This window comes from Elgaria multicarinata, chromosome 3 (assembly GCF_023053635.1).
Source record: "Elgaria multicarinata webbii isolate HBS135686 ecotype San Diego chromosome 3, rElgMul1.1.pri, whole genome shotgun sequence".
Taxonomy (NCBI): Eukaryota; Metazoa; Chordata; class Lepidosauria; order Squamata; family Anguidae; genus Elgaria; species Elgaria multicarinata.
This window is the reverse complement of record NC_086173.1, coordinates 25,838,804-25,910,892: the sequence shown is the minus strand read 5'-3', so window position 1 is coordinate 25,910,892 and position 72,089 is coordinate 25,838,804. Positions and strand designations below refer to the sequence as shown.

At 45.7% G+C, this 72,089-nt stretch overlaps 1 protein-coding gene across 1 annotated transcript; it reads right to left on the bottom strand.

Annotated features, from left to right (window-relative positions):
* Positions 1–16,566: 16,566 nt before the first annotated feature.
* On the bottom strand, positions 16,567–64,967 carry MARCHF9 (membrane associated ring-CH-type finger 9). Its single transcript, XM_063119683.1, has 4 exons — positions 64,578–64,967; positions 30,919–31,074; positions 29,193–29,385; positions 16,567–16,973 (listed from the first exon to the last, which is right to left on the bottom strand). Exons 1-4 carry the CDS (start codon positions 64,965–64,967, stop codon positions 16,645–16,647), a joined length of 1,068 nt encoding a protein of 355 aa, XP_062975753.1. The 3' UTR covers positions 16,567–16,644.
* Between the last annotated feature and the right edge of the window lie 7,122 nt (positions 64,968–72,089).

Below are 72,089 nucleotides of genomic sequence, written 5' to 3'. Positions count from 1 at the left end.
CAAGCCTCTTTACACATCTCCTGTAGCGTGTTGCTGTTATCTGGCTGAGGATAAAAAGTGTTGTTTTCACCATTGCCTCTGCCCATTGATCTCCTTTGCACCTCCCCCTACAGTTCATAGGTTGGTGGTAGTGCTCCCTTAACTCCAATGTCATCCAACAGTCCAACTGCTTTCCTAGCTGGTGTCCTGCTTCTGATATAAAGAATTCTTTAATGTTGGACTTGATATTATTAGCGATGTGCTCTTCAAAATGCTTTTTTGCATCTCTTATTGTTTGCTTGCAACTCCTTTGTGCCAGCTACTGGTCCTCCACCCGTCACTATTCCCACAGAGCTAGATATCTTCAGGACTACACAGGTAGCACGTTGTCCACATACTTCCTTGGTCTTCCCCATGACTAAGAAGAGCAAAATCAAGTATGCAAAACAATGTCTTGTTCCTGGGTTGTTGATTAAAAGCGGAAGCAACAAGCGTGCCAGAGGCAACGTGTCCACTTGCTGCCGCATGGCCAGAACTAACTATAATGGCCCAGTCTGCATGATCAAACTACCCATGTTTAACAAATCGTGGGTTGTTTGTGTGCATGCAGGAGTGCTGTTGGGTAGGAGGGCGCTGTTGCACAAACTGGGGCAATGTTGCTAGCCCTGTGAATTTTGACTCGGAGATCCGGCCCTATTCCTGTTCTTGCTTGTACCACCACAGGGAGGACAGCCTCAGATGTTGACTACAGCCACCCTGGGCCAGAGAGATGGCTGTGTGCGCTCACCAATAAAGACCACACAAAGAGATGGGATGGAACTCCTACCTGTTCCAGCACTTGCCCAGCATATAGGTCACAACGACCTCATCCCAGAGGTTAAAAGAAAGCCTCCACCCTGCCGTCTGGCAGCCTTTCCGCCCCCTAAGCTCACATCTTTGCCTAGGGATCAAGGGACCTCTTGTGTAGCCTCTCGTCATCTGGAAGATAATTGGATTTCAGCGAAAGGGGAAAGCATTGGAGACGCACCAGAGAGATGCTGCCCCCGGCGCTGAACCTGCCTGTGCTGCCTGGGCGGGCGGCAAATTATCCACTGCCCAAACGACCCTACTCTATTCTATCTCTCTATCTCTCCAAACCAGGGAGTCCATTAAGTTGAGTCAGTTTCTGTCTCTCCAATTTCCAGGCAAGGAAGGTTAGCACAGCTTGATGAGGGGGAGATAATAGCATAGTAATTTAATCATCTCCCTACCCCCCTACCCCCCTCCACTATGCTGACTTGTAGCATCAGAAAATTAAGAGCAAACAACAACACAGAGGAGACAGCGGCCCAGATTTAGATCCAGAAGGCATTTCAACTTTTAACATTTCTAATATGGGGCCAAGCTAGTTTCCCCTTTAGTAAGGAAACTATCACAGGCAAGGAGGTGGAAGGCAGGCCCCAAGAGGCTCCCATGAAGTGGTTTGTATACCTCTGGTGCTCTTATCACGTGATTCACCCTTGTGAACTGACACCGTTGAGAAGCGTCACATTTAGTGCCAGCCCAAGACATTTTGCTGTGTGAAGCAGCCCTCAAATGCTTCCCCCTTCCACACACTCTCACACACAACATGTAGGCTAAAATGTGATTCTGGGGGCCGGAAGAAACATTACTTTATATCTTTATCTAAGATCAGAAGAAGTGCCCTGCTGGATCAGACCAAGGGTCCAGCTAGTCCAGCACTCAGTGGCCAACCAGCCATCAGCCAGGGATGAACAAGCAGGACATGGTTGAACAGCACCCTCCCACCCATGTTCCCCAGCAATTGGTATATATAGGCTTACTGCCTCTGATCCTGGAGGCAGCACATAGCCATCAGGACTAGTAGCCATTGATAGCCTTCTCCTCCAGGAATTTATCCAGCGCCCTTTTAAAGCCATCCAAATTGGTGGTCATCACTACATCTTGTGGCAATGAATTCCATAGTTTAACTATGCACTGTGAGAAGAATTACTTTTATTTGTCCTGAATCTCCCACCAATCAGCTTCATGGGGTGACCCCGGGTTCTAGTGTTTTGAGCGAGGGAGAAGAAAATGTCCACATTCTCCACACCATGCCTAATTTTGTACACCACGATCATGTCTCCCTTTACCCTCCTTTTTTCCAAGCTAAACAATCCCAGCTATTGTAACCTTCCCTCATAGGGGAGATGCTCCAGCCCCTTGATCATTTCAGTTGCCCTTTTCTGCACTTTTTCCAGCTCTACAATATCGGGGTTTTTTTAGGTGTGGTGACCAGAACTGTACACAGTATTCCAAGTGTGGTCACACCAAAGATTTGTATAAAAGCAGTATGATATTGGCAGTTTTATTCTCAATTCCTTTTTAAATTATGCCTAACATGGAGATTGCCTGTTCTACAACAGCCACACACTGGGTTGACATTTTCATCCAGCTGTCCACCACAACCCCAAGATCTTTTTCTTGGTCAGTCACAGCTAGTTCTGTTCTTTCTTTTCTTTTCTTTTTCATTTTTAGAGTAGATGCAGGAGCCCCAATCTGGATCTCAAAAGCCTTCCTGTTCCCTCCACTATTCCTGATCTACTGTAGAGTACAAATGCAAAACCTGTAGCTGCTAGTTAAGGATTTAAACTAATGTCTGTTTTGGCCCTAAATCCTTGGATAAAAGGTTTTTTTAGTGAAGACTCATTGATGATGCCAAGGGTTGTTGGGATTTATTTCAGCTTACTTCAACCCCTTTTGCCTTCCAGTCCTTCCACCATTGAAATGCACCCCCCCACCCACCAGCTTCTCCAAAATAGAAGTCAGCCCTTGGGCTGAACGTTTCAACATCCCCTGCCATAAATGGTTCCAAGACCTCTTGAAAGGGGAGGGGAACACTCTAAATAAATTCAGAACCGTATAGACAGTTTCTAGATATTTGAACAGAATCTGTTCAGGGAATGCCCCCTCTCGACTTTCAGGAACCTACCACCACAAATGACCTTGGATTTCTCTAAATGAGCCATTTATAACATGGTTGTGATTGGCCAGTCATGGAGGTTTATTTATTTATTGCACTTATATTCAATGTTTTTCCTCCTTAACGAACCCAAGGTGATGTACATAACCCTCCTCCTCTCCCTTTTATCCTCACAACAACAATCCTGCAAGGTAGGTTAGGTTGAGAGTCTGTGATTGGCCCCAAATCATCCAGTGAGCTTCATGGCTGAGTGGGGACTAGAACCCAGATCTCCCAAGTCCCTCTAACCACTACACTGGGTCTCAAGTTTGTAGATCCATTACATGGTGCCATCAACAGTCAGGATGTCTACCGAGCTATCCCCTGGAAATCGCACATTTAAAAAAACCACAAATAATGTGGCATTATCTGGATATTGCACTATCTCTCCACCACTAGATGGTGCTATCTCATTGAAACACAATGGGGCTGTTCCAAGAAGGGAACAAATCACATGGTCATGTGTGAAGGAGTACATCTTGATAGTGGGAATTCTAGGAGGACGAAAGCCCCAGTAAGTAAAATGCCCACCACCACTCCAGCTCAAAATACTTGGCTTTTCCAACAAATTTCCTGATACTGTTGCCCATTCAACCAGAGGGCCAGATTCCATTTCAGAAAATCTCTCAGGAGCTGCATTCCAGTGGTGGGCGGGGTCCAAGGCAGAAGGATCAGGGACAAACGATACCAGCGTAATGTGCCTTATAGCTCTTACTGCCAGTCACTAAACCTTAGGAGAGGCATTTCAATCTTTAAGATGGGGGGGGGGCTTTGCAAAAGTTGGGAAATGACCACATGATTGAAAGTCGAGGAAAAGGGGGCGGAGCCAGGGAAAGGTGGTGTAGCCATCTAGTGCACCTCAGAGGGCCAGACTAGGAGCTCAGATGGGCCATATTTGGCCCACAGTCCTGCGGTTCAAACAGCCCTTGTTTAAAGCCTCTAAAGAGTGATATTTTATCTCCCAGACTTTGGGCTGATTCAGAGATGCAAATTAGCACCTGGTAGCATTCTTCCTGGTCTGTACCACTTTGGACATGTTTGAATGTTCCCCCATATTAAAAGCTCTCTGCACACCAAGAAGGACTTTGGCCCAATCTTCTCCCTGTATGCTTAGTTTTTGCATGCTCTGAGAACTTTTGGTGGTGGTGGTGGTGGTGGTGGTGGTGGAGTATTAGTTGCTGCCTCTGCTGCCTCCTCCGCCTCCTCCTCCTCCTCCTCCTTGTGGATCCTCCCAGCTACAGTCTGCAGTCAGGAAGGGTTCTCCCACTTGCTTCTCATGTATGTTTGATCAGTTTGACCCTATACAACCAATAAGACAGAAAACTAGCTAGGGGTCAGCCATTCCCTGAATAGGAATATGTACATTCACTTTACCGGGGCCCACCTTATACTTTAATGAGAATGCCATTCTTAATATTAAATATTTAAACTAGGCAACTTGCCGCTGTGTGTTTATTTTGTTGGAGCCATGCACGCAACTGGAATCCTTGCCTTATCATCTCACATGTGGATTTATATTAGGATGTAGTTACTTATGGAGCCACTCTGCATATGCTCAAAGGCACTTTCATTACTTCACATATCCCACAGCCAAGCACTGAGATCCAAAAGAAACCCCAGCACTGGAGAGTTCTGGCTCTGTTTAAACTTGGCCACCCCCGCCATCCCGTTATCAAGGCTTCCTTGGCTTTTATAATTCAGGGGCAACCTTGCACAGTCTTTGGGGGCCATAATACATTTCCTTCCAGGGCGATTGGCTCAGCCTCAGCACCTGCCTTTGCAGCAACTTCGGTTTGTAGATAGATGAGCCATCCGTCTGTTTCTAATGAGCCTGTCTGGCCTTACTTCATTCAGCCACCTGCTGCCTCCCACATCAGCCGATTGCTGCTTCTCCACTATGAGATGACTCCATCCTACGCTGCTGGCATCCCCCCCAGCATTACATCAGTCTCTGGATGTAAATGCCAGTGGGCCTCTTGTTGTTACACGAGGCTGGGATGCGAAAGGCCAGACAGAGGACAAAAGCGGTGCCAAAAAGAAAAGGAAAGGGGGGGGCGCGTCCATTTGTCAGGGAAGCTGGGGATTGCAGTTTTGCAAGGGCAATGAGAAATTTGGGGGGAGGGCCCTCAGCCTCTTGCAGAATTATAGGCCCCAGCATCAATGGCAGGGGAAGCCCTACCTGTTCAAGCAATGGCAGCAGTGATACACTGGTAGCCATTCAACAGACGGAGCCTGAAAGCTGCTTTCTATTTTGTGCGGTGCTGGTTCAACACATTAGGCTTGCTTCTCTTTCATGTGGCAGCACCTTTAGGAAGTTAGGAAGCTGCCTTATACTGCATCAGGCCAGGGGTCCATCTAGCCCTATATTCTTGACATGGATTGGCAGCAATAGCTCTACAGGGATTCTTTCCTATCCTAACTGGGGATGCTGGGGAATTGAACCTGGGACCTTCTGCCTGCAAAGCAGCTGCTCTGCCACTTGCTGGGGCCCCTTCCCTTTGTATCTGTTACTTCCAGTGCTCCCACCTAGAATCATATCAATTGTCCACATAGAGCTGGGTTACTTACACCTTAGGAATGGCAATTGTTCTGTCCCTTACAGATACCTGTTCATGGCTTCCGATTTGTAAATTTACAGAGATGTGTGGGGTTTGTGAATTTGGGCAGCTGTGCAAAGAACAATAAAATAGGAACATTCAACAACCAAAGAACCCACGATTTGAACTGGGGAAATGGAAGATCATTGCAAATGTATGTGTTTAAGATCCTCATATTAAAACCCACTTGCTTTTTGAAGGTATTAGGGTAGTTTATTGTTTACTACACTGCTGTTTTCTGATTTTCAGATTTACTGTTCTGTTCTTGTTTTGGCATTTTGTTTTGGGTGCCATTTTTGTATTGCTTTAGCTTGTGAGCTCCCTAGAGTGTCTGGTGAAGGCTTAAAGGCTGTGTATAAATCTATTAATTAACTAATAAATGGGGCAATAATAAAAGAAAAGCAAACACTTGTGAAACTCGTACATGTGTATGTTTTGTGTGCATGTATTAGTATGTGTTTGAGAGGGAGACACGAGGAATGGCATGTGTGTTCACTCACACATATGTTTACCTGTGTATGTATGTGCGCTTGCACATGTGTGTGTATTTGCACTCACATCTGAGTGTCTAAACAGCAGACCAGGAGATTGGCAAAGTGATACAATTCAAAATGCAAGATGGTTGCACAGATGTTAGATGGTCTGAAAGAGTATCTATCACTGGAATGGATTATGGCCATCATTAAAATCTGGGACTGGCTGTATATAGGAGGCTACAATCAGAGATGGTGTGCAAAGAAGGTCATGCAATACCAGCGGGCATAACCTTGCCATCATTATCTCCCAATAGTTCCAAAGCCTGGTTCTTAAGGATGTATCTCTCCACCCAGCCGCCTACCCACTCCCATCACCGGTGAGATAATCATTCATGGAGAAAGACTTGCATTTTGCCCAGGAGCTAGTTAACTTGTGTTCTTCCCATGATCTCAGCTGCTATTTCAGCACCATGGACAGAGCTCAGCCTTTATAGCAGATAGCGCCTCAATCCCTGTTGACATTGGGGAAAGGATGCACATTTTATTCTTTAAAAAGTGTCCAAATACGTTTTTACACTGAGGCCTTGAATGGCCTCAAAGCAGCTTCATGCATCTCTGAACGGAAGCATTCTGAAGCCTGGATCCTATTCTTCTGTCTTTTTAAGGGATTCACAATAGCACAAAGAGAAATAAAGCTACCGGGCAGGGGCGAAGAGGGTAATAAACTGACCCTTGGGCTTTAGATATTAAAAGCAGCATGAAATGCAAAACTTCCATGATGTATGAGGCTAAGATTAAAGGGAGGAAATTAGGACTTGCCAGAGCCAATCAGCCCAATGGCCCATTCATCTCTTGCCCCTTGTTTATGCGAATGTTTTCTGGGAACTTTCTCTCTCCAGGCTATCCCACCAACCAATGGCGTAGCTAGGAACCAGCTCACCAAGACACATGCTGCCAAAACACACACGCAGTCGCTTGCTGTGAGGCATAAGCCCTGACTTCAGCAAGGAGGGAGGGCACCGCTCTTGGCTCATTCGTCAGCTGTTGGTCTGCAGAATATTTAAAGCAATTGGCTCTGTCTGGACAAAGAAGGACATGTTTAAACGATAGCTTGATGTTCCCTTTTCTGCTGTATCGAGAGGCTCCTATGCCAGTGGCTCTTAAACGTGGTTGCATCAAGAACTGCCATTCTGGTATGATTCGCCTTTGGGAGTACCATGTATCTAACCTCATGGCCACGGTTTAGGATGCAGACTTTCAAGGGCAGTCTTGCAAAGAAGTTCACACCAGCAAATAGCCCACACATGTTTTTTTAACACAATAACTGCTATGCTGGATCAGACCATAGGCCTATCAAGTCCAGCACTTTGCTCCCATAGTGGCCAACTGGATACCCCAGTGGGAAGTCCACAAGTAGGATTTGGGACCCATAGCACCCACCCACCCATGTTCCCCAGCCACTACTGCTCAGAAGCATGCTGCATACTTCTATAATATATAGCCATACTATCTAGCAGCCATTGCTAGCCTTCTCCTCCATGAATTTGTCTAATCCCCTTTGTCTAATATGGTACACCTAGGGGTGATCATATTGCACTAACTTTAAAATCACTTCACTGGCTGCCAATTAGTTTCTGGGTGAAGTACAAAGTGTTGGTTATTACCTTTAAAGCCCTACATGTGGCTCATCTATACCAAGCAGATATTCCACTATGAAGTGGTATGAAAGTGGTATATAAACTGCAGGAGCCACACTGCTGCTTTATGGTGGTATTGAAGTGCACTGACAACTGTTGGGGCCCATTGACACATACCCTATACCGCTTTCATTCCACTTTCATAGTGATATATCCTGCTTGGTGTAGATGTGTAATGGGCCCCAACAGTTGTCAGTGCACTTCAATATCACCATAAAGCAGTAGTGTGGCTCCTGCCTTTTATATACCGCTTTCATAGTTGAATATCCTGCTTGGTGTAGATGAGCCCATGGTTTGGGTCCAGGTACCTGCGGGATCACCTCCTCCCATACAATCTGCCCCTCACACTCAGGTCCTCTGGGAAGAATTTACTCCAGTCAACAAAAACAAGGCTGACAACCATTACCCAGAGGACCTTTTCTTCTGCTGCTCCCAGATTGTGGAAAGGCCTGCTGGGAGAAATTCGTCAACTTAACAGTTTTCCGGAATTTAAGAACGCCATAAAGACTGATCTCTTCCGGCTGGCCTACCCAGTTGAATTTTAAGATGCCTTTTAATAATGTGCTGCTTTTAAAAATGTATTAGTTTTATATGTTTTAATCAATTATACGTATTTTATGGTGTTTGCATTTATGCTGTACCCTGCCTCGATCCAGAGGAGAGAGGCGGGTAACAAATAAATATATTATGATTATTGTTGCCATCCAAATTGGTGTCCATCACTACATCTTGTGTTTTGAATACTATAGTTTTAACTGTGCATTGTGTGAAGAAGTCCTTCCTTTTATCTGTCCTGACTCTTCCACCATTAAGCTTCATGGGATGACCTACCCACTTTTTCCACACCATGCATTATTTTATACACCTTTCATGCGCCCCCTTACTCATCTTTATTTTCTAAGCTGAAGAGCCCCAAATATTGTACCTTTTCCTCACTGGGGAGTTGCTCCAGCCCCTCAATCATTTTGGTTGCCCTTTCCTGCACTTTTTCCAGCTCTACAATCTCTTCTTTGAGGTGCAGTGACCAGAACTCTACACAGCAGCCCAACATTCCAGAGTAGTACACAGTATTTTTCTAGCCCAGCTGCTGACACCTGACTAAGTTAGTAGTCAATGGCCTAAAAGGCCAGGGTTGGGGGAACCTCAATATTTGGAAAGCTTCCACACCTGGCGATTATTCCTACTCACCATAAATGACTAGGCAAATGGCAATTGACGAGCTCACACTACTGCGACGGAACAGATCGCTCTTTCTCCAAGCTCAGATAAAGACTAAATTGATTTTACTTGCAGGCTGCGTGCTTGATGAATAATTGTAGCTTTGGACAACACCAGGGGCTACATACTGGGAAATGGCCCCAATGTGTCATTCCCTCATACCCCTCTTCCTACAGCTTAGGCTCTATATATATCCAGCAAAACAACATGGCTCACTGCTGTCCCCATACAATCCCGAACTGGTTCTCAGTTGCCACAGTTTCCAAGTTATACAGGAATTTGGGATCGGCAAACATGTTTCAGCTTGGCTTGGATTCAGCTCAGTATTTATGAGCTCACTCCTGTGAGCATTTGGGGAAAGCTTGACTGAGTTCACCCCCACCTTGTAATGTTAGCATAGGCACAGTAATGGTGCTGTACACACATGCACATTATCCTCTTGCTCCCAGGAACTGTCATTCAATGTCACCTGCCCTGTTCCTGCTCCCAAAGCACCAGCCAAGGCTAAGAGGCAGCCTTCAAAAACTGTTCAGAAACTTCCATCTGGTCCAGAATGCTGCAGCCAGACTGCTAACTCCCTTATTACAAGAGATTCATTGGCTACTGGTCGGTTTCTAGGCACAATTCAAAATGCTGGTTATGACCTATAAAGCCCTATACAGCTTAGGACCAGGATACCTGAAAGACTGCCTTCACCCATACGAGCATGCCCAGTTCTTAAGTTCTTCGGGAGAGGACCTTATTTTGAGACCGCCACCTTGAGAGGCATGTTTGGTGGCAATGCGTAACAGGGCCTTCTCAGTGGACGCTTCCTGGCTGTGGAACTCCCTCGCAAGGGAGGCTAGGTTCGCTCTCTCTCTCTCTCTCTCCTCTCTTTCCACCAGCAGGCAAAGACTGCGTTATTCAAGTCTGCCTTTGGTGTTTAAGCAGATCTTTTGAGCTGCATGCTTTTTTTACTCTGTTGTTTTTGTTGTGTTTTTAATTGGTTTTAACTGTGTGTCAGTGTATTTGCTTGTTTTTATGAATGATTGTAAACCACCTTGAGTGCTATTTTGAGTAGAAAGGTGGGGTAGAAAACAAAGTAAGTAAGAGCTACTTGGAAATTCAGCCACCCAGCTCTACCCAACACATCCAGAAATGAGAGAGGGTTTAGATCTGGATGGAGGACATCAACTGAAACATTGGCAAGAAGCAAATCCAAGAACATTGATTGATTCAGCTAGAGAAGAACCAATGTGATGTAGCCATTGGAGCACTAGGGTGACCATATGGAAAGGAGGACCGGGCTGCTGTATCTTTAATAGTTGTATTGAAAAAGGAATTTCAGCAGGTGTCATTTGTATGCATGCAGCACCTGGTAGAATTTCCTCTTCATCACAAGAGTTAAAGCTGCAGGAGCCCTGCCTTCTCTTGTACCTGGTCAAAACATCAGGTTGGGGAAGGACTGTATAGGATTGCAGCCTAGGCACACTCTCTCTCTCCCTGCCAAATTTACCTCACAGGGTTGCCGTGAGGATAAAATGGAGGGAAGAGAACCTTGACATCCTTGGAGGAAAAGTGGGTTGTAAATAAAACCCCACCAAACAAAATGCCAGTGGTCTAGTCAGTGGGATACAAATAATAATAATAATAATAATAATAATAATAATAATAATAATAATAATAATAGTCACAGAGTCAACAGCCATCAATGCAAGCTTCCTCAAGAGCATGGGCTCAACATTAAGGCTGTTTTGTGCCTGGATGCCGACCACAAACCTCTGACCCAGCACCTGCACTTCAGAGTCTCGTGTCACATTCCAAGCTGGGGAAAGATTGTCTCTGTGATGTAGCTGAGCATTATGAGCCAGACAGAGCCAGGTACTTCTGAACACGTGGCAATACCACTAGAAGGACTTTCCGATCTTTGCCTGAATGTGGAGCCTCAGGAGTGCGGGCCTACTACAAAATCTAACCACCACCATCACCCCTGCCCCACAAATGCTGAGGACAGATAAGGCCCCCACCAGATAGCTGCTGTAAAAAGAGAAAAGCCAGGCTGTTTCCTGCCTGCCTGCCCTCCTTTCTGCTCCAGCTTTCCTCTGCTACAAATACCGTCAGCATTTTTCAAGCACTCTGTCAGGATTGTCCGTAGTGGGAGTATTGACCGTTCGCTCTGAGAGCTGTGATGGGCCTCCAATGCGTTCCCCTCCTCCCAGCCAATCCTTCGTACGTTCATCAGAGCAGCCCAGGCAGTCTGCAGAGTTTAGTGGGCCCTTCTTTAAATGGGCAACGCTCATTCAGTCATGGTCTGCCTTTCTTGGCCCTCCTGCCTCTCCCTCCCTTTCTGTCTGTGATGTTCACAGTGCAAGAACTGCTGCAACTCAGGATACCCAGGTTCAAAAGATTACCCATAGTTGTGTAACCGGGCGTGGGTGGGTGGGTCAGTAAAGGCACCCACCTCATGTGCCCTTGAACAGGAGCACAAAATAAGCATCAAAAAGTCCGTGCAGTATATCGACAGCGATAAAAAATTATGTTCAGTCACACCATGCATTCTTTCAGCTTAGAAACATTAGGTGCATTTTCAAGGTAGTAGAGGAAAAGTCAGATAGCAGCTTGCGCATAGGCTTGGTGAAGGCAGCAGCCTGAACACTGCGACTTCTCATTGGCTCTGTGCCCTCAGCCTAACACAGTAGAGTACATTCAGTCACTGAATACTGTTGACAGGAGAGGAGAAAATCAAAGACACGTAACTGTGGCTAGCTGCTGCCGATTGCACAGTAGTAGCCAGCAGTACCTGTTCTGAGCAAAAGTCTGAGTGGTATGAATTTAAGAGTTTGGGCAGCAGCAGCTTTCAAGTAGAGGTGCAGGAACTCAAGCCTGGGGCCAAATCTGGCTTACATGGGGTCCGATTCCAGCCTTCCGGGATTCCCCAGATCACCCCGCCCCTTCCACTGGACCCACCCCTTTCGCCAACCACCCATCATTCCGTGATTTCCCAGCTTTTGTGCATTTTCCATTCTGAAAGGCTAAAATATCTCTCCTAAGTTTTAGTTACCAGAAGTTAAGCGCTTTCAGCTAAAATATGGTGGTATTTTGCCCCCTCCCCCTTTTGCCTTCAGCCCCGCCCACCGCTGGAATGGCAGCCACTGCGAGCTTCTTTGAAACGGAACTCAGCCTTCGAGCTGAAAGAGGTTCCACACCCATTTTAAAGGCCAATTATTTTGAACTCACCTCTGAGTGTACCAATCACTCCCGGAAATGGTCTGCCCAGGCAGGGCCTGCTCCAAGTTTGAGAGGCCCCTCGCCAAAACGCTCTCCAGGAGCTCCCATATGGCACCATGAGCTTCTCCAGTAGTGGCAAGAAGCAGGGACGGTGCTCTGACGGAGCTGACATTTTAATTTTTCACAATGTCCTGGAGTGATGATCCTTCAGGGTCATGGGTGTGTGTGTGGAGTTAACATAGAGCTCCCAGGCCCAGTTGCCTGTCATTTATTGGAATTAGAGCACCAGAGTAAAGGAGTCTCAGAGTAGGCATTAGTGACAGGCTAACTCTTAGTGTCCAGGACTAACTCTTGTTCAACCATTTTAGTGTTTTTTATCAATTACCATATTTCATCGATTGTAAGACGCCATTGATTGTAAGATGCACACTAATTTCAGTACTACCAACAGAAAAAAAAACACCTTAAGAAATACCCGCAATTCTAAGACGCACCCCATTTTTAGAGATGTTTATGGGGAAAAAAGTGCATCTTAGAATCGAAGAAATAGGGTACATAAAATCCCTGAGATTATATATATATATATTTAAACGTTCCTGTGCAGCTGAGTCCCATTGTGGGGTGTGGAATTGGAAGCTTATCCTAGGCATAGAAATGGCTCAAGACCTGGTACATACAGGGGCCATCTCTCCACACCACATCCCAGGAGGATTAATTCCACCTAACCATCCCTCACAGGTATTGATCTAGCCTATTTTTTAAAAGTTCCAGTGATGGGGTTTCTGCAAGATCCCTCGTTGCTTTGTTTCTCTGTCTGGATTCTCCCTGCCGCCCCCGTCTAAACGTTTTCCCAATCTTATTATACTGAATCTACTTCTGGAGAACTTCTGCCTGGGGGCTAGATAGATGCCTGTGCTGTGCATAGACATTTCCATTTGGAGTCAAGTTGCAGAGAGACTCTTGCAGATACAACTTCCTGAAGAAATCAATCCACTGTCAAGGATGAGGATGATTCGCCACTTCTACTCACAATCTCTAAATTGGCCCGATTAAAAATAATAAGCTTGTCTATTTTCTATCTCAGACCTGCATATGAGTGGTGCAAACTGCAGAGAGCTAAGAAGCAACCATGTCACATTCACAACCACCTATTGCTTCATGCCATTGTGGGCCATTTTGCGGCTGCTTTCCAACAGGGTTTCAGAAAGCAAGTATGGATGTGGTCCTAATGTCATGTTTCATAGCACAAGGCCAATGTCCTGCCCCATTCTTCCACTGCCTCACTGTTCCTGTTGCATTGAGAACCACAGCCTAATCTTTATTAAGGGCAGGGTGAAGGTGGAATCCATATTCCGTGACAAGCTAGTGAGGCATAGCGGTTAGAGTGTTGGACTGGGAGTCGGGAGATCTGAGTTCTAGTCCCCACTTGGCCATGGAAGCTGACTGGGTGACTTTGGGCCAGTCACAGACTCTCAGCCCAACCTACCTCACAGGGTTGTTGTTGTTGTGAAGATAAAATGGAGAAGAGGATTATGTATGGTGCCTTGAGTTGCTTAGGGAGGAAAAAACGGGATATATGCAATAAATAAATAAATGCTGCCATCCTAACCACGTCACACAAAAATAGCTGTGTGATATGCTTAATTTACATAAATATACCCTGGTTGCATTATTCAAGTAGGGCTGAATGTGTAATCTGCATTTAAAATATACAGTGTGTCAATGCAGCTCCAATTACACATTCTGAATCAATTACACAGAATACATGTATGGGTATGTATTCACTTTGTATAATCACTTCTAAGTTTTGGATCTTCAGAGAATGTGGGAGATTCAGAAAACATGCACTCATACATATGGTACAGCTCTCTTGGGAGAGTACAACTTCAGAATGCAGAGCTGCAATGTGCAAATGTTCCTGCATGTTAAAACAACAACAAAGACCACCTCCCTGCATGTAAAAATCTAACATGTCATGGAGAAGGTTAGGTTGGAATCCCTTTCTCTTATGTTAGCTTTCCACAAGTAGAGAGGCATTTAGTCATGCAACCCATCCACACCATCTACATTCTGAAGTAGTGCTGCCCTAGGAGGGTTGTATATAATGTAGACAGCCCTGTTTTGATAGATGTAGAGGTGAGATCTACAAAGGAGGGTGAATAGATACAGGGAAAGGCAAGGAAATTGGGAGCATGTAGGTAGAAGAGATGACAAGGGCTGATAATTGTGGCCACAGTAAAAGAAACACAGAGTTGCTCATGGCACCAAAATTCCACTGCTCCTGACAACTGCAGCCCTCTCTAAGGGTTCAATTGGCTTCTGCATTAAGAGAAGAAATATTCTCTCCACCGCCACACAGACAAAAGCAATCTCTTTTTAAAAAGCGAAAGCAGAACTCGCTAGACACCAAGTTCAGCATTGGATCCCACATTTGCACAAGGAAGCCATGGAATACAAACACCTCCATGGACAGAGCACCCAAAATATTGAAGTGCACTTGAAAGTGTCTAGGGATTCTCCCAGTGGGTCATTTCAAAGTTCTGGAGAACTTCTTCCCAGTACAGTAGAGCAAACAAGAGATGAGAGCAAGATGCCTGCAACAGTTAAGGCCATAATCCTATGCACTCTTCCTTAGGGGTAAGCCCCACTGAACCTAGAAATTCACATCATCAAGATTGGGATCAGACTATAAATGTGCCTGACATCTTAAAATCAATGGACCAATTTATCATAATGAGACCTTTGTATGGATAAGGCTTTATAGCACAATCCTATACATGTCCATTCAGAAGTAAATCCTGTTTAATTTAATGGGGTTTACTCCCAGGTAAGTAAGCATAGGATTGCAGCTTGCAATCCTATACCCATTTACCTAGGGTGATCATATGAGGAGCCCTGACTTTGTATCTTGTCACACTATGCAGGGCTCCTGCAGCTTTAACTATTGTAATGAAGAGGGAATTTCACCAGGTGCTGCATGCATATGAATGACCCCTGCTGAAATCCCCCTTTCAATACAGCTGTTAAAGATACAGGAGCCCTGCCCTCCTTTTCATATGGTCACCCTGCATTTACCTAAGTGTAAACCTAATTAAACTCAGTGGGATTAATGTGTGAATAGACATATATGGGGTTGTGCTGTTAATCTCTTTCTTTTCAGAACAGGCCCTCAAACTAGGCTCTCCAATGTGGGCAACAATGTGCCAGCAGACACCTCTTTTGTCTCCTGCCAGGCTTCCTACTATTACTGATTTTTATTTTGATTCTTGATTTATTTACTTTTTTAATTTAAAACTGGGAGGATGGCATGCTGTAAAGGGAAGTGCTGCCCTACAGCACCAACTATTTGGGCTCCAGTGGGCAGTTTTGTGTTTTGGAGCTCAAACTGCACACCTCCCCCCACCTCTGCCTTGTGGTTCTTGAGCAAGTTTTAGCTTGCCTCTTAGAAAATGAGTGTTTTGTGCCTGGCTATGCCCATCATGCCAGCCATTGAATGGGCAACTCACCCCATGGTAGCCATTTTGTGAGAGCGCCCACAGCACTCTCTCACAATTCCAAATGTGTCCACTGAACCCAAGCATTAGAGGACTCTTGGCTTAAATCTTAATATGAAAGGTTCTTTGCTGCACACTCCCACAATGGTAATCCCGAAATCCCTTGATACCCTATCGCATAAACTGCCTCCTTACTGAAAGCTTTTAGAAGGAAAGCGTACAATGCACCTGGAAGACACCTATTTGTATATAAACAATCCTTTATCCTTCCACGGCTGGAGAGAAGGTAAAAAGAAGGAAGGGGGGAAGAAAAACGTTTTCATGCATTAAATTAAAGATGAAATGCACAGGTATCTTATTGCGAAATGCCATTTTGCTTTAAGAAACATGTTTATTGCACCATTATTTTTTTTTGGATGGGTAAAAGTTCAGAACCTCTCTGGTTGGCGTCTCCTGGACAGAGAGACCAATGAGATGGGGTGGAAAGGCATGGGTCTTCTGGCAGGATTTCCTTTGAAAGATGAGGTAAAAATGTTTTCAAATTTCTGGATCGGTTGGCGCCAAGACTCGTCCAGAAGGAACTCGGCAGGGGCTGTTTTGTTTTTTTAAAAATTAAATAAATAAATCCTCAGCACACTTCCAAGGAGCTTTAGTCATAACAACGGAAGCTGGGAGGAGGGGTCTCTCCTTTCACCTTAGATTGGAGAGGGGGAAAAATTCACATTGATGGGAGGGCAGGAAGGTGCAACCAAGTTGAGGCACTCCCCACACTCAACGAGGAAGAGGTGGGCGGGGTCTGCGGCAACGCCACACAGAACCAGGTGCCTCCCATGTCGGACAGTATACAGCGTGCGGCCTACCCCGTAGGGGCTCAAAATGGAGCCTGTGAAGGCATCGGAAGTGAAGGCGTCAGCTTCTTCCTTCCATGGGAACCATGGAGCCTCTTCCTCTTGGCAAAGGCTCCGTAGGCTCTTATTATACTGTCGTCACCCTCATGACAACCTCACGGCTGGAACTGGAGCCCCCACGATGTTCGTTAGGCCGCAGGTGGCTGAGAATGTGCAGAATTGTATAACCACAGTGATGGTTCAAAATAGTCCTAACCCGCTGTCCCCGCTGGGAGGTTCTCTCACTCCCTGAGGAGGGGTTCGTCCGTGAATTCCGCCCTCCGGGCTTTGTGCTCCCGCCAATTGGTTCCCCCAGGTCCTTGGCCTTGTCATAGTTCAGCACCTTCCACTGTTGGTTCACCGCCTGCCAACGCTTGAATATTCGATACACCGAGGAGCCCTCGTGGATAATCAGACCTATGGAGAGAAGGAGGGAGAGATGAGGCAGTCGCCTGGGTGGAAAGCAGTATGACCACACTATGGGATTGTTGCCCTGTCAAGGGTGCAGTGGCCAGCAAGCAAAGCTATTAAAACTTTGGAAATGGGGTTTATCAAGGCTCTTCAATTTCTTTTAACACCTCAGAATGCTGGCTTTATCTTTGACTCCTCTCAATCCTTTGTTCACTATATCCAGTCCGGCACCGAGTCACGTTGCTTTTTCCTTTATAATACTGCAAAAACAGCCTTTCCTCTCTGCCTCTTCAGCAAAAACTCCGGCCCACGCCTTGCTGGTCACCTCTGACCTTTACTGCAACCTTCTGCTCTTCACCCTTCCATGATTTCACCTCAGTCCCCTCACTTCGCTGCCAAAATCATTGCTCTCTCTCATTGCCCAGTCCACATGGGGGCCCTCCTTAAATGAGTTATGCTGGTGTCCTGTTCACTCGTGGTATCCAGCACAGGCGTTGTCCTAACCTTCAAAGCCCTCCATGGCCTTTCTCCCTCTTTTCTCTCAGCTCTTATATCCTGACACATCCTTGCTCGTGACCCTTTGCTTGTCCAGTTCAACCACGCTCAGTCATCCCTTCAACTGACTCTGTGTCCATTGTCTCGTTGCCCCCATGTCATTGGAACTGCCTCACAGAGCACCTGCATGATGGCGCCTCTCTTGCTTCCTTCAAATCCTTCCCCCAAACCACATTTATCACGAAGCCTTTTGCACAGCCTTCCAGATGTTTTGGACTATAGCTCCCATCATCCCCAGCCACTAGCTGTACTGGCTGGGGCTGATGGAAGTTGTAATCCAAAACATTTGGAGGGCAGCAGGTTGGGCTTTAGACAACCCTCTAGTTCCCTAGCTGTACTCTAAGGCTGCAACAAACCCTAAATGCATGTAACTGAAATAATCCCATATTCTTTCCCCAGCCACCACTTCTCTCTAATTCCTCTGTCAAACTTCCGATTGTAAGGATCTCAGGGCAGGGACCTGCCCGCTTGTACTCTGTAAAGTACCATGCACATTGTAGCACTATATAATTACATGAATGAAGTAATTTTATATTTTGTGCTTCTGGTTCGCACCTTCATCTATTTTCACCTCCAATTTAGCCTAAATTCATCCCTCTGCCACAATGTACCCATTTCTCTAGAATCATTCCTGCACTGAGCAGGGGATTGGACTCAATGGCCTTATAGGCCCTTTCCAGCTCAACTATTCTATGATTCTATGATTTATCTTCTATAGTTCTGCGTGCATGGAATTTCCACAGAGAGCTAGTTCACTGCGTTTGGATATGGGAGATCCAGGTTCAAGCATCTTGCCCAGCCACAAAGCTTACTGGGTAGCGTTGGGCTATCGCTCAGCCTTACCCATTTTGCAGGGCCCTTGTGAGGACAAAGTGATAAGAATACATTGGCCCCGTTCAGAAGACACCTTAAACCATAGCTTTAACCACGGTGGTTAAGCCAGAAAGCCAGGCTATGTTCAGAAGACACCTTAAACCACGGCTTTAACCATGGTGAATAAAGCCCTATGTAGGCTGACCATATGAAAAGGAGGACAGGGCTCCTGTATCTTTAACAGATGCATAGAAAAGGGAATTTCAGCAGGTGTCATTTGTATATATGGGGAACCTGGTGAAATTTCCTCTTCATCACAACAGTTAAAGCTGCAGGTGCCCTGTCCTCTTTTAAATCTGGTCACTCTAGTATAGCTCCTGCACCTTTAACTATTGTGATGAAGAGGGAATTTCAACAGGTTCCCCATATATACAAATGACACCTTCTAAAATTCCCTTTTCAATACAACTGTTAAAGATACAGGAGCCCTGGTCCTCCTTTTCATATGGTCACCCTAGTTTAAGTTGTCTTCTGAACACAGCCTGGCTTTCTGGCTTAACCACCGTGGTTAAAGCCGTGGTTTAAGGTGTCTTCACTGTAATCCAAACTGAGCCCTTAAAATATAACAGGGGAGAAATTAACAGCAAAGAAATAATAATCTGATTACCTGATACAATGCATTGCATGCTGAACTAATTATATTTGTTTCTAGTCCTTAGGGAAATCTATGAAGTATGCAGGGAGTATACATCCTCTGCCTTAGAAGACTGCCACCTAGCTTCTTCCCGCACACTCAGGTCCTCTGGGAAGGGTTTACTCTAGTCAGCCACAACTAGGCTGGCAACTGTTACCCAGAGGACCTTTTCTTATGCCACCCCCAGGCTGTGGAATTGCCTGCCAGAGGAGATTCGTCAGCTTAAAGCTCTCTCAGAGTTTAAGACAGCTCTAAAGACTAGTCTCTTCCAGCAGACCTACCCAGATGAATTTTAAACCTAAGAATTTTAAGATGTTGTGACAGTTATTTTATTATTGTATTGGTTTTATATGCTCTTTTAACTAATTTTATGTATTATATTTTATTTAGTGTTGGTTTTGTGACTATGATTTAGCACATATGAAATATATTTGGTTGTAATGTAAAAGCATTAAAAACCTTTAGAAATAAGTAAATATAGTTATTCCTAAGGCAATAAAGTATAATCTACCTGTCTCTAAATCAAGCCATTTGTTGGGCCTCTTAAAATATTATGTTAATGTCATTCTCACAGAACTGGCATAAAACTTAATTCCATATGATTAAATATTGCAGGGAAATAAAAAAGAATTGCTAGAATATTTACGATTAAAAACTGGGTACTGCTGCTACTCCTATATACATTTATCTGAGAGTAAGTCCCGTTGAACTCAATGAAGCTTATCTCTGAGTAGACATGCATAAGACTGCAGTGTAAATGGCAAGATCATGTGCATGTTTACTCAGAAGTAGGTTCCACCAACTTTAATGGGGATTACACCTAATTAAGTGTTTCTAGCATTGCTGTGTTTAATGAGGATTATTCCCAATTAAGTGTGTGTAGCCATGAGTCTTGGTAAACTATGTATATGAATAAATGAGCAGTGTTGAAATGATCACAAGAATCTAGATGTCTATTGAGCAGTTTTCAAGAGGCCTAGGATCCGTTCATTAGATTTTAGAATAGGACCGATATAGGGGTTTAATATATCTTATCAGTCATCTTCACTATTTTTCACACAGGAGTCCCTTTGGCCTCAGGCACTGCCACCGAGGACTCTTGAGGTCCTTCAATGTGTGGTGGGGGCCTCTACTCTCCCCTCCCCCCATCAAGTGGTGATGCTTTTCACCAGATTTTTGGGGCCTCTCCTCCCCATCCTATTCCACATCACCCAAACAAGGCCTCATCTGTCAGTCACAGAGAGAGAGAGAGAGAGAGAGAGAGAGAGAGAGAGAGAGAGAGAGAGAGAGAGAGAGAGTTTAGCCCTAGCCCTAGCTAGGGGAAACCTCGCGTTGGAATTAACATGAGATCTTGCCCCCATTTACACGTAAGGTGCGATGACCTTAGGAAGAGAGGCGTTGCACCCGCCATTTTAAAAAAATTTAAAGGGAGAGGAGTGCACAAACACTCGTGCACTGAAGGTAGGTGCTTTTTAAAATTTAATTTAATTTCCCTGCACCCCCCACCCTAACCCCGATGGGTGCAGCGCTCCTGAGGAATGCTGTGCCTCGTGCGCGCTCCCAGCTCTGCACGAGTAAAAAGTGGGCCCAAAGGGGAGGGCTATATCTCGGGGCAAGGGAGGGATGATCCCTCCCTGATCCCGGGATCCCCTGTGTGTCATCTGGACGCACAGGGATGATCCTGAGGTTCACCCTGGGATATAGCCTGGTCTAGCTAAGGCTAAAGAGAATGGAGGAGAACTGCCAATGGTCTTGCAGTGAAGAACAGGGTGTTATATCATAACATGTGTAGTGATGCACTGGACTGTCTGTTACGGTTTGTTGTTATTGTTGATACTTGTATGAGTTTTGTAAAAAAAAAAAATTTTTTTTAAATAGACCAATGCTTTTTTAAAATTAAAACTTTAAAAAAAATAAATTAAAAAACCCTCTTTATCCAGCCTCCACCCTGTCACGTGCTCAAACTCTGGGTTATAAATAACTTCTCCCGACCGGACAGCACCCAGTGACAATCAATCGAGCTCCTGCCGTCCCCTAACGTGGCTCATTACCATGCGACACGTGTCCCCGTTGAATCAATGGGAAATGGAAAAGTCATTCATTCATTTCCCCATGACAGCGCACTGCTCCCTGGCTGTTATCATTCCGTCTCGCCAGAGCTCATCCGTCAGTGCCACAAATGCAGCCCAGCCTCTTTACTGAATGTCATCGGCTTCCAATTAAAAAAGTCTTCCTCTCCCATTGGGGGGTGCGTAGCGCTAGAGGTAAAAGGTCCAGCCATCTGCCGAAAAACCCACGGGCAAAGGCAGCCGCAGGGCGTACCAAGTCTTAATTATGCCACCATCGTCCCGCCTGCCCTACCTTCAACTATGCGTGAGGCCATTGTCAAAGACGTGGGACGTGCAAGCTGCCAGGGTGCGCCATTGATGGAAAAGGATTAAACCACCCATTGAGCAGACTTGCCAGACCCACTGGCTCTTTCAGCTTTGGTAATCTCTAGTGTGTGTTATGGTATTACGCTGGAATGTGTCTGCTGGACTTTTTATCCATGCTGGTTTTGACTCGTTGGAGGATTTTGGTGTGTTTTAACCTGTACAGCGTCTAGAGCGGCTTCATCAATGAGCCGTGAACAAATGCGGCCTGCACACGTGGCCCCCATTGCTGGTTTTACAGAGTCCTCTTGCCACTGTCACAAGATGTGGTGATGGCCACCAATTTGGAGGGCTTTAAAAAGGGGTAAATTCCTGGAGGAAAAGGCTATTAATGGCTACTAGCCTTGGAGGTTATATGCTACCCCCAGTACCCAAGTTGGTAAGTCTATATGCACCAGTAGCTGGGGAACATGGGTGGGAGAGTGCTATTGCACTCATGTCCTGCTGGTGGTTTCCTGGTCGACAGCTGGTTGGCCACTGTGTAAACAGACTGCCGAACTGGATGGACCCTCGGTCTGATCCAGCAGGGCTCTTCTTATGTTCTTAACATCCAAATTTGCTAATGCAGCAATGGAGCCAGCAAAGAAATCACTGCAATTTTCAAGGGAAACAAGGCATGTGGGGAGTTCAGACTTTGTTTGTACACAGAAATACACTAACAGAAGTGTGCTTCTGCTTGGAAATAAGCATGTACTCCCTGAGCACTTCGTTTTCCTGAAAAACTTGCCATCAGTTTTGCTGCTGCTTGGGTGACAAATTCAAAAGAGCCGGTGTGGTGTAGTAGCTAAAGTGTTGGACTGGGAGTCGGGAGATCCGGGTTCTAGTCCTTACCCAGCCATGGAAACCCACTGGGTGACTTTGGCCCAGTCACAGACTCTCAGCCCAACCTATCTCACAGGGTTGTTGTTGGGAGGATAAATGGAGAGGTGGAGGATTATGTACACCACCTTGGGTTCCTTAGAGGAAAAAAGGCAGTATATAAATGCAATAATAATAATAATAATAATAATAACAACGACACAGTGGCAACAAATTCAGCTGCAGTGGGTGTGGGGTGTAGTCCTTGGTGGGTTCTGGGGAGGGGAGGGGGTAACATCTGGATGTTGATCTTCCCTGACTTATGGAATGGTGACACAACATAGGTGCCCAGGAACACAGGCCTGGAATCAGGGACCTTGGTTCCCAGAACCTAGTTATTTTTAAAGGAAGGGCCACAGCACAGTGGCAGAGCACAGCAGAGGCTGGTGGTTCCGAGATCAGTGGGGTGTTGAATTGGCTTCATTGACGTTGTAGCTACCAGCTTCCACTGGTAGAGCCCTCCTTTGCCTGCAGAAGGTCCCAGATTCAATCCCTGACATCTCCAGGTACAACTAGGGAAGAATCCTGCCTGAAATCCTAGACTAGCCTTTCCCAACATGGCACCCTTCAGATGTTTTGCACTACAACTCACAGCATTTCTGGCCATGGACCACACTAGCTGGGGTAGGTGGGAGTTGAAGTCCAAACTATATGGAGGACACTGTGCCACAACACAGACTCTTTACAACAAGCTTGTCCGCGGACACTTCCTGCTCAAGTTAGGCACCATCACTTTATGAGCTTGAGGTGAGGGACAAACACCACCTTTCTACAAACTATGTGGAGAAAGGGGTTAAACAGGAATAATTTCAGGAATAAAATAACGCGCTGTGAATTATATGTGCTGATGGTGAATTAATGTCAGAACGGGTGTTATATGTATATAACTGCAGATGATAAATGCCAAGGAGACACGTGGGATTTTTGTGGTAGTAAAACAAACTGAGTACAAATTTATTTCAATGTTCACAAACTTTGTTTCATAATACAATTTTTCAGACCCTTGTTAAAACCTCTTATCCAATCCTTTCTTCTCATACACACTTTTCTTTTCTTTCACACCTTCACTCTTGAACTTTCTTTATTATCAGGATTGTTTAATATACACCAACTGACTATTTGCACACTACACTCAAAAGACAACCCTCTTTACCCTGATCCTCTAATTCTCCCCTCGAACCAAAGTACTTTTTAAACACACTCCCTTATAACCTCAGTCATTCCCTTATATATCCTCCTCTCCCTTCCTAAGATATTCTATCTTCACCTACTCAGGTCAACATTCTAAATACAATAGACTTATAAATTCTAGACATACATTAGGGAACTGACTTGTGGGGTGTAACGCCACAGACACCAAGTTGGAGAAAGCTGTTCTGGATAGTACTAAGCTAGATGGTCTGACCTTAGATTTCCTGTAGGTCTAGCTAACAGGTGGGCTCAGTTCCAGCTTTAGCAGTACCGGCTAATAAGCTGATTTGATGTTGCAAAAGTTGACAAAGTTTAAATACTCACAGGGCAGTCATCAGGCTGTACCCAGACAAAATTGCTTACAGGCACGGTTCTCTCACGACTACACACACACACACATACACTGCCCCAAGTTGTCTCTCATTAAAGAACAACAGCAGAGTTGCTATTTCAGTCTGGTGAATTATATATAAATAGGCACTTCTTTACTTATAGAAGAGAAGTAGGATGAGACACCTAAATTCCAACCATCTTTCAGGCAAGCTGAAGATGAAACAGCACAGTTAACATTTCATATTAAGGGCAATCAATCATGATGCTGGGCAAGGCCCAGCTGAAGTTAAGTACCTTTAAGACCCATTGATTGAAGAGACAGAAGCATATGTTTAACATTCCTATTATAACCACTGAAACTTCAAAGTGCTTAACTTTGGATCAACAACAACAACAACAAGCCTAGTCAAGGAATAAAAGACTTCTGAATTGGCAGCACTAATTTGTATTCTTCAGGCTAAACTGGATATGCAGCTGGTTTACTTGTACAAACTCGGTGGAATGTGTTGTCCCAGCCAGATAGGTGAAGGGGTGGGGTGCTAAATCCTCCTCATTGTCTTTCCTCCCCTCCCAGTAATATTCTCCTCAGCTGAGTTCTGCTACCAAAATGATGCTGGGGGGTGGGGGTGGGGCGGGGAGGCAGAGCGGCTATCAGGAGGGGGGTTGGGTTAAACAGCTGACAAGGGGGGAGGATTCTGCTCTCTCCCCCCCCCATTTTATCTACAGAGCCCAGTTTAAACCTGGAGTAGGCCACTTGTAGCCCTCTAAGAAGTTCTGGCCTACAACTCCCATGATCCCTCATCACTGATTATGCTGGCCAGGGCTGGTGGGAGTTGTAGGCCAAAGCATCTGAAGGGCCACAAATTGTTTCTGCCACCATCCTGTCTAGTTCGCCCTTACATTGGGCAAGTGAGTTCCCCAACCAATAAATCTTGATCAGCTATTTCAGTTCTTATGAGCTTTACAGCAGGCCTTCTGATATCACAGCGGGTCTTTGTCAACTGCCATCTGAGAGGCAACCATCATGTCCTCTATCTGCCATTGGCTCAGATGCTCTGATGTCACAGCATGTGAGGCCAAACTAAACATTACATGGTAGATCTGTGATTGGATTGCACAATGTTTTATTTTTAAAACGTTACAGCAACTACAGGGAAGCAGGGCTAGGGGAAGAGGGTGTTTAATGCTTTACCCCTGCCATTTTCCTGATTTGAGTTGCCTTCTGAAGCTAATGTTAGACCTGGAGAGGGGTGCAGGGCGAGGACCCAGTCCCTGAATCTCAAACATGGGGAAAGAGTGGCCCTCCAGATGCTGTTGAACTGCAAAACCCATCTCTTACTATTGGCCAGGCCGGCTAGTACTGATGGGGATTGCAGTCCAACAACATCTGGAGGGCCACATATTCCCACCTCTGCTGCATCTTTCCCCCTGTATTGCTTACAAGGTTTATTTGAGGTTGTGTGTGCGCAATTTTGAGAAAATAGCAGAGGAGGAAAGGGTTAAACACACAAAAGTATTGCATGGGATCTTCCATACATCAAGCAATTTGGCCTGGTGTTGTTGTAGGCCTTCCAGGCCTTGACCCACACAAATGGCTGCTCTGGGGCAATGGAGAAGCATTTGATTCCACATTTTAAAGCCCATGGACAATAGAGTGACCATATGGAAAGGAGGTCCTGTATCTTTAACAGTTGTATAGAAAAGGGAATTTCAGCAGGTGTCCTTTGTATGCATGCAGGACCTGATGAAATTCCCTTCATCACAACAGCCCTGCCCTCTTGACCCCTGGAGTTTGCTGCAAGTGGTTGTTGCCAATCTTCTGTTCTGTTCAAGCATAAATGCTCTTCGGTCAGCAGCTAGGTCCTATTCATTCCTTGAAAGAGGACAATCATTTTTAAAAATGGGACGGGGAGAACCATGAAGATCTCATCAGGATGTTAACATCCTCACCCAGAAACAATGATGGGTCCAAATGCCCATAGACCAAGGTAGAATTTAATAAAATGCATGCATGCAGCAGGATCACAGAATGGTCCAGGAGTATCTGAGGCTGCAGCACTGCTACAGCTAAGCAGGTGAGGGCCTGAACAGCCCGTGGATGGGTTACTACCACCAGTCCCATGTAACAGCAGAGTATAATAAAGTATTTTAAAGGAATCAATGTGTGCATCACAAGATGAACTTGGCTCTGCCTCCAAGTCCCTTAAAAGCTATTCATTCTACACAGGCCTAAACAAGCCACCATCACATTGAAGCGGGTTCTCAGTGGGCCCCCACCCAGGGCTTCTTGCAAAATATAGTTCTCTTTCTCCCCTCGCCACCCCCACACTCACCACAATGCTGGGTATTTCGCTAGCTTAAAAGGACTGGAAGGGGAACCGTAGCATGTAAATCAGCCAGGGATTTAAGGGGAGATGGTTGGGCTTACTTGTGCTTGATGTCATAATGGGTTGCTTGGCACACTGGGGGGAAACAGAAGTGAGGGGGAAGATGGAACCAGAAGGTTGTGCCGTGGATAGGAGTGGGTGGAGCAGGAGGCCTGGATGGTTTGTAAACTATGCTATGACACGCCAGCCGAGATGACAGACGGGCTCCTCCTTCCTCCAAGGGTGGGACATGTGTTTAGCTCCGTGGGCCACACAAGAAATATTTCATGAGTGAGAAACCTGTGACTAAGTTGTATGTTATGGCATCATGTCATTAGCATAACACTGTTATCACTTTTCTAAATGTGGTGAGCATAGAGCTACTATTTGTGGCTATTTTCTACTTTTCAGAACATCATACATTTTTTTCCCTTTAAACAAAACCCTCCTATCATCCTGGAGATTCATGAACAAAGGATGAATCAAAGCTGAATTACACAATGGACCTGGGCTTCTACTGCCTCGCTGCTTAATATTCTTCAGCATTTGTGCCATCACATTTTCAAGACTTATCTCAGCAATCATGAGGCCTAGAAACTTAAGAGAGAGAAAAACTGGGATTCTAAGGCCTACGATTAGAGCCTGTGATCTCCTGAGGCTTTTATTAACATTTAACTGTTGACAAGTTTGTGTCTTAAGGCTGCATTAAAGGTCAATACTGACATTACATTTTATCCACACAATCTGAAAACCCACATCTTAAATCTTCCCGTCAGTTTGGAACATTAAGGGCAGATTGTATCCAATGTTAGTCCTACTTAAAATAGAGCCATTGAAATGAATGAGCCTTCAGTTAAAGTAACATTGGATGATAGTATTATTATTATTATTATTATTATTATTATTATTATTATTATTATTATTATTATCCCGCCTTTTGCCCAATACTGAGAATATGACCCTCTCTGTGTGTCTCTGTCTTTCTTGCTTCCAACGGATGCTAGCAAAATTCCAAAACTCCTCCAGATGCTGGGGGTGGGGGCAGGAAGTATGTGCAAAATTCACATGCACCTCATCAATGAAAGCAGAATTGACTCTGATCCTTGGAAAATGAAAAGCAATATTTCATTTTTAAAATAAAAAAGTGCTGGGGCTAAATACAGCACAAAAGCTGTATCAAGCGTTCTACGATTAGTTGTAGTTGGTGAAAGCCAGGCACTCTACAAATGCTCATAAAAAACTCCCATCTTGTTCCAGGAATATAGATTTCAGGCCTGTGAAAATTCCATATCAAGAATAGTTAAATTCGGTGCCTTGTAAAAATTATACAAGATTAAGCAGATTTGTAGGCGTTTGTATATTCTGCATAATTTATTTCTCGGGGCACGGGGGAAGAACAATGCAAGGAACTCCAGAGTACCTGTGCAAGGCTCCTTGCATAGAAGGAACAACCTAGCCACAGTAGTGCATGCACTAGTAACTTCCTGATTAGACTACTGCAATGCACCCTACATGGGGCTGCCCTTGAAGATGACTTGGAAGTTGCAGCTAGTGCAAAATGCAGCAGCTAGATTGCTGGCAGGCACATCTTACAAAGACCACATAACACTGGTCTTAAAGGAACTGCACTGGCTGCCTATACGCTTCCAGTCGGAATTCAAGGTGTTGGTAATGATGTTTAAAGCCCTAAATGGCTTGGGACCTCGATACTTGAGGGAGCGCCTCTCCTTATATATGCCTGCCCGAGACTTGAGATCTGTTGGAGGAGCCCTCCTCCGCATCCCACCAACATGAGACATACGCTATGGTGGGACAAGGGAGAGGGCTTTCTCTGTTGTGGCACCCCAACTGTGGAATGCCCTCCCCTTGGAGGTCTGACTGGCGCCAACATTGGCTTTATTCCGGCGCCAAGTAAAAACATGGCTTTTTTACAAAGCCTTTAAGGGTTAAATTCACCAAGCTTGCACATTGTTTTAACTTTTTAAACTGTTTTTACTGCTTTTAAATTATATACTGGTTTTAACTTGATTAATGGTTTAATTCATTTTTAGCTCTGCATATTTATTGTTTTATATTGTATAATTTTGTCTGTATGCCACCCAGAGATCCTAGTGATATAGGGCAGGATACAAATGTTTTAAATACATAAATAGAATCTTGTTCACCTTGCTCCTCTCTCAGCTTCAATTATTTTACCAGCTATTGCTAATTATTCAGCATCTTTACATCTTTAAGGACTAGAATCTTGTGGTTTTTATATATTTTTAAAAGAGCTTAGATTTCCGGGATGCTGAGTTCTGAACGCAATATACCATTTGGTGCTTGTCTAAAGTCCAGACATACCCCTAGCCATGTTATTTAAAGGCTATTTGCAGGACTATTTAAAAATGCCACTGCGAGAGGGTGGGGGGGAGGGAAGAGAGTATAACCCATAGGAGCAAACTGTTACAATCTCAAGCCAAAGCAGGATGTAACAAAACCAGTACATAGAGAAGTGCTTTCTGACCCCAGTGGAAGCATACCCTACCCCATCCTAATTTCATCTGGTGTGTTACTGTGTTCCCAAGGCTATTCCTTGGAGGCACTGCTTCAGAATTGGATTTCTTTAATGGCTAGAAATCTTCGGAAATCCACCACATAGGAAGTGGCTTTATACTGAGTCAGATTCTTGGTCCATCTAGCTCAGTACTGTCAGCACTGACTGTCAGCAATAGCTTTCCAGGGCTTCAGGCAGGAGCTTTTCCGGCCCTACCTGGAGAAACCAGGGATTGAACCTGGGGCCTTTTGCATGCAAAGCATCAGCTCTACCACTGAGCTATATAGTCCCTTCTCATTGGTAGTGAGTGATTAACACATGTGCACTAGTCCTTTGGAGGTGGAGCTGATGCGAGACTGTGTTTGTGCTAACCAGGAGGCTAACCAGGGCCTTTCCCATTCCTTTGCTAAGCAACAAAAGAGGCTCCAGGTAGGAGGAAGTTCTCACCTATGCAGACGATGTCCATGAAGCCATACATCCCATAGCAGATCTGGAAGAGCAGGTCCTGCCGCTGCCACTTGGCCGAGGGGCTAAGCGATGACCAGATGAGCCACGAGATGCTGGCAATGAGGAAGAGAGAGCCCAGGATGATGGCTGCAATCTGCACCTTTTCGATCACCGTCAGGGAAATTGCCTGCCACTGCGGAGGGAAAACAGCGCAGGGAGTTAATGTTGGTGGGTGCTTTCGTTGAGCGGATGGAGGAGCACTGAGGCGGGATTGGCCAAGGGGTGCAGAATCTTAGGATGACAATGTACAACGTATGCAATGTGGATAGGTTTGAGATCCGTGAGAAAATTCTAAAACTAAGTTATTGCACATTCTGTGAGAGTATCTTCTTCCTATGGTCCCTTTTCCGCAACCAAACCAGATCACTGAAAAGAAACAAGAAAAATGACCCAGAACCAGGCCAGGCAGCATGTGGCACTCCAGATGCTGTTGGGCTGCAGCTCCCAACAGGCCTCACCATTGGCCAGGCTGGCTCTGCATCAAGTCAAGCCAGTTTGCAGATTTTCAAGCTTTTTTAAAAAATGTGTAAATATAAATCTGTGCAAATTTCAGCCATACGTTGCGCAAATCACGGTCGCAATTTGCACAAATCATGCAAATTACGGCCTCGATTACGCAAATTGCAGCCGCAATTTGTGCCAAGCACATAAATTTAAAAAGTGGAAAAGTTACTAAATTTTGAGAAAATCCATGGCTCAGCTCACAAATGCCAGCTAATTTGGGGGCTCTGCAGAAATGCGGTGAGCCCCCAAAGGGCTGGACTTCCCAGCAGCAGACACCCCCTACTCCACCCCAGGGTATGGGAGTTGGGCTGGAAGGGGACAGAGCTGCTCAGTTGCTTTTCCCACTGAACAGCTTGTCCCTGGTGTCAAGCAAATGGTCCACCGGTGCATGACTCAGGGCTGATTCTTTTCTGGCCCCTGCAAGGTCACCACCATGAGATTTCCCCCTGTCATTTTTGCATGGCAAACATTTTCCCTCAATGCAGCCACAACATGAACCTGGTGAGTCACAGAGCTCACCATGCAGCAGCCTGTACAGAGAAAGTATGTGTGTTGGGTGGGGAGAGGTTTCTAAGTCGTGTCAGGAAACGGTACGAGAATCAGACCCAAAACATTAATCTGTCTGTGAGAGTCAACTAGGAAGTGGATGTACATGAACGCTTAGAAGGACTTGCTCGATTGGCAAAACATGCCTCCTTGCACAAGCTGGTGTGGCACATTCAATCTATACAAGTGTATAGTGTAAAGTATGACTTAGGTTCACCTGTTTCTTTCTGCTTTGCAGGTGAATATTTTGATCATCAGTAGGAACAAGAAGGTAGCAAAGGACAGCTGGATTTGGCTCCCTGATGGATGACATCTGACACCATCGTCAACAACCCCCTCTGCCTCTTGGCAAGATCTCAACTGCTTTTGGTGGGAGGCAGAGTAGGCACAAATGGAAAATGTGACCCAATGTCCTCAACAGGGGTACAGGCCTTTGTGGGCCACCTTCTGAGTTTACGCTTGCCTCGCTTGCTCCACACCCTGAATGAGAGCAAGGAACAGGTGGCGTCGCAGTTAGACTGGCACATTGCACTTTGCCGAGCACCCTCTGCTGTTGACCCTCCCCTCCCCCAAAACTGGCCAGCTGATAAAACTAAGTTGCCAACCGGAGGCTTACCTGCAAGGGATTCTTTGTGCTGATGGCTAAGACCTGGTATTTGAAATAGCACAGCTCGCAGCTCCAGGAGCCCCTCTCACTGATCCAGCGAATCAGGCAGGGTTGGTGAGTGCAGCGGACAGACCCGTCGCAGCGACATGGGCTTAGCAGCTCCCCCTGCAAGGAAAAGCAATTGGAGAGTCAGGGGCTGAATGAAAATGGGTGTTCATTTAATACTTGTACCCTAACCCAGGGGTGGGCAGAAGATAGATCAAGATAGATCTATCTTCTATTTAGAAGATAGATCAAGGGAAACAAAGCCCTATGAAGAGAGACTGAAAGAACTGGGCATGTTTAGCCTGGAGAAGAGAAGATTGAAGGGAGACATGACAGCACTCTTCAAATACTTAAAAGGTTGTCACACAGAGGAGGGCCAGGATCTCTTCTTGATCCTCCCAGAGTGCAGGACACGGAATAACGAGCTCAAGTTAAAGGAAGCCAGATTCCGGCTGGACATCAGGAAAAACGTCCTGTCGTAGAGCAGTACGACAATGGAATCAGTTACCTAGGGCGGTTGTGGGCTCTCCCACTCTAGAGGCCTTCAAGAGGCAGCTGGACAACCACCTATCAGGGATGCTTTAGGGTGGATTCCTGCATTGAGCAGGGGGTTGGACTCGATGGCCTTGTAGGCCCCTTCCAACTCTGCTATTCTCATCTATGATTCTTTGATCTGCTGGCAGACCTCCAGGTGGTTTGCAGTCTATCACCAAGGATTTCCGACTCCCAACGTTTTAACAATTATTTATTTATTTATTTATTTATTTATTTATTCACTTATTATTTATATCCTGCCCTTCCTTGCAAGGAACCCAGGGTGGCAACACACAACTACCACCACCACAAAAAAACAATACAACACATGAACCCCTGCTAAAATCGTAACTCTAAAATTACAAATCCACAATAAAATACAACAAAACCATCACAATGACACCAGAAAGCAGATAAAACGCTTGTCTGTTCCCCAAAAGCTTGTACAAATGGGCACAGGAATCACAAAAGCATGGGGAACAGCAAAATCTTGAATGCAAAAGTGCTTCCCCCTTCCTAAGTTTGACTGTTAACATCAAGAAAGTTTGTGGGAAAACAGGGTTAGATTTGTGTGTGCCAGTTCTGTGCAAGTGCTAGCATATGCTCAGAAGCACCTTGTTTCACAATTTTATGTCTTCCTTCCAGAGCCTCTATTTTGCATCTGCTTACAGATGATGGACCTTCAGGTTCCAGTGAAAAACAAAGCTAGCCTAAAGTCTGCTCACCCCAACCTTAATCTCCCCATGCTTCCTGGATGACACCATCCCTTAGAGAAGCCACCAACCATTGTAGGAGCATCCAGGACCAATCAGGACAAGCTATCTCCACAAAGCCCACCAAGAGGATTCTGGGTAATATTGGGCATGTCTAGGCTTGTCATCCATTAGGCCTCCTCTCTTTAAAACAAAAACAAAAAAAAGTGGCTCGTTAGTTCTACCTGCTTAATGTGCTGCCAGGAGAGCAAGAGGAGCAATTAGCATCAATATTTCAGACCCACTTGCAGGAAGTATTAATGATGTGTTATGGATATATGCATCGGACAAGGAAATTGCTGCGGATTCCTGTCAGCTGGAGGACCAGGAGCACAGGGGTCACCACCAGGTCTCTCATCACATTCCAGATATGGCCAGTCAGCTTCACAATCCCACTGTTCAACTCACAGCAACGAGGAAGGATTAAATGAGTCCTTTCACAAACAAATTATGACCAAACTGTAGCAGCTTTTGCTGAAGTTGGACGCATTTATTCTGAAAGGAAAGAAGCTGTATGGGAGTTGCAGATTGCACTTCCGCACTGATTTCCCACTGAAAACTACCCACCCATGCAGCTACTGTTTTCCCTGTCCCTGGACAGGGCAAATAAAAACCAGATCTTTAGCAGGGATGAAGTGCAGGAGCAAAACGCTAAGCGATGGCGCAATCCAGACTGGGACCCCACACAACTATGGGCATGTCTATACCACAAGGGTGTAGGGGGAGGATCGCGGACTTACCGGCTTCTGCAATCCTCCCTGGGTGTCTTGACACCTGCACGACATTCTGGAAAGATGTTGTGGCTGCCATTTTTAAACAACAACAACAATGAGGAGCACACTTGCGCTCCACTGCAAAAGGTAAAACGACCCCACTCCCCACCGGCACGGACTGCTGCCGTGCAGCTCCGTGCCTATTTCAAGTGCCCCACTAACCACAGGGAGGATGGAACAACCCAGGAGCAGTGGCCACACAGCCCGCGCTCCACGGAATGATCCCAGAACTGTGGAAAAGTCGGGTTTTCCACGGTTCCTGATATCCCGGGGTAAGTCCTTGCTCGTCCCGGGTTGCCCCCGGGATCCCCTGAGCGTCATGTGGATGCACAGGGATGATCCAAAGACTACCCTGGGATATAGGTGTGGTGTAGACATGCCCTACCTTTCTTTCAAAATAAAGTAGCCAGTTTAAGCACACATTTTTTAAAAAAACAAAACGTTTCATTAACATAATGTGTCATCTGGCCTTTATTCAGAGAGCTGATTTTGGGTGTACAGTAGAAAGCCCAAGGACAAGCTCCATTTAACCATGGACCTTACAAGGGTTGCTTTCACTGATAGGGAAATACCTGTGTACTGAAAGAGCCTATTTCCTCCTACTACTCTCACTCCGTCAATAGCTTATTAAGATTTGTCAGGATCCAATGCAGTGATAATCAATAACAGAAAATTAGGCAGAAGAACGATAACTAAAATTAGAACAACGTCTTAACATTTTTCAGGGGAGAAAAGCCATCCCTTTGGGTGGCACAAAACTATGGGGGGGGGGGGGGAAGCGGCTTTGAATAATTGAATTACGTCTCCCTTGTTAGTGTCGGGGGCCTCTGAGGAATTATTGAAGATCCAGCCTTCTGTTTTCAAGCAGATAAGTAAGAAGATGAGGGACGGGATAAAAGAAGATAAAAGGCAAAGAAGATATGGAAAGAGGTGATGGAGGAGTGTGTGTGTGTGTGTGTGTGTGTGTGTGTGTGATGTGAGCTTGAGTCGCAGGTTACTGTCATTGCTGTTTTGAGGCAGGCAATATTGCTGTATTCAAAGCAACTCAGAGGTACAGGTAAAGCACTACCAGATTCTGGACAGAATAGGAAATCCATAAGCAAATCATACATCATGAAAGCACAGGAATGTTTAGCGCATCTTGTGTACAGATAGTAGGAAGCTGTCATTTGCTGTGGCTTCCCGTCACGTGCAAGCACCGCATGTACACGTAATGTAATTCACATTTCTGAAGAAATGCCTCATTTGTACACTCTTCCTTCCATCTTATTTTTGTGGAGACTCAGGAAGTGGCTTTGTGATCCTCAGAACACAGCTTTCTCCATAGAAGTGCTCTCCTCTCAAATCTTCTTGCTGAAGGAAGCCCACCTTAGCGGTTTGCTCCCAAATTTTAGCCAGCCCAGTGATAACACATATAGAAAGGACTTTAAGGTACTGGTAGGCAACCGACAGTGGTTTTATTTAGACCTGTTCTCACTTCTCCTTTCTATTTTCCATTCCACTACATCGGAATTATAATGTTTTTAATTTTTTTTTTTACTGTATTTTACTTTGCAATTGTGGGACACTTCGAGAGTCTGCAGGAATAACCATGAGGTATATATCTTCTACAAAGAACTATGAGATCACCCCATGGAGCAATACATGTGTCGGTTTCATGCTTCCCCCCCACACCAATATGGAAGTGGTTTCTCTATATGAAGCAGAAGTGGCGTATCTCAGGCTGGGTGGGTGGGGTGGAAGTCAGGTGGATGTGGCCCTTCTGGGGTTCCACGAGTGACCATGCCCCTTTCCCCCTCCCTACATTAATTGTTTGGCAGTTTCCCAAATGTTGTGCTTTCTTCCCCCATTCTAAAAAGTTGAAATGCATCTCTTAAGGCTGAGCGACTGGCAGTAAGAGCTTTCAGCTACAACATGCGGGTACTTGGGGTATATTGGGCCCCACCCCTTTTGCCATTGGCCACACCCCCTTTTGCCATTGGCTCCTGCCCACCATTAGAATGCTCCACCCCCACCCCCGAGGAGCTACTCCCAAATCAAATTCCGCCCTCAGGCTGAAAGAAGTTCAACACCTCTGGTGTAAAAGAAAAGAACTGCATCAGCTCTAAGTCGCAATTATTCAACCTAACTTGCCTTGTACTGAAAAGCTCTGCATGAATTACTCATCTCCCATTCTATACCATCACCACATTGCTCAAAACAATCAGTCATTCAAAGGGTGACCATATGGAAAGGAAGACAGGGCTCCTGTATCTTTAATAGTTGTATAGAAAAGGGAATTTCAGCAGGTGTAATTTGTATGCATGCAGCACCTGGTGAAATTCCCTCTTCATCACAACAGCTAAAAGCTGCAGGAGCCCTGCCTTCTTTTCTAGAGTGATCAGATACAAAGGAGGGCAGGGCTCCTGCAGCCTTAACTGTTGTGATGAAGAGGGAATTTCACAGGTGCTGCAATGCATACCAATGACACCTGCTGACATTCCCTTTTCTATACAACTGTTAAAGATACAGGAGGCCCTGTCCTCCTTTTCCCTATGGTCACCCTCGTCAGTCATGTCTGATCTTCAGTCCACCACCAAAACACACAGAAAAACAGCACGGCTCTTTCCATACAACCCTGCCCCTCTCACCTACTTCCCCCATCCTTCTCTTACAGGGAGGCTGGGGTGAAGCAAGTAGCAGCAGCAGCTAGGCCAGTGGTTCCCAAAGTGGGCGGGTACTGCCCCCTTGGGGGCGATGGGATTGCATAAGGGGGCGTTAAAAGGCAAGGGGGCGGCAGGGGGGTGCTAAGAGGCAAGGGGGCGGCAGGGGATTGCTCAAGGTGGTCTTTTCCAAGAAGCGCCTCTCTAGAAGGTCTTAAAACCCAGGGACATTTTTATGAGAGAAGCTAGTTTGGTCCCAAGCCATATAGGGGAAGAATCCACACATGTATTAATACCGTTTAAGAAGAGTCCTTTTAATGGTGAATTGAAATGTTTCAAAGGCCTTAGCTAGACCTAAGGTTTATCCTGGGATTGTCCCGGGGTCATCCCTGCCTGATCCCGGGATCCCCAGTGTGTCATTTAGATGCACAGGGATGACCCCCGGACAATCCCGGGATAAACCTTAGGTCTAGCTAAGGCCAAAAGCACCAAAATGCTAATGAAGAGACATACCCTGCTTGGTGTGCCCCACTATCCTGCACTATGGAGAGTGGTTCAGAAGCTCCTGGTTGCATTAGTGGGTTGTTGAAAACTGCTATTCTGAATAATGATTTTTATAGTGTAGGGTAGGGGGCACTGGGCATGAGTTTGCGGAACCAAGGGGGCGGTTACCTGAAAAAGTTTGGGAACCACTGAGCTAGGCCATTCCCACCCCATAGGAATCTGCCTTCTTATTAGCTCTGTTCAGACGTTCAGTGGACAAATAGAGCTGTGTGACTGGGGTCAGTCACCCCTGCTGTCTGCTCTGTGCATTCAAGGGACTTAGGTTCACCCGGATGTGTCTTATATGTGTGATTTGGAACCTGGGAAATGGAGGATGCTAATTCACATATAAGTGCCACCATTTTGCTGCCTGAGGTGAAAAATAAGATGGTGCCACCACTGCCCCCATTCTACATACAGGAACCTTAGTTCCCACATAGGGATGTCAGAGAAATCCTCAACGGAATCAAATAAATTCAGATGTCCATGATTCCGACCCGCAGCTTCCACAGTGGGATGGCTTTTCCCGAGTTGCACGGATTCGACAGATATGCCGACAGTTTATTTTAAAACTTTCTGGAATTTCAAACAAATGTAGTAGTAGAAAAATATGTAAAATTAAAAGCCCAAAGTGCACATTTCCCCCATAGGCTAAAGAATGAAAATGTACATTTTGGAAGAATTAGTGCAATTTGGGAGGGATTTATACGTTGTTGCAAGTGCAAATGTGTGCAAATGAGAATTTGCATATGGTTAGGAAATCGGAAAACTGATTCTACTAGCGAGCAGGCAATGGAATGAAAGGCACCTGACAATTTACAAAATGGAGATGGAACAGATTTTTCAAAATCTGTACATCTCTATTCCTCCAGTTGAACCTTAACTCAAGCCTCTGCTGCCTCTGAGGATGGCAGACTAGCTTAGAGACCGCAGAGTAGGCTGCCTGGCACATGCAGCTCTGCCTTCCCACATTTCACCACCACTCCACCCCCTACCCCCTTGTCTCACTCTGGCTGATGGAAGAGCCAACCCTGCTAGTGGTATAATCCCCACCCCACCCTAAAGTTCATTTGAGGTCACATGAACATCTCTGAATAGGGCTACTGTCACCCAAAGAGCTCTTACTACTTTGATTTATTTATTTGTTGGCCCAACTGGAAATCCGAGGGCATGCTCCTGGTGGTTCCACCTAGACCCATCCTCTGATTGGAGTCTACCAGGGGAAGAGCCTTCAGTGTGGTAGCCCCCCTCCTATGGAATTCCCTGCCTCTGGAGGTCAGGCAGACACCAACATTGTATTCGTTTCGGTGCCTCCTGAAAACGTCATTATTCCAGGAAGGCTTTCCTTAATGACCAGCCACGGTTCACTGTACATTTTGCTTCTTTTAAAATCTATTTTAAAGTGTTTTATTCTGTTTTTATTTTATTTTATCTTGTACGCTGCTCTGAAATTTTCAGTGGGGAGTGGTATATAAATATTGTAAATAAATAAATGAAATGCCCTTAGGGTGGTTTGCAACCATCAAACCAAACCAAACCAAACCAAACCACACCAAACCAAACCAAACCAAACCAAACCACAACAAAATAACCAAACCAAAAACACAACAATAAAAGTATGAAAACAAATCATTAAAGATTAAAACAGTTAAAAACATGTAAACCATTACGGTCCCAGGCTCAAAGCAAAAGAATGCCTGCTTGAAGAAGGTCTAAGAACGTTTTGAAAACAGGACATAGGAAGCTGCCATATAGTGACTCAGACCCTTGGTCCATCTAGCCCTGTGTTATTGACACTGACTGGCAGCCATGGCTCTCCAGGATTTCAGGCAAGAGTTTTTCCAGTCCTACTTGGAGATGCCGGGGATTGAACCTGGGACCTTCTGCATGCAAAGCAGGTGCTCTACCACTGAGCTATAGCCCTTCCCTCTTGATGCTGAGTGGAACTTGTGCTTAACTAATCAAATTTAATTGGATGAGAAGCTCAAGGGGAGTTGTGTAATTTCCATAGCTTATTCTGCTCATGGTGATGCATCAGGATTTAGGGTTGCAAAAGTCTGGCTTTTTGACTGGCAGAAAACCAAGACCCTTCAGCACTTCCTTCGTCACTCTCCTTTTGCTGCTCATACCATTATAAGCTCTGATACAAATCCTAGAGACACGGAGCCTTTTCGCACATTATTCAGCAGTAAACACAGGTTTGCCGCTGAAAGAACACTTGACAGGAAGTCGCTGTCATTCATGGCTTCCTAATAGGTGTCTGTGATGGGTAGATGTTTGCAAACACAAGTTTTGTCCCCATTTGTTTTTCACACTATATTTTCAAGTGTACACTTACAACATTTTAGGTGTACACCAAATGCATGAATCAGTCCATTAACATTAACATACTCAATATGGTTCTGTATCAAGTTCATTTGATTTGCATTAGGATATATGCCTTAGCTAAATTTAAGGATTATCCCAGGAAAATGGAGGGGTCGTCCCTGCCTGCTACCAGGATCCCCTGTGTGTCATTTGGATGTACAGGGATGATCCCGGGACAATCCCGGGATATAGGCCTGGTCTAGCCATGGCCTGAGACAGACACAACACTGGGGAGTCAGATACAACACACACACCCATCACAAATAAATGCATTTACCATGAGTCCCCCTCTCCCATTTGCATGTGGAGTTAGCATGTTAGACCTTGGTGATCTCTTAACGTATTTTAACTGTGCTTTCATGGATCTTGTGTATGCTCCATGCTTTCATGGAGAAAGTAGACAAGAGACATTTTTCTGCCTCTCTCATAATGCCGGAACCCAGGGTCATCTGAATAGTGGGAGATTCAGGACAGATAAAAGGAAGGACCTTCACACACAGTGCAGTTGAACTATGGAATTCGCTACCATAAGAGTAGTGATGCCCATCAATTAGGATGGCTTTAAAAAGGAATTGGACAAGCCCTGGAGGAGAAAGCTATCAATGGCTACTAGTCCTGATAGCTATATGCTGACTCCAGCGTTTGAGGCAGTATGTCTATATACACCAGTGCTGTTGCACTTGTGTCCTGCTTGTGCTTATTTATTAATTAATAAAATCTTAATTAAAACAACACTGTGCTCATAGCCTAGGTTGGTCACCCACATCTAGGAAGGCTGGTGACAGACTTTAAGCCGGTTTTACCCAACCTAGTGCCCTCTGGATGTGTTGGACCACAACTCCCAACATGGCCTAGCCAGGTATGCTGGGAATTGTACCCCAACACATCTGGAGGGCACCAGGTTGGGGAAGGCTGCATTAAGGACTAAAGCACAATGCAGAATCAAATGGCGGTAAGGGTTGGGGGACTCCTTGGGCAAGGGGAGAAAAATGTAGGGTTAGTCTGGCTTTCCTCTTTAAACAGCCATCAAATATTTTTGCCCTCCGTTCAACACCCCCCCCACCCCTTTCCTGGTTTTCCATTTCTGCACAGAGCCATGGTTACAGTTCGGGTCATGCTTGAGCAATGCAAGAAGCAGCAAATTGGGGAGGCCATTTGGAGGATGTAATTAACTGTGGGGAGGGGAGGAGGGTTACTGACGCTGCAGGAAAAGGCACACAAGGAGTGGGTTGGAAAGAGCAGGCGCCGAAGCTGTAGAAGACACAAATGCGTCTCCCGCTGCTTTAGAAAAGGCGGGTGGGGGAGGAAACAGGCTCTGCCCGCCGGTAGTGTTGCCTGAAGCTTCCACCTCCTGACATGTTCACCAGGGCAATGCTGGACTAAGTGGATGCCATGGATGGGCCAATGAAAGTGGGCATCCACCAGTTTCCAGAAAAACCGTCATTTAAAAAGACATCGCAAGTTCCTAGACCTCATGACTAAGGTAGGTTACAATGTTTAACAGGTGAAGGAAATGACTGGGGTAGGCAACAAGCGAAAGCCTCACAAGGGTTTCCAGTGAGCCCTCCACCCCAATTGCAATCTCCTCTTTGGAAAGGGAGGGGGCACTGCAAAGATAAAGGGATGGAAACGATATCAAAAGGTCAGCCAGACTTGTTATAATCAGTGGAGGCTGGAGGCTCCGATGCCAGTAGGGCAGTGAATCCGTTCCAGGTTTCAGTCAGAACCAGACAAAACTTTAAAGGAGCTATCCAAGGTGTTTAGCATCTTGGATAGCTCCTAGAGAGTTCTGACTGAAACCCAGAGCAGATTCACCGTCCCACTGACATCGGAGCCATCTGCCTCCACTGGTTGTAATCATGCAATTGCCTGCCTCTTGAGGTGCACCAGTACCATAGTTTTAATGTGGAGTGGGTGTCAGGTGCTTCAGGGCTTCAAGTTCTCTAAGCCAGGCACCCATCAGGACTTGAATTATAGAGGAAAAGTCGGGGGCTTCATGAAATTTACAAGCCCACTCCTGACTTCTCCTAGTTTTAGATATATTATGCCCCCCTCTACCAATAGCCTACTTTAAAAAATTAATTAAAAAAACAATTAAGGGAGCCAGCACAAAAAAGAAAGGGATGACCGTGGATTCTAGTATTATGAAAGGGGGGAAAAGTTCTCTCTATCCACTTCCTCCAAACTATGTGTAATTTTATATACCCCTGCTTGCTCACCTTTTTCTAAGCTAAAAAGGCCCAAATGTTGCAATCTTTCCTCATAGGAGAGTTGCTCCAACCCCTGATCATTTTGGTATTTTTTAACACATCTGGAGGGCACCAGGTTGAGGAAGGGTTACTAATAGTGTTCTTGTAACATGCCGGATGAGCAGGTATCTTGAGGGCACAGAAGCAAGCATACAGGCAGGCAATGTGAGCTGCAATAATGTTTCAGTCTTGGCTCCCAAAATTCCTAGCCAACGAAACTGGAAAACCTCACAGGAACTGCCAAAAAAGCCAAGGGCAAAGGATGTTTAATATACAAATGGATGTTTAATAAATAAAAGGTCTTTTATATTAAACATCCTTTTTTCTACCCCAAAATTCATACCAGCTCTTTACCATCTAAATTAATCCTGCTGCAGCTATTAATCTCCCCTTGCATACAAACAATAGCCTTAGACGGGGCAAACCAAATTCAGCCCACCCACCACCCACGCCCTGCTGTGAGCTGTGAGTTCACTTTCCAGATACTTGGAAAAGCCCTCTAGCCATTAGTGTCCATTGCTTTCCGTCTATGACCAGGCCACAGAGAAAGAACAGCTTCTTGAGTCACAACTACATCAACCATGTATGAAAAAGGTCTTTCACTAAATACTTTATTTTCCATTATTTCTCACCAAGCCACGGGGAAATGGAAAGAAACGTTTCTTCCTTCTCCCAAACTTATGTGGATCTCAGCTTTTATAAGAGCAGCCCTGCAACAACCACATCACCAGTGGGCAGGAGCTGTCGATAGGAGGAAAGCATGCCTGTGATGCATTTAGTACAATACGAGGAGGCCATCAATTGTTCATCTGAATCAATTCTCAGCTGTATGATTTCCATGTATTTATATCCACCTTCGTTAGCATCTCTTGATTTTACATGCCATGTAATGTAATATAATATGGTGTATTTCACACAACAGGAAAAACTACTACTACAAGGAAAATAAACTAAAATGGGTGTGCTCGCATACAGAGATCTGGCCACTATTTCCTCTGCCCAATGTGTGCCGGCTAGATTTCACTCTAGAGGTGGAAGCTCTGGTCCTTTTCAGAAGCTGGTGTGCAAGCAACAACGTCTCTTGCTAGGAAGGTGTGTCAGGGATTCATCTGCTAGTTCAGGAAAGGAACATACTACTGGCTTGGCTGGATATGGTAATCGGCAATTTCACGGCTGGCTAATTCTGTTTGCTCTGCTCTGCCCTGCTCTCTCTCTCTCTCTCTCTCTCTCTCTCTCTCTCTCTCTCTCACACACACACACACACACACATATCACATGCACAAAACCTGCCTGCAGGGCCAAAGGACTGCTGGAATGTTGTGGGAGGCCACAATGGAAACATTTCAGGGACTTGCAACATGGCACATAGACTTATTGGCCCTGCTCATTTCAGCTCCCCACCTCAAATTCCCTGCTGCCACCACATGTAGGATGAAAGAAGGCTTGCTCAGTGCCCTGTCCAAACTACTGGTACTTCTGTACTCAAGAGACTTCCTCCAGAATGCCCAAAGAAGCAGACCTTGGCAAGGATATGGGAGGGTTGGTCAAAATATAACAATGCAAAAATACGCTCCGCATAGATTTTGCCAGAGCTACTGCAGGTGTCACTGTGGTCATAAGAGTGCTGATACGTGTGGTGAATTCCACACCCCACCCTGGTGTATCACTGAGTAAAATTTACAAAACTGCCCCCTGCCCACATCGGGGGCACAGGAAGTCACTACATGATCACCCTGACCCATTCACTGAGTGCCAAGATGTGGCCAGAGTGGTAAGTGCATAATCATAGAGATTAATTTTGCCTGTGGCAAAATAACATCCACCCCAGTTCTCAGCAATCCTTACAAGCTCCTGAAAGGCAGGCAAGTTTTTCCATCCCCATATTGCAGGTGGCAAAGAGAGTGAGGAGGGACATGGAGTTGTTGTTTATCAGTATTGTTTCTACCTACAGTAATAAAATATTTTTTTAAAATTTAAAAAAGAGAAGAGGGTGAGGAGGCTTGCCTAAGACCACCTTGTGAGTTCATCAATGAGTTGACATGTATCCCTAGAACTTCCCAATACCCGCCTTTTTTATTTATTTATTTATTTATTTATTTCATTTTGGCCATGGCTAGACCTGCTGGGTCTAGCGTGACGGAGAAGAGAGGAACTCGTGATATGGTTATAGCGAGAACTTCCTCCCCAGGAGGAAGAGGACATTGCGCCCACCATTTTGTTTGTATTTTTAAAGGAGAAGGAGCGCACGAGTGCTCGAACGCCAAACGTAAATGGGTTGGTGTTTTTTTTAAAAAAAGAATCCCCGCTTCACCCCACCTCCAACGTGCCCTGTGCCCGGCTCATTGCGGTTACTCGCAAGGAGCTGGGACAACCCATGACGCCTGGCCACACATTCCACGGTCTCAGGATCATCCCGAGACCACGGAAAAAGCAGGCTAAAAGGGTATGGCGATATCCCAGGCCAAGGGAGGGATTATCCCTCCCTGCTCCTGGGATCCCCTGTGCGTCATGTGAATGCACAGGAATGATCCCGGAGCGTTCCCCGGGATATCGCCCCATCTAGCCATGTGCTTTTACACTGCCCAATAGCCGAAGCTACCCACTGGCCAAACAGACTGTGGGCAACTGTGTCATGTATGCCCCTGCTGCTCCAGTGTTGGGTCCAGGTGATGCAGGGAATCCATCAGAAACAGATTCTGATTCAGCAGATGTCGAGCCATGGGGGAGGAAGTTCACACAGGAGAGCCTCCAGCTGCGAATGCGCCCCTCCCAGAGTCTGCCTCCTCAAGGCCAGATCCTATGCTCTCAGGAGACAGGGAGTCAACTTCCGGGGGTGAACATTCCAAAACATTACTGCATGCTAGGAATCGCTGGAAGTTAAAATGTTCAGCGAGATTAGCAGCAAAGAGACAGTCAGAGAGATTGCGTGAGAAGGCGTCTAAGGCGTCTACCCTCCCTCCTCCACCTTGAAGCTTGGGACATTTGAAAAACCTTTTCTTTCCTTTGAATGGTCAATTGTTTTGCTTAGTTTGCATAGCGTTGCCTAGGGGGAATTTCCCCACAAAGGTACCTAATTTGTGTTACAGAAGTGTTAATTGTTTGCAATAAAGCTTTGTGGATTGGCCTAGGAACTTTCCTTCGTTTTGACTCCTTTGGGATGCTTGAGCAGCTACAGCCCATGACAAACTGCACCTGAATTCAGACCCAGAATGGATGGTTTTTAAGTGTGTGTGTGTTTGTAAGTCCTGGTTGGCGGCCCTTCTGTCCATTGCCAGGGCTAACGTGAAGAATTTATTAGTAGAATAACAGAAGCCCACGTTTTTATTTTAATGATTTCTTTCCTCAAAAGGACTTAAATTGGTTGTTTTATTATGCTTTTCATGGTTTTAATTTTTGTGAACCGCCCAGAGAGCTTCAGCTATTGGGCGGTATAAAAATGAAATAAATTAATTAATAATAATAATAGAATTTGAGCTAGAGGCGGAACTTGAGCTTGAACAGGCACCCAAAGCAGAATGTACTGCTCTATTGATTGGGCTAGGCCAAAAGGCCAAACTCCTTGTGTTTATACCATTACCAGGCATTTGTGCAGGTTGCTGGTTTTGGAGAGCCCTTGGCAACTTGCCCTAGGTGGGCCCCTTTATTATTTATTTATTTATTTATTTATTACATTTCTATACCGCCCAACAGCCAGAGCTCTTTGGGCGGTTCACAAAAATCAAAACCATTCAAAGTTTAAAACAACAGTATAAAACCATAATATAAAATACAATATAAAAGCTCAACCAGATAAAAACAGCAGTAATGCAAAATTACAAATTTAAAACACCAAGTTAAAATGTATTAATAGATTGTTAAAATGCTGGGAGAATAAAAAGGTCTTCACCTGGCATCTAAAAGCATATAGGTGCCAAGCGAACCTCCTTAGGGAGCTAATTCCACAGCCGGGGTGCCACAGCAGAGAAGGCCCTCCTCCTGGTAGCCACCTGCCTCACTTCCTTTGGCAGGGGCTCACGGAGAAGGACCCCTGAGGTTGACCTTAGGGTCCGGGCAGGTACATATGGGAGGAGGTGTTCTTCACTCACTCACCTCGCCTCCTAGAGGGAGAAGGCAGACAAGAGTTGGCTTCAAGGAGCAACAGCTATGGCCTGACCTTGCTCGCCTGTCTGCTCTCTCGCTCTCTCTGCGCCATGCAGTGGCTGGGGTTAGGCCAAGAAGTAAAAGGCAGGCCAGCAGGCAGCGGCTACTCTTTTCCACCACTACTCCCTGGCTTGCTTACCTGCTTGCAAGGAGCAGCCTCAGGGCACAGAGCTTGGATGGCTGTTCCTGCTGCTTCTCAACAGCAGCTGGGCAGGGTTTGGCACCAGGCCCCCCTCCCAGGTCACTCAAGTCTCTCAACAGCTACCCATCAGGCTGACTGCAAGCCAGCCCTGCCTGGCCAGTCCCGGCTCAGCTTCACTACTTCCTGCCAACCTCAGGGGCCAATGCTGGATATCCCCTCTGTTTGCCTTGGAAAATGTTCCGTTTACATTGGAAAATGTTCAGCTTGTACTGGAAAATTGCGAGAGAGTTATCTGATTTAGCATGTTTACTAAATACAAGTGGACAACAAAGCTTGAAAAGTACCCTGGGTTAATTTGTTGTCTCAAAGCATCACAAGTATTTGACCTGAAATATTTGAGGGGGGAAACTGAGGCATACTTACTATGATTTAAATATTATATTATGTAGATATTTTTATTCAAACACTTGCAAAAACTATTAAAGGAAACAACATGTACTTTCCTTAAATTGTTTAAATGTACTGAAAGATACTGAAAACTGTTGACACACTAATTCAGCCTTCTGTAACCTAGTTGGACTACAACTCCCAGAATCCTTCAGTCACAATTAATTTTGGCAACCGAAGGAACAGTGCATGATATGCTGACAACCACTCAACTGTTTCAACAGAGTCCAACTCTCTTCCACAGAGGTTGTTGGGGCACCTTCAGTTTCACCATCACTATTTATCAGCTCCATTTGATACTATGTAGAACTTTTGCAAATATACGTATTTGTGCATATTTCAATGATTTAGATGTATTCTCTCACATACATGCTAGGGATAATCACCTCATTAATTACAATTTCAAAACTGCCAAGCTTGCCTAATATTTTATTGTCAACTAGCATCAATTCATTGTTACTAATGAATTTACAAAATAGAAAAATTTCCATGGAAAAATAAAGCACTGGAGAAAACAAATTTGTTTCGGGAAATTTTCTGGGGCAGGATCTCCATTACTGCTTTAAAACAGTTTATAACAGTAGTGATAACTGTTGGGGCCCAGGACACACTCCATATACAGTTTTCAAACCACTTTCAAAGTGTCACAGCTTGCTTGGTGTAGATCTGGCAATGGAGAGGAAAAAGACGGTGTAAGCCACCTTGGGTTCCTTGCAAGAGAAAAAAAAGGGTGGGATATAAATGTAATAATTAATAATTATAATAATTTAAAAATAAATTTAAAATAATATTGGAAGTCCAGATGCCAGCACACATCACTGGCAGCCACACACACGGAGGTGTCTCACTAAATGTGGTACTCCTTAATAACATGTTTAACAGGCCACAGATATTATCACTGAGGCACAGGCCCCCACCATACTGAAAACGGTTGTGATGACAACCACAGTACAGTGATGACCCAGCCTTTGCCTGGTCGCCATAGGTGACAAGGAATTGTGTGCAGGTGAGCGCATGGAATTCTGAGGTATAGAGGAAGACTCTCCTCCACATCTAGCATATTAATGCATAAAAATGAAGGAGGAGGAGGGACAGATCTCTCCGCCCCTGCCACTGCCGGCCCTGGGCAAACCAGTAAACTATTTTGCAAGCTGTTAACTTTTGTGGGCTTATTCACAAGGCTCCAATAATGTCAGAACCAAGCCAGTGTGGTACAATGGACAGGTTAGCCCCATATACTGAATGCTTGTTGTTGTGGTTGTTATATGTTTTTCAACAGCAACCACAACATGGTGAAAGCTTTAGAATCAGGCCTGTCTTAGACCACTGAACAGCCATGCTTGATATACCTCACCAAGAATTTGAGTAGTGACGTGCATACAACCTTAAGACGGTCAGAGCCTTAGGCAAGGAACTGTCACTTCAATGTTCTGTACAGCTCCTAGCAAGCTGTTGGCACTAAATACATGTTAAACGGTAGTAAAGCAAGCCCTCACTCAGAGGCTGCAATTATGTTCTCTGAGGAACAGCACCCCTAATGAAGATGGGAATCAGCCATTTTGGTTCTTCAGAGAGGGAAGGCACAAAATTTGGGGGAGCGTTAACAGTGCCAATTTTATCTTGTGAGAACAGTTTAACAGTACCCCAAAGTCTTGTTCTGTACATGCAAATCCAAACTAAACTGGAACCACAAGCCACATAACTACAAGAAAACACAGAGAGAGAATATTTGGATGTAAGCTGCCATAGTCTCTCTTGACTAATTGGCTTAAAATGCAAATATTCCCACTTTACTGATCTGCGGAACAACTGGGTTTTAGCTCTTCATGGGAATGAATTTTGTTTTCTGGGGTTGGCTGAAAGACAGCTCAGAAATCAATTATAACACATAACACTGCCTAGGGTGACCATATGAAAAGGAGGACAGGGCTCCTGTATCTTTCACAGTTGCATAGAAAAGGGAATTTCAGCAGGTGTCATTTGTATATATGGAGAACCTGGTGAAATTTCCTCTTCATCACAACAGCTAAAGCTGCAGGAACTATACTAGAGTGACCAGATTTAAAAGAGGGCAGGGCACCTGCAGCTTTAACTGTTGTGATGAAGAGGAAATTTCACCAGGTTCCCCATATATACAAATGACACCTGCAGAAATTCCCTTTTCAATACAACTGTTAAAGATACAGGAGCCCAGTCTTCCTTTTCATATGGTCAGCCTAATACTGCCTTTTGGCCAAAAAGGGTCCTAAAATACAACTACAAATCTCAAGCTAAGATGATATTTCGTTCATCATTTTCCAGCATTAAGGCTGTAATAAAAATGCACATGAAAAAGACACAGCAAAATTGGCAATTAAAAATCCAAAGTTTCCCATAGTTACTCTTAGAATTTGGGCCACTCATAACCACAATGAACCCATGAAACAGGAACACCGGTCCTTTAATCCTTTTGTCAGCACTTTTCAGGCTTGTTGCAGGGAAAGATTTTATATTTGTTGTCGTATGATTTTTTATCGATTCTTATCTTGTAAGAAAAGTGGGGCATACATTGCTAAAATAAAAATAATAAATTCTATTCCAGGTCAGGCAAAGAGAGAAAGAGCAAGGAGGAGGTGAAACAGTGAGCTAAAGAGGTGGGAAGAAATAGTGAGGGCTAGAGGCTGGAAGGGAGGGGAAAACAGCAAGGCAAAGGGGTAGAAGGGAGAGAAAGAACAAGGCTAGAAAGGGAGAGAAAGGAGACTGCTCTAACATCTCCAAGATTTTTCTTGAAATTATTGAAAGGGGCAGGCAGGGGAGAGCTTCATGGGCACCGTTGGAGGTTCCCATGGGTGCCACGTTGGGGACACTGGTCTATTGCTGGAGAGCTCTGCAGGCTACAATGAAAAGCGCACTGTGGCATCAGCAATGATGGGAGATCATGCTGAGGTTGGGAGATCCTTATCACCTGTGCCAAAATTCTGAAAGAGCTATACTTTAACCCAGAGAAAAATGGGGAGAGAGAGAGAGAAAGGGAGAGAGACGTGGAGGTTGTGTTCCGAAAAAACGATAGTCAACGGTGGGGTAATAATCAACTCAACAGTTGTTTACCTAGGGGGTACTCCCCACATAACATGATAATTATCAGCTGTAGTGTTTATGAGGATCAGATTTGAGTTGACTATTGATCCATGCTGAGTTGACTCACTCCCCCTTCTCCCCCCTTCAGTCCTCCTGCTAGTATCCTGCCAGCAGGACTAGAGCAGCAGCTACCGCTTTGGCCACTCTTGCTTTGCAATTTTGTGGCTGAGGAAATAACCAATGGTGCCCTCCACTCAACACGATAACCAATGGTGGTTCAAATAGACAACTCTGCACAGTGTTGCTTATTTGCATTGGTTAATGCAGCCAAATAACCAATTGTTGGTTAAAAAACTCCCTCCACACAACACAATAACTATTTAAATCACCATTAGTTATTGTGTTGTCTGAACCCAGTTGGAGAAAGAGTGAGAGAAAAGAGGTGTGGTGGGGAGAAAGAGAGAGAAAAAGGAAGAGAGCAAAAGCAAAGGGTGAGGAAGGGAGAGAGAAGGCTGACAGAAAGAAACTGGGTGGCCCACTGACAGCTCTGCCCCTTGGTTTGTACCCACCAGAAATACCACCACCCCAGAAAGCAAGACATTTACATTTTAAGAAAAGCTTCCCCAGCCTTTCTTTAACCCTTTCCTCACTTCTGCACCTCCTCTCTGGCCATTACCTCAGCTTTTTGTCTTCTCTCAGATTCTTCTCTCTGACCTTGTCCACATTCGACGAATTATCAGCAGTAGTGTAGTCATCAATTTGGGAGTACAGGCACTCATCATGGCAGTCTGCATAGCCATGTCGCACCCCTTGGGGAGTCTAAAAATGGCAGGCTATTGTGTTGATCCATATCAACAAAATAGTTCTCACACTTTTCATCACCACCAGGGGCAGGTCCTTGATAAAGCTCCTGGGTCTTAATTACCCATTCAAGACCAAACTGCCCCAAAACACTTGATATGACAACAAGGAACAATATATTGTTGGTGGGAAAATTCATTCCTCCCCTCCTCAGCTGTGAGAATTACAGTTAAACTCAGGAAACAGAGAAGTCTGAGGGGAGTGGCACATGACATCAGTGTCCCTGTTAATCAAAAAGTGATAGCCCTCAGTACATGCACACACATACACACACTTTGCTGCTCCTGCCTTTCATGCCTGGTGCTACCTCCTTTCCTGGACACATGCTTTCCCTACCTAGTGCATTCTGCCTGCCCTGTCCCTCTGTGAGATCAGAGCAGCTCAGCCAATGGCAGCTACAGACTCATCTACCCACCTCCCTGACATTAAGGCAAGTTATCCAATCACTAACATCACAAAAAACACAATCTACAGTAGGAATAGTGATGTCATTGGAACAAACATTAAGAGGCAGGACTTTGGAAGTTGTTTTCCTGGATTGTCATCCGGGTGGAGGAATCTGGGTTCTAAACTAAGGACATGGGGGAGATTCTAATAGAACTCTTCGTTCTATTTGTGAATATGGGAGAGGAACAGGATCCATAACAGGCTACAGCACTCACATTTGGATGCTTTTATTTCTATGAATGAGAACACTTGTTAGTGTAAGGCTGCCTGTAACCATTAGAAGGGAAGTAACACCTGAGAGTTTGGTACAGGGCTCTAAATCTTCAGATGAGCCCCACTGCACTCAATGGCACTCAAACAGAGAGAGAGATTGAATCCTGGCATCAAGAATATGAGCTGGGCCTAAACGTGGGCTCAATATAAGCCCTGTTTACCAGTTGGTTAGCCAAGCCTCCAACAGGGATAGCTGCATAGGACAGGAAATGACTCTCCCAATGCCTGAAGCCAGTATGGCAAGTCAAGCCTACAATTAAAGTGACATTTCAGTGTGCATTATGCCTCGCCGATGACTCATTCCTTCACTGGGTTCCGCTCTCTGCAAAGCCTCTGGTGACGGCAGCCGATGCAATCCAGTGTGCGAAGGGAAAGGGCCCTTCCTTGGGTACACAGCTGCTCCACGTGTAGCAGGCAGGCTGGACCAAAATGCCTAGATCAGGGGGCCAAGCGTCAACAGTGGCAAAACAAGTTGAAATATGTAATCAGTGCTTAGGCCTACCATGCACAAAATAACAATGAAAACTCAAATGCAATCGGAAGATTTGACAGCAGGGAGGAATAAAATGTGCACTGGACAACATAAAAATTTAAAAGACAAGGAACATATATTATTATAGAACATTATTATTATTAAGGAATCCAAGGTGGCTTACATGGTCCTCCTCCTCTCCTTTTTATCCTCACAACAACTCTGTGAGATAGGTTAGGTGGCCCAAAGTCATCCAATGAGCTTCATGGCTGAGTGGGGTCTAGAACCCGGATCTCCCAAGTCCCAGTCCAACCACTATAGCACACTGGCTCTCAACCTACCTATCCTATTTATAAAAGAAACCAGAACCTCATATCTGACTGTTCAAAGGGTTATTCAAAATTGTTGGATATTCAGGGGTTCTGTACCTGAACAGGGCAAACGCCGTGAAGAGAGGGATATCCCTGACCCTCTTCCGCATCACAGTTGTTGCCCTCTACTTGTGGAGGACAACAGAGGCTCTCCTCTTCTGTCAGTCGCCCTCCACAGATAGAGGGCAACAGTTGTGACAGCGTGGGGCAGGGTTGGAGCACTCCTTCTCATCGCATATTTCCCGATTCAGGTACAGAATGCCTGAATAGGGCTTTAGCGTTAAAAATTCTAAACCCAGAATTTTGTTTTGAGTCCCAGAACTGAATGGAGTGGCCCACCCAAAAATCTACTCCTGGTGACCTCAAAATTTCAACAGTGTAATTTTTTGGGATGTGCGTATGTAATTTTGTGGTTTCTATTATTAAACAGTTAGGAGTCAGAAATCCTTACTGATCTACTGCAAATTGCCCAGAGATCTACCAGCACATACAGATCTATCTTCTGTCCATTCCTGAAATAGAAATGTGTCCTCTGTAACGTAGCATACATGGCCACCCTATGGGTGTGAACAAGTTCCATTTAACTATAGGAATAATAGTAGATTGACAGATCTACCCTCCAGTAATTTGTCTACTCTTACCAAAAAAAAAGCCATCTAATTAATAGCCAGCATTGCTGCATCTTGTCGTAATCAATTCCATGCACTAATTACCACTGTCTAGAAACATCTGTAAACATTGCATTGCTTTGTGTCTAACTGGCTTTGCAAAGTTTGCCAACACTTCTACCCAACGCTGTTTGGCACATTGGTTGCCCAGGAACCTAAGAAATTTGATTCTGGCGGCTAAGAATATTTACTTCTCTCCCACCCTCCACTGCCATCCCTGAAAAGGGCTGGCCCTGCTAACTCCTGAAAATTTGATTTTGGCAGCCAAGAATCTGAAACACTGTTCCAGCCTGACCCTTCTGAAAGCAGAACCCAGGAGTCCTGCCTCTCATGGCTTTGTGTTGCATGTCAGAGAAACATTTCTGATCAGAAGAAAAATTGGAAGAGCGCTTGTGACGTTAAATCCAGCCCTCCAATGCTCAGCTAGAGTCTCAGGCATCTCTTGGGCTGATAAGGCAAGACGTGAATTACTGTCAGGTGTGTGCTGGTAATGGGGAACCCTTCTCCTCAGCCACTGCACCTCAGATGCTAGCTAAGGTCCTGGTGTCAGGAAACCATCCCTCAGCCACTGTTCAATGCCTCAGGGCTGCAGGAACATTCATTCTCTAACACCATGCCCCACAAAGATCATCCATAACCATCATCATCATCATCAACAACACTTAAGTATTTAGATAGATCAGGGGTCTCCAATCTTTCTAGGTCACTAGACATATTTGGAATTTTGAATGTGTCATGGCCACTTTTCCAAAATGGTTGCTGGAGGGGGCTTGCCCATTCATAAAATGGTTGGCCTGGTCAGTCACAAAACACTCATTTCCCAGAAGTCAAATGGCGAGACTATTTATTTATTTATTACATTTTTATACCGCCAAATAGCCGAAGCTCTCTGGGCAGTTCACTAAAAGAAAGTAAGTTGCCCAAGAACCTCAGTATAAGGAAGAAGGGGGACTGAACTCCAAAACACAAAACCTATTTTTTTTGGACCCAAATGAAGATGGAGGTGGAGGGCAGCCCTTCGCTTTGCAGTAGGCCAGACTCCCATGTTATAAAAAAATAAAAAATAAAATCAGGAGAGGTAGGGAGCCTGGCAGACACCAAAAGAGGTGCCCATGGCTATCATACTGAAGTCCCCAAAGGTAGAATTTTGACAGTTAAAAAGGGATTCACATACATTAATTTTATAAACCGCCCAGAGAGCTTCGGCTATTGGATGGTATAGAAATGCAATACATAAATAAATAAATAAATATCAGGTAGGCCAATTTTATTATCCACCATATTGCAGATGGAAAGCTAAGTGTAAGCAGGAGAGAGACATCCTAATTCACACTCCATTTGATATATCTCAGCTTAAATGTGCCCTAAGTAGAAAACATGAAGGCATATGCTACCTTGGTACACAGACATTCCATTGTTATTGTTGTTTTTGTTTCTACAATTCATCCTACATTTGGGGCCACGATACCAGAAAAACCTGCATGAACTTGCCTGCCAACTGCAATCAATGGCTGAAGCCTTGTTCCACATCCCATTGCCTTTTGAGGTTTAGCTGGCTGGAATGCAGGGTAGGGCCTTTTGAGTGGCAGCACCGATATTATGGAACTCCCTCCCTAGAGAAGCTCAATTGGCCCCTACCTTTCCGCCTTTTAGGTGGATTGTGACTGTTCCTTTGATTTGGACTGGTTGTTTTTACTCTCTGCTGTTTAACTTCTTTTGTCTTCTTATGCTCTCCTTTAGATTGCTATTTTATCGTTATTTATGATAATCCATCTTAAGGCCTAGTGGTGAGGGCTTATGGCTAAAAGGTGAGATAGAAATATTTGAATACAAAATAACTAAGGAGCTCAGGGTATTATACACAGTTCTGCTCCTGCCCACTTTATCATCACAATAACCCTGCGAGGCAGACTCGTAGGGTTGGAAGGGCCGTTGGAGATCATGCAGCTACAGCATCCATGGCAAGTGGCCATCCTTTCATCGCCAGCTGAAGACCTTTTTATTCACTCAGTATTTTAACACTTAATTTAAACAAATTTAAATTTTACTGTTTTAACTCTGTATTTTAATCTTATATCAATTTTGCTGCGTGGTTTTATCCTGGTTGTGCTTTTTATACTGTATTTTGTATTTGTGCTTTTAACCTGTTGGTTGTTTTATTATGGTTTTAATTTTTGTGAACTGCCCAGAGAGCTTCAGCTATTGAGCAGTATAAAAATGTAATAAATAAATAAATAAATCCAGCCTTTCCTTAAGAATCTCCAGAACAGGAGAACCCACCATTTCCCAGGGCAGCCTGTTTCACTGTCAAATGGCTCTTACTGTTAGGAACAGTTAGGAACATTGAGCTAAAATTTGCTTTCCTGCAATTTCCAGCCAATTGCTTCTAGTCCTGCCCTCTGGAGCAACAGGAAAAAAGTCCGCTCCATCTTCTGCATGATAGCCTTTCAGATATTTGAAAACTGCTATCAAGTCTCCCCTTTCTCTTCTCTTCTCCTCCAGGCTAAACATACCCAGCTCTTTCAACTGTTCCTCATAGTAGGTTAAGCTAAGAGATGAAGAGCAGCTTCAGGTCACAGAATGAGTTTCATGGCTGAGTAGGGACTTGAACCCAAATCTCCCCAGTTCTAGTCCAATACTCTAACCTGGTGCCCTCCAGGTGTTTTGGACTACAACTCAGCATTCTTGACCATTGGCCATGCTAGCTGGGGCTGATGGGAGCTGAAGTCCAAAACAAATGGAGGGCACCAGGTTGAGGAAGGCAGCTCTAACCACTACACCCCTTAGCAGTGTCTCCCCAATGCCTCCAGAGGGAGTGGGTGGCGGGAATCATAGGCTGTGGCTAGACGAGGGGGTTGGAGGGGGACGATCTCGTGATTTTATGATTGTGAGATTGTCACCTTTGTCTACACGCAGCGCGCGACATCACGGCCGCCATTTTGGATGTGCGTTTTTTAAAGGAAAAGGAGTGCATGAGCGCTCAAATGCAAGGTAATTTAAACAAAAAATACCTCCCCCTCCCCCACCCCACCCCCAATGGGCACAGAGCTCCTGAGGAGCTCTGTGCCCAGTTCCCGGCTCCTCGCGGTAACTCGTGAGGACAACCTGCAATGCCTAGCCACACGTTCCACGGTCTCGGGATCATCCCGAGACTGCAGAAAAAGCGGGATGGAAGGGTAGGGCGATATCCTGGGCCAAGGGAGGGATCATCCCTCCCTGCTCCTGGGATGCCATGTGCGTCATGTGGACGCACAGGGATGATCCTGGGGCGATCACCGGGATATCGCCCCTTCTAGCCATGGCCCTAATTTGGTGTGTGTGTGTGTGTGTGTGTGTGTGTGTGTGTGTGTAGCAGGGGCGGAATCCTTTGCTTTCTAGCCTTAATGGGCTATAAAACAAGCTCTAGAACAGAAACCGTATACAGTTATGCCTTAAGACTCTGCATTCAGCAAATGGTCTGAGAGGCCTGAAGTACTATGTTCAGTTCTGGTCACCACACCTAAAAACGGATATTGTAGAGCTGGAAAAGATGCAATTATAAAATGATCAACGAGCTGGAGCAACTCCCCTATGAGGAGAGGTTACAACACCTGGGACTGTTTAGCTTAGAGAAAAGGCGAGTAAGGGGGAAAATGACAAAAGTGTACAAAATTATGCATAGTCTGGAGAATGTGGATATGGAGACATTTTTCTCCCTCTTGCAAAATACTAGAATCTTGGGTCATCCCATGAGGCTGATTGGTGGGAGTTTCAGGACCGATAAAAGGAAGGACTTCTTCACACAGCTCATAGTTAAACTGTGGAATTCACTACCACCAGATGTCATGATGGCCACTAATCTGGATGGCTTTAAAAGGGGGTTGGATCAATTTCTGAAGGGGAAGGCTATCAATGGCAACTAGTCCTGATGGCTATATCCTGCCGCCAGTATCTGAAGCACTATGCCTATGTACACAAGTTGCTGGGGAATATGGGTGGCAGGGTCTTGCTTGTGGGTTTCTTCAGGGAGCTGGTTGGCTTCTGTATGAACAGAATGCTGGACTAGATGGACTCTTGGTCTGATCCAGCAGGGCTCTTACTTTTTTACCTTCTTATAAGCATATGAGAAGCTAAGCAGGTCTGGCTCTAAGCACTGCCAAGATGGGGGAGCACCTGGGAATCACTTATAAGTGGTGCTGGGCTTTTTGGGAGAAGTGCAAAATGTAAGTGTAACAAAGAAATAAACTGAACCAATTAGGCCCTCTGCAGCCATGTTTCTTTGCAGGGTTTTATTGTTCTGATTTCCTATTTCAGCCCATGGTCAGGCTTGCTCATAGGCCTAGACTCATGCTGAACTGGGGATTTAAATTTATTTGCTGTCCATTTTGTCCTCAATATATCTTGTATTCACAGCTTTCTTTAATCTAAACAGATCTTCCTTGACGGTCTTAGCCTTTCTGATAGATGTTCTTGTGTCTCCTCTCAGACACAACATCCTCATTTAATCTCCCCTTGTGAAATAAATAGTTCATTCTTCTAACAGTTCTAGTTGCTCTTCTCTGCACCTGCCCTGGCCAGATATTATCCTTCTTGAATGGGAGTTTGAAGGTACAACTTTGTCTGATGTCAGCCTGGGAGACCTGGGTTCAAATCTGTCACTGCTTAGTAGCTGCCGTATAAGGCACCAAAAGTGTCAGGAATTGCTGCTAGGTCTTGCCAGTGGAGGAACACAGTGGAGTGTGTTGTTGTTGTGGCTTGACCTAGTTTCAGGTCAGGAGGAGCCAATAGCAGGCTTGGATAGGTGGAGTGATGCCAGAGCCTAGTAATATTTCACTACTCAGAGAACTCTCCCAACTGAATCTGGGTGGCTCACCACATGGGTCTGAAAGTTCCCAATTCTGAAGATCTGACAGTTCCCAGTTCTAGCCCTGTAGCTTCTCACAAGATTCCTTATCAGCTTTGGGCAACTCGCTGGCCTCAGCTAGACCTACCAGTCTAGCGCGACAGAGGGGTGAAGATCTCACAATATTTTCTCTGTTTACACGTGGATAGGGTTACTCTTCTTCCCTCACAGGAACTCTGAGCAGGAACACTGAAAGTATACTAAAAATGATGAGGAAACATAGAGCAGCAATAGGTATTTGGAGGCATGGAGAGCCCCCATGTACCTAAATAGAGCTATCAAGGGTGGGCATGGTTGGGCACCTGCCAGGGGCACACATCCCAGCAGGGGCCCACAGACCAGAGCCCCCTAGATTACCCCTCCTTGCAACCTGCTTGTTCCCCTGGCTCTCATTCTGGTCCTGACCAGAATGGTGGTGGGAAAGAGGAGCAGTAGATACCATGGACTGCTTGTTCACCAGCTCTCTGTCTGACAAGCAAGCAACTGGTAGCAATGATGGGGGAAATGAGGAGAAAGAGCAGCTGGTGACGACGGCGGCGAAAAGACAGACTCCCTGAGGAAGGGGAGGCCATTGTGGGTATCTTTCTCAAGGGCCTTCCGAAACCTGGACATGGTTCATTGTGCCTAACATACCTCAGGCAGCCCTGCACCTCTTATTTTAAAATTTATTTTATTTCAGAGGAGGTCTATACTGCTTCTCTTGAGATTTTTTTTTTTAAAAAAATCCAAAATCCAAAGTGGTTTACAAGATAAAATCATGATAAAAGACCATAAAAACAATAATTAAAACAATAGTGATAAAAATAATAAAATATCATTAAAATAAACTTGGGCAGCCGACAATGCCTGAAGCCAATGAAATCATTGGGCAAACCAATGTGTTTTAAGGCAGTAGAAGAATACTCCATGCCTGATCTCAATGCCTCCTAACTAAAAGTATTCACAGCCAGAAAGGACTCAACAGCCACACCAGATGAGGCCTGGCCTTTGCTAGTGGTCTGACGACTGGGGGGAAAGCAAGAACTCATATTGCACAAGCATATGGGCCATACATCCTGCATCTATGGCATCCTTTCCCAACCTGGTGCCTTCCAGATGTGTTGGACTGCAGCCCCATCATCCCCAGCCAGGATAGCCAATGGCCACACTGGCTAAGGCTGATGAGAATTGTAGGTCAAAACATCCGGAGGGCATCATATAAAGACTTGGCTTTATATTTGATTCCTCGGTCTCCTTTATTCCTCATATTGAGGCAGTAGCTAAATCCTGTCGTTTTTTCCTGTATTCGATTTTCCTGTATTGCCAGGATTCGATCATTTTTGTCTGTCTCTTCTGCCAAGACTCTTGTTCATGAATTGGTTATTTCTCGGTTGGACTACTGCAACCTTCTTCTCACTGGCCTTCCTTCTTCTCACATCAGTCCGTTGGTTTCTGTTCACCACTCTGCTGCTAAGATCATCTTCTTGGCTCGCCGCTCTGACCATGTTACTCCACTTCTGAAATCTCTTCATTGGCTTCCAATTCACTTCAGAATCCAATATAAACTTCTCTTGTTGACCTACAAAGCTTTTCACTGTCTAGCTCCTTCCTATCTCTCCTCTCTCATCTCACACTATTGCCCCGCTCGTGCTCTTCGCTCCTCTGATGCCATGTTTCTCGCCTGCCCAAGGGTCTCCACTTCCCTTGCTCGGCTTCGTCCATTTTCTTCGGCTGCCCCTTACGCCTGGAACGCTCTTCCAGAACATTTGAGAACTACAAGTTCAATCGCAGCTTTTAAAGCTCAGCTAAAAACTTTTCTTTTTCCTAAAGCTTTTAAAACTTGAATTGTCCTGACTTTTATACTGCCTGTTTGGTGCATTCTCTTACCCTCCTTATTGCTTTATTATGATTTTATTAGAATGTAAGCCTATGCGGCAGGGTCTTGCTATTTATTGTTTTACTCTGTACAGCACCATGTACATTAATGGTGCTATATAAATAAATCATCATCATCATCATCATCATCATCAGGTTGGGGAAGGCTGACATATGGAGTAAAGGCAGAAAAGAACCAAATATTTCCATCAGCAGTAAGTAGAACTTGGACAGGGAAGAGGAAACAAGCACCTGGTATTCAGGGGATGGGTGATTTCTCTGCAGGGGATGTGTGCAAGGGAAGAGATTTCTGTGCGGGGAAGACATGCCAGGGATGGAAGATTTCTGGGCAGGGGATGTGTGCAAGGAACGTGTGATTTCTTGGAGAATGGGTTGTATGGGGATTGTCGTCCCCCCACGACTGGAAGAGGCTCCCCCAGGGTCTCAGGTGGAGTGGGGTCTTTCCCATCATCTGCTACTTAGCCCTTTCAACTCGAAATGCCAAGGATTGAAGCTGGGATATGCTAAGCGATAGTCTCTCCCTAAAATTGAACCAGGTATTAAGATACACCATGTACCTCTAACCTCTCTGTAATTCTTTAATAATAATAATAATAATAATAATAATAATAATAATAATAATAATCCTAAAAAAGCAGCTGCCATATAAAATGAATCCATCCTTTTGCAATCCAAACCAGCTGACTAGGGTCTCAGCATCCCCAGGCCATGACTTTTGAACTATGTAATCAAGGAGGAAGGTGTTTGATCAGAAACATCAACTTCCAAACCATCTATAACACTCCTGCCACTTGCTACTCACAATAAGCTCCCCCTTCTGGCCCTCCCATGATGCCAGCAGCCCTCCCCTATTGCAAGGACCTCTCCTGAACCAATCACAGTCAATCCTACAGCTCAGGGCAGGCCCATCAACCTTTCAGTCATCTTCACTGTTAAGCCAAGGAAAGGCTGAGGAAGGGCTAGTTGGTACATTAGGCAGAGGCAAATCCCCATGTGCCTTCAACAGGGAGCCTGCAGCCAATCACAGCTCCTTCACAAGCCTGCCTGTGTATATATATGCTTACAAAACACCTGTTTGTTGCAGTCACACTTTTATATATTTAGATGTACATCTAAATAATGTCATACAGGGATCTGCATAAGAGTTCTACTGTTCCTCTGTACAGCTCCCTTTCAACTGGTTTCTACCCCTTGTTAATTAGTGTGCATGAGGAGGGGCAGGGGGGTGTTACCACTTGCTGCCTGTTTAGTTGATTCGTCAAAATGTCTTGAGCTGACCCTGTATCATTACTTACATGTAATGGGCTAAGCATTGTTAATAGGTCCAGGGGCTAATCCTGTCTCAAATTAAGCCACACAGATGCAATCCAGGTGATGGCAGACTACGAGCAAGGGAGCATCAACTCATATTTTGTTTACAATAAGTGAACATTCATACTAATGAATGGCCACATGGAAATATGGGCGCATGACACACAGATAGATACACACAGAGAGTCAATGGACAGTATTCACACTTGATCAAAACCACATGTATATTCCCCACTCATCTCTCATTAGGTCCATTTTTACATAAATAACACATTGGAATGGATACACACACACACACATATGTGGAAATGTGACTCTAACCGCACATACACACATATAGACACACATATTTTGTTTTACACTGTACCTTGAGATTTTAATTTTTGTGAACTGCCCAGAGTGTTGACTATGGGCAGTATAGAAATGTAATAAATAAATAAATAAATAAATATGCACCAGCTTGAGAGAATGTACAACACATAAATAAGCGAACATGAAGAGACAGCCACCAGTACAGTACATATAAATATGCACACATCCACATAAGCACAGTACATGTGTGCATAAGCACATGTGTACATATAAACCTGTATATATCCACATGAGCACAATACTATACATGTGTGCATATAAATATGCACACATTCACATGAGCACAGTATATGCACAGTACATGTGTGCACATAAACATGCACGCATTCAGATGAGTATGAATACAGATGTGTAAGTACTCCAACATTTCCCAAATCTGAACATACACAAATGGGCAGGCAATGGAAAATGTGTGCCTCACTGTATGGAAGCCTTATGAACATTCTTTTGTAACCTATAGATAGATAGATCCAAACCTAAGCAAGTCTTTTCACAAGCTCAATTAGTACCATGCATATGAGCAATATGCACACAGTCATACGTACACGTGCACACCTATTTGTTTATTTACCTTCAATTTGAAAATAATAATCATCAAGGTTCTTTTTCACAAAAGTGTATAGCCACAGAAACATAAAGCCAACCACACCCTACAAACACACCAGCACAGTCACCTGGCTTTCCGTAGTTTCCATTCATTCAATACGCTGATGGATGCAAACAGCCTTACAGTCTGCTATCTTCTGCACAATAGACCAGGGGTCTCCAACGTGGTGCCCATGAGTGCCACGGCTCCCACAGGGACCTCCAACAGCGTCCATTAAAATCTCCCCTCCCTGCATGCCCCCTTCAGAAACATTCTTTTAAGAAAAACCTTGGGAAATGTTAAAGCAGTCTTCTTTCTCTCCCTTTCTAGCCTCTAGCTTCTCTCTCTCTCTTTCTCTCCCTTCTTCCCCTTTACTTCGCTATACCCCTTCCCTTCCAGCCCCTATTCCCCCTTCCTCTTTAGCTTACTGTTTCTCCCCCTCCTAGCCTTGCTCTTTCTCTACCCCTTTGCCTTGCTGCATCTCCCTCCCAGCCTCTAGCTTCACTATTTCTCTCCCCTTGCTGTTTCTCCCCTGCCTCTAGCCTTGCAATTCTTCTCTCTCCCTCCCCTGTTTAGCTCACTTTTAACTAGTATTATGAGATTATCCACATCCTCCATGGGAGCCATTTTGTGGTGGTGCCCACAGCAGTTTCTGAAATTGCCAAACATGCCCCATGAGTCCAGAAAGGTTGAGGTCCTGTGCAATACACTCTCTTCGTCAAAGTGGACCCTGGCATGGCAGAGGTGTGCAAGGTGCAGGATGTGAACAACAACAACTATTTCCTGCATGCAGTGCCAAGCCCCCAGCTTCTCCCTGATTCCTCATCCCAGCTGCAAAGTGTAAACAGATATCCCACATAAGAGAGATTCAACTGCCTCTCTCCAGCACACACCACCAAGCCGTTCACCAGCCGGGCTTCATCTCTTTCTCTCTGGTGTACACACAGAGACACCAGTAAGCGCAGTTTAGTAACTCCTTGACACACTTCAACCGCCCAGAGAGCTTCGGCTATTGGGCGGTATAAAAATGTAATAAATAAATAAATAAATTTTATTTATTTATTTATTTATTTATTTATTACATTTTTATACCGCCCAATAGCTGAAGCTCTCTGGGCATAAATAAACCACCCCATTGGCCATTGCTCATTGCAAACACCCTACTGGCCACTGCTCACCTGCTTTGTATGCAGAAGGAAGGTAGTATAGAATCACAGAATAGTAGAGTTGGAAGGGGGCTATAAGGCCATTGACTCCCCTATTCAATCCCTGATAGCTCTCCTTAACAGGATCAGGAAGCAGGGGATGGGAGCAGACCTCTTTCTGCCTGAGACCCTGGAGAGCCACAGTCAGAGTAGCCAACACAAGATGGACAAATTGTCAGACCTACAAAGGGCCCGTGTTCCTACATTCACATAAACTTTGCTTTACTTTTTCTTCCCGAAAGGACTTTGACCACCATTTCTTGCATTAAGAATTCGAAACGCAAACCCAGACCAAAGCCCAAAACTTCTCCAAAGGAAACAGTAAAGACGCATTCTGAATATACGTTCCTTGTTCTAGACAACCTGCATGGGGAATTGCCCGATATTAAACTCTGGGACTGCCTGATCTCTAAGAACATGATTAATTACGGATTCCAACACACACACACACAAAATTAATCTCCACTCCACTGTCTGTCTTTATTTAAATGAGTCCCCATGAGGGAAGGATAAAGCAGCCCAGCATGAGGATAGGGTATTGCCTCGCACATCCAAAAGCCCCTAAGGATTTCAAAGGTAAACAATGCCCACCTTCCTTTTATCCTCCAAAAATGCTACAAGCTGTGTCAGCTTCATAGATTCAAGCTCCTCTAACTAGGACACGGAGACCCTTAGGAAGACGCGCCCATTGTCTACGCTATGGAATCTCGTGCACAGGCAGCAGGGGGTGGGGGCGCAGAAGCACACACAATGGGTCCCTTTGCAAACTGTGCCTTGCCCGTGCATTTCGAGGCTTCTTCAGCCCAGGCCAATGGTGACCCTCGTTGAAATGCCTGAAAGAGCCTGGTTCTGGCAGGAAAACACCGCTTTGCTATAAGAGGTGGCAACGGAGATCAATAGGTGGCATTTCTCAGAGCCAACCAGACTACTCCTGGAGGTGTGGCCTTCTTCCCATTGACACACAACTCCGAGAGGCCCTTTGCTAGGCTCAGCTTCTATAAACACCCTGCCGTTTTTTGTCTGCCAAACCCCAACCTTCTCCATCCTGCTGTTCCAGCAGCTAATTGCAGCCTTGTCTTTTTAGCACAGCCCCCACCCACCCTCTCCTTTGCACTATTCAAAGGGTAAAGCCTCCTTCTTTGTCTTACAAGCACCATCATTCTGCACTCCTGAAGGCAGCTGTTTGGGGGAGGCGGGAGGAGAAATTCTTGGAGACATCCTCTCAGCATAAGCAAAGAGGACACAATAAAAGGCCCATGCTCCATGCAAGGAAAAAGGATGTACAGTGCATCCCTATGAATGTTTACTAAGAAGTACATCCCACTGCACTTAATGGGGCTTACTCCCAGGTAGGTGGGCTTAGGATTGTGGCCTCCAGCTCTGGTCCTATCAACTCAGAGAGGCAATCTTTTCAAGCATCTCAAACAGCACATCCCTATGGCTCATGTAAACAGAGAGGCCTTGTTTATAGCTTCAAAGTCTCTCCCCCACACCACTACTTCCCCAAATGCCAATGCAACCCCTCTCTACAGGTGGCATTTTCCTGTAGTTTGCTAACTCAGTGTACGGTCATGTGGATATGCAGGCCAGCCCCATTCCCACCAACAAAATAACCTGGTCCCCACCTGAACTCCCACAAAATGCTCTTATCGTCTAGATTAGTTTCCCTTGAAAAGATAATGGAGGAAGCAGGCACACGCCTGGGATTGGGGAGGTGGGAGGAAAGGGAAAGCCTCTACATGTATGCAGTTCCCACATTTACTAAGACTCTGTGCCCAAGAACCCTCATCACTTGGCCATACAGTATTTGCTAAGAGGATGTAACACCACCAGACAAATTGTCCCTCTGGCCAGTACTACAATAGCACCATTAATCCTATCCCACCCCATGTCACATTCAAAAAGGTTTGGGACACGTCTTGGCACCTATCACCCAATTTATGCCCCCAGCTATACCTCAAATCACCTGGCATCCTGGAAGCTAAGTTACAAGATGTCTTGGTCCACACCTTGGTCATGTTACAAGGTGAGATGATGAGCTCTGAACATCCTGGCAGGGAGGATTCAAGTAGATGCCCAGCCCCCACCCCTTGGCACCCTCAGCAACACTTGGCATGATGCTGCCCAACCTCCAGGTATAGGGTGGTATCCAATGTTAGTCTAAATTAAGTCCCGTTCATTTCAATACATCTAGTCTAAGTAGGACTAGTATTGGCTACACTTCACCAGCAGTTTATAAGCAGATAGCCTGGTCCACATCTTGGTAACTTCACTGGCACTTGACTGTGGTGACATCCAACACTCCTGCCACACCTTAGCCTCAATTCCCCCACCCCACTTATAACCAGATCCTCTGAAACCATATGCCCGGCTAAGTGACCAGTAGCCAACTGTCTAACCCTTGGTTCTCTAGCTGATGAGGTTGCCAAATGGCATCCAGCCCGTCCTCCCCTGGTACCGACATCACCTGGCACCCCACAGCCAGACTTAAACCTGGACAGTCACTACCACCTTGCAATGGGGCCACCAGGTGCAGAAGGTACTCCACTGATGTCCAGCCACACCCCAAGCCCCTCAGCATGCCTGGCTCCAGATACCCACTGTGCCACCCACCCACCCACCGCCACCCCTGCCCAGCACTTCTGCCTACTGACCTGCTCGGGTCCCTGGAAGCAAATCCGGCACTGCGGGGTTCTCATGCCACTATCCAAGCTGCTGCTGAGCGACACCGAGTCCAAAGCTCCTCCCGCCCCGGCCGCTCCGGGCTGCTGCCCCGGCTGGTGCCCGGGGGGCTGAGGTCGGGGATCCTTCTCTTCCAGGGCCAGGCTCCGGGGCCGGGTCTCGGCGCCTCCCCCGCCGTAATATTCAGCTTCATCGTCCTGCCGGGCCGAGCAGTCGGCGAAGGGGGGCCATCCGCAGCCGCTGCCTCCAAGCGCCCCCCGGCTTCCCCCGGCTCCAGGCTCGGGCTCCGGGCGGCCCCGCCGCATCAACACCAGCAGCTTCAGCTCGTTGAAGAACATGCGGATCCGGTACTTGAACATCATTTACCTCCCCCGGCGACGGCAATAGCAGCGGCGGCGACAACGACGGCGGCAGCGTTTAGCTTTCGGGGTGTGTGTGTGTGTGTGTATGGGGGGTGGCGAAGAAGAGGGGTGAGGGGGACCAGGGCGCTTAGCTGTGCCCCTGGCCCGCATCGGGGGACGGGGAGGCGGAGGAGGGGGTCTGCAAGGGGGAGCGCGGGGGCCCGCAGAGGGGAGCGCTGGGCGCCCGACCTGGGACCCACATTTCGGGCTCCAAAGGTGGAGGAAGAGTCGGCGGTGATAGGAAGAAAGGCGACGTGTTTACAGGTGTGTGGAGGGGGTGCAAGAAAATAAGGGGTGCAGGAACGGAATGATGAAAAGACAGGCCTTTTGGAGGGCGGCGATATAGCGGGGCGACAGCAAGGGGTTAAATCGAGAGACGAGGTTGCACAGCCAAAGGTCCTAGGGTGGGCGATTAGGGCCGGGGGGGGGGGGAAATCTGTCGCTGGACCCGGTTAGAGGCTCAGGTGAGGGATGCGGTGGGGAGAACGAGGAAGCGCAAAGGCGGTGGTGGGAGCAAAGCGCTCCCCTCCCTCCCTAGGTGGCGGGTAGCTCTCCCCTAGGACGCGCTGCGTTGCGTGGGTCCCTCTTGGCGCCGCCTTGGAGAGCCCGCGTCCCGATCCCCGCCTCGGGCCATTGCGATCAGCTCGGGAGCGCGGGGGAGGAGAGCGTTCCCGGCGGCCGGGGCCTGCGATCGCTTGCGCGGAGGGAGAGAGGGCGGGGGATCCAGGCGCCGCGCTGCAAGAGCCGGGCTGCGCCTCTCGTGCCCGGTCTTCTCCTCCTGCTGCCGGCCGCAAGAAACCTGGCGGGGAGGCGGCTACGAGCGTCCAGGACCTGCAGCACTAGCAGCAGCACCAGGGCCCATCTCCTCCTCCGCCGCCGCCGCCTCCTCCTCCCCTCGGGGGGCTGCCTGGGCAGCTGCAATCGCAGGCGGCTCTTTTGTCTGCAGAGCTACGGGCATGTCCGCTCCCTCCTGCAGCCGCAGCCACGCCGCCGGGCCTGGGGAAGCCGCATCTCCGCTCGTTCTAGCCAGTCCTCTCCCGCAGGCAGGCAGGCAGGCTGCCGGGCTCAACCTCTCCTGCCTCGATCGGGGTGTGTGTGTGTGCGCGCGCGTGTGTGTGTCGCGGCGGCGGGAGGGTGTCGATCGTGTCTCCGCTCCCGCTGCTGCGGCCCCTCGTTTGCCTCGGCTCTTTATGCAGCCGGCCCCGGCATGCAACAGGGTTTTGTCCCAGGGCGCCCCACGCCGCACGGGGTTGCCAGCGCCCCCCCCCCTACGCACCCTCCTGCGCGCTCCTCCTCTGGCCACCCCCGAGCTCCGGGGGCTGGGGCGCACGGCAGCCTGGATGGCAGCGGCGGCGGAGGCTCAGGTCTGAAGAGAAGGAATATGGCTTCTCCTTCCGGTACAGCATGTTAAATAAAACATTTCGGGAGGAGAGAAGCGGGAACGCGAGGCGGGTGGACGCCTGTCTCCGTGTGTGGGGAGGGACTGGGGGAGTCGGAGGCGGGCCGGCGGCGGGCGAAAGCCGAGGGGCTGGTGCGTAACCGCTGCGCCACTCCGCTGTCGGTCGACCTCAACCACGTGGAGGGGGGGGAGAAAAAGAGTCCCCGGGAAATGTGAAAAGTGCCCTGGCAAATCTCCTCCTCCTCCTCCCCTTTCCCCCCCACCCAGACACATCTGAGAGATTCCTAGATAGAGACCGCGGGGGGAGGGGAGAGAAGCCATTTTTTAAAAAAAACAAAACAAAAAACCACACACAACTGTCTTGCTAAATCAGATTGCAGTTCCATTTAGCAAGGCTGCTAAATTATTATTATTTTAAAAAAATCAAATTTCAATATTTGGGAAGCTAAACAAATGTGACCATAACTGTTTGGATATTGGAGCCCGCAGAAAATCCTACCAGACATCAATGGATCTTTTTGTGTGTGTCTTCCTTGGCATGAAAGAGACTCAGGATATTTGTGCCCCAACCCAAGGAGAGGCTTGTGAGATTCCATCTGCCTCTTCCACTGATTTGAACAGGAATGTTTTGCCTCCACCTGCTGAAGCTCCATGCGTGCCTCACAGTGCATATGGAGCTCTGGCTCAGGGTGTGGTGTTTAAGAACAAAGGAGCTTAAGACGACTCTACTTTCCATTCTGACACAGATTTGACAGGGGCCTACATGCATTCTGTGCCTGTCTCCTCTACCTAGGGCTAGGCAGAATGTTTGGGCCCTTGCCTCAGAACGGAAACATCATTTTGTGAAATTTCAACTTCTTGCAAATCTGACAAATTCAAAATTTGACAATGGTCCTTCCCAACACAATTTCAGCACCCTTTAGAAATTTGAATTGCTCAGTAAATCACAAAAGGGTCTTGTGGCACCTTAAAGACTAACAAATTTACTCAGATTTCATGGGCGCTGTCCACTTCACCAGATGCATAAAGTGTTAACTTCAAATTGTTGGGTGGGCATATGGTCAGAAGGAATTTATTTGCAAACAGTATAGACAACGATAATTACTTTAATACCCATAAATCACTTGCCAAAAGTAATGACAGCTCTCTTCCTCATCACAATGGGGAGATCAAACAATTGGGCCCTAATCCAGAGAATTTATTTATTTATTGCATTTCTATACCACCCAATAGCTGAAGCTCTCTGGGCGGTTCACAAAAGCGGTGTTTAAGACCCTCTGAAATGAGTGAGACAAGTTATTTGTCCCTAAGGCTGTAATCCTAAACACATAAGGGAGTAAGTCCCATTGAACGCAATAAGATTTACTCCTGAGTAAACATGTTTGGGATTGCATGGCATTTCCCATTCATTTGAATAGGACATAAGCATAACACAGTTTCCCTTGGTGTTTAAAATCATAGTCATTTGCTATCTAATTAGCTCAATCTTGAATTTCATCATGCAATTCTGACATAAAGATTCAGAGGAGTCCAGAGAGAAGCTCAAACAAAGGACTAGTATAGAAACTGCTATTACTTATATTTATTATTACATCTCTATCTCTCACTTTTTATCCAAAGTATTCAGGGCAGCATATATGGGCCTCCCTCATTTTTATCCTCACAAAACCCTGCAAGATAGGTTAGGCTGAGAGATGGTGATAAGCCCAAAAGTTGCTGAGGGAGCTTCATGGCCATGTAGGGATTCGTACCTGGGTCTCCCCAGTCCTACTCCACCATTTTAACCATTCTACCACCCTGATAACACCGAGGGAAGTATCCAACTGTGTCATTCCACTAGTGCAAACGGTGTTGTACTAGCAGAAACTAGGCTCTGACCTACATGCAAGAGAAGCATTCAACTAGGTTTGCACAAGTGCATTTACACAAGTGCTTGTGCGACCGCTTGAACAACCGGCTGCATGACTGATTTTGTAAACGCCTGGATATTTGCTTGCACAACCTCTGGCGCAAGTGTAATGTGCAAGTGATTGAACAATGAAAAGATCTGGCAAGGTTCTGCTAGCACTATTTGAGTTTGTGGAATGACACCATTGGATACTGCCCAGAAGTCCCTGCCCAAAGATCATTCTTAGAAGGACAAGGCAGAGACAGAGGCCAGAGAAAGGATTGACAAATCTATGGAAGACGTAGACAAGGTGTTGTGGGGGAGGAGACAATGGGGATTTAGGGAACACGTGAATAAAGTGGGCTGGGAGAGACTATACCTTTCCTTTTCATCAAACCCAGGTGAGACAGTGGCTGTTCTGAACCAGTGCCTGGGCATGGTAATGGACTGGATGAGGGCTAATAAACTGAAACTCAATCCAGACAAGACGGAGGTACTGTTAGCGGGTGGTTCATCTGTCCGGCGAGGTGATGTTTGACCTGTCCTGGACGGGGTTGCACTCCCCCTAAAGGATTGGGTCCGTAGTTTGGGGGTGCTCTTGGATCCAGAACTGTCACTTGAGGCACAGGTGAACTCAGTGGCAAAGAGCACCTTTTATCAGCTCAGGCTAATATACCAGCTGCGCCCTTATCTGGACAGAGATAGCCTAGCTACAGTTATCCATGCTCTCAAAACCTCTCGTTTGGATTACTGCAATGCGTTATACGTGGGGCTGCCTTTGAAAACGGTCCGGAAACTTCAACTGGTACAAAACAGGGCAGCACATTTACTAACAGGGACTGGCCGACGAAACCACATTACGCCAGTCCTTTTCTAGCTTCATTGGCTGCCAGTTCGGGCCCCGGGCCGATTCAAAGTGCTGGTATTAACATTTAAAGCCCTAAACGGCTTGGGGCCAGGTTATCTGAAGGAACGCCTCCTCCCATATGTACCTTCCCAGACCCTAAGGTCATCTTCAGGGGTCCTTCTCCACGAGCCCCTGCCAAAGGAAGTGAGGCAGGTGGCTACCAGGAGGAGGACCTTCTCTGCTGTGGCACCCCGGCTGTGGAATGAGCTCCCTAAGGAGGTTCGCTTGGCACCTACATTATATGCTTTTAGACGCCAGGTGAAGACCTTTTTATTCTCCCAGCATTTTAACAGTCTATAAATAAATTTTAACTTGGTGTTTTAAATCTGTAATTTTGCATTGCTGCTGTTTTTATCTGGTTGAGCTTTTATATTGTATTTTATATTATGGTTTTTTACTGTTGTTTTATACTTTGAATGGTTTTAATTTTTGCGAACCGCCCAGAGAGCTCTGGCTATTGGGCGGTATAGAAATGTAATAAATAAATATACAGGTCTTGGGGAGGGGCTTGGAAGAATGGGGGTTTTGTAAACAGAGAGGGGGAGGCTGTTCTAGGCATAGTCACCAGCCTGGCAGAAGGCACAGAGGTGGGTGTGGGAGGAGACAAAGGGGAGGGATAGCAGATGAACTTGTTCAAGAACACAATAAAGTGAAAAGGGAGTGATCCATCATAGGGCGTGGGCAGATAATTTTTATTCTTATGAGTTAGTATCTTTATTTCTAAAGTGCCCACATGTAAGATAAACACAGGAAAGAAGGAAGGGTCAAAAGGATGAATATGAGCAAATGCAATCACAACATTGCATTTGCAAATGGGCAAAGGTATGCACACAAGCTTCCTGGTACTGGTAGGGTGTGAGGGAGTTGCCACATTGACCTTCTGGGAAGGCATTTCAGGCATGGGGGGAGGGAGAAGTGGGGAGTCTTGAAAGTAAGCAGTACACATCTGGGCGACAGTGGGGCCGGAGGGGCAAAGGGAATGGGCAGGGTGATAATGAGAAATAAGGGCTGGGCTGAAGCAAGCCTGTGTAGGAGTTTGTGACAGATGTAAGAAGTGATGGGAAACTAGTGCAGAATTGCAAACTTTGAAAATGAGGACTGGAAACTTGAAGCTGATGGCCAAGTTAAATAATAATAATAATAATAATAATAATAATAATAATAATAATTCTTATCTGCCTCTCCATCTGGATCGAGGCAGGGAACAACAATAAGTATACAATATATAAAACGGAGGGTGCAATCTAAAGTAAAAAAGTTAGCACATTGAGAATCTGTGTGCTTGGGGCACTTTTTAACTGTTCATCCTCTGGATGTTGTTCTGTTAAAAAATTTTTTTAAAAAAAATCCTCCCTCACTCCCCAGGCAAATATGTGGAAAAAGTTGAAAAGAAGGAAGTTAAACTAAGAAGAGGAAGGAGTGTTCCTTTAGCTGCTTGGAAGAGCTCTCAGTGAAAAGCCCTGAAATCAAGGCTTGAGAGAGATTCTGAATGTACCACATGGTGAATTCCGAGGGCTGTGATTGCCAGGATGCAATTGGGTGGGTGGGTGAGTGGGAGTTTGTAATATTTAGCTTTAAATGCAGTCATGAAGTTGGAGGTGAAGAAAATGTGACTGCTCCCATCTATTCCTCCCCTGGTCCTTTTGTTTTCCCTGCTTCACATGGCTCGCTGCAGGTAGGCAAGGCAGGCAGACAAAAGAGGTGGGATCCATCATGGCTCCTGACTAGGGATACATTTAAATAGGGTGACCACATGAAAAGCAGGACAGGGCTCCTGTATCTTTCACAGTTGTATTGAAAAGGAAATTTCAGCAGGTGTCATTTGTATATATGGGGAACCTGGTGAAATTTCCTCTTCATCACAACAGTTAAAGCTGCAGGTGCCCTGCCCTCTTTTAAATCTGGTCACTCTCGTATAGCTCCTGCAGCTTTAACTGTGGTGATGAAGAGGGAATTTCACCAGGTTCTCCATATATACAAATGACACCTGCTGAAATTCCCTTTTCTATGCAACTGTTAAAGATACAGGAGCCCTGCCCTCCTTTTCATATGGCCACCCTAATTTAAAAGTAAATTCATGTGTGACAGAGTACAACAACCTGGTAAACTACAGACCGCCTAATGTGTCCAAAAGACAACAGCATTCTCTTCAAACGTAATCATGCTCCAGTGCTCTCCAGTGTATTTTGTGTATTAGAGAGGAGGACAATTATATCCTTTAGGCAATCAGAACTTTTGTATTACAACATTTTAGTAAGCGCTTTAGACTTCCCTCTCTTGATTATAACTGGATTAAATTATCTTTTTAATGCATTTTGACATCTTTCTCTTCGCACATATGCATGTATATATTTACATATTTGCTTTAGAATTGTATATTTATTGTTCTATTTTATATGTATGATTTTATCTGTACACTACCCTGAGATCCTTGTGATATAGGATGGGATATAGATGTTTAAATAAATAATAAATAAATATACATGCATACTCTTTTATTGTCATTTTTGATGGGTTACGGTTTTGATTTTGGCTTCTTTATTTGGAAAGTGGTACCCCCTTCCTAAGGGTTACCATATGGAAAGGCGGACAGGACTCCTGTATCTTTAACAGTTGTATAGAAAAGAGCATTTCAGCAGGTGTCATTTGTATGCATGCTTCACCTAGTGAAATCCCCTCTTCATCACAACAGTTAAAACTGCAGGAGCCCTGCCCTCTTTTGTATCTGGCCACCTCCTTAGCTTCTACAAAGTTACTGCATCATGAGTCTTCAGCCATATCCTGAAGTAATAAAGGGAGCAGTACACAGGACGTACTTGCAAGTTTATTTATTTATTTATTTATTTATTTATTTATTTATTACATTTTTATACCGCCCAATAGCCGAAG

Coding starts and splice junctions, on each gene's coding strand:
- MARCHF9 (XM_063119683.1), bottom strand. CDS start 64,967: ATGATGTTCAAGTACCGGATCCGCATGTTCTTCAACGAGCTGAAGCTG. Junction 31,075..64,577: donor GCTTCCAGGGACCCGAGCAG/GTCAGTAGGCAG, acceptor TTTTCCTTGCAG/GGGGAGCTGCTAAGCCCATG. Junction 16,974..29,192: donor CATGGACATCGTCTGCATAG/GTGAGAACTTCC, acceptor TTCTCTCCATAG/GTCTGATTATCCACGAGGGC.